The sequence below is a fragment of the Miscanthus floridulus genome, chromosome 2, assembly GCF_019320115.1.
Source record: "Miscanthus floridulus cultivar M001 chromosome 2, ASM1932011v1, whole genome shotgun sequence".
NCBI lineage: Eukaryota > Viridiplantae > Streptophyta > Magnoliopsida > Poales > Poaceae > Miscanthus > Miscanthus floridulus.
Window position 1 is genome coordinate 136445412 of NC_089581.1, and position 72089 is coordinate 136517500.

General features: G+C 44.8%; 3 protein-coding genes and 2 pseudogenes across 3 annotated transcripts; 4 read left to right on the forward strand and 1 right to left on the reverse strand.

The window, feature by feature from the left end:
- Nucleotides 1-15060: 15060 nt before the first annotated feature.
- LOC136530790 (cystathionine gamma-synthase 1, chloroplastic-like) lies at nucleotides 15061-24835 on the forward strand. The gene is made up of 11 exons (XM_066523515.1): nucleotides 15061-15562; nucleotides 15667-15770; nucleotides 15868-15941; nucleotides 16025-16193; nucleotides 22654-22713; nucleotides 22801-23004; nucleotides 23090-23176; nucleotides 23763-23870; nucleotides 23968-24063; nucleotides 24154-24272; nucleotides 24363-24835. The coding sequence occupies exons 1-11, from the start codon at nucleotides 15169-15171 to the stop codon at nucleotides 24481-24483; spliced, it is 1536 nt and encodes a 511-aa protein (XP_066379612.1). The 5' UTR covers nucleotides 15061-15168; the 3' UTR covers nucleotides 24484-24835.
- LOC136513555 (uncharacterized) lies at nucleotides 16644-17894 on the forward strand (the record flags this gene model as incomplete). The annotated part of the gene is made up of 1 exon (XM_066507537.1): nucleotides 16644-17894. A coding segment is annotated over one exon (915 nt), but the record flags the coding sequence as incomplete, so codon positions are not given.
- On the reverse strand, nucleotides 18031-20590 carry LOC136513565 (protein ALP1-like; annotated as a pseudogene).
- Nucleotides 24836-25007: 172 nt separating the features above from the next.
- LOC136539791 (transmembrane emp24 domain-containing protein p24delta9-like) lies at nucleotides 25008-49129 on the forward strand (annotated as a pseudogene).
- A 1858-nt stretch (nucleotides 49130-50987) lies between these two features.
- LOC136539792 (probable polyamine transporter At3g13620) lies at nucleotides 50988-54206 on the forward strand. The gene is made up of 2 exons (XM_066531772.1): nucleotides 50988-52040; nucleotides 53274-54206. Exons 1-2 carry the CDS (start codon nucleotides 51152-51154, stop codon nucleotides 53858-53860), a joined length of 1476 nt encoding a protein of 491 aa, XP_066387869.1. The 5' UTR covers nucleotides 50988-51151; the 3' UTR covers nucleotides 53861-54206.
- The last annotated feature ends 17883 nt before the right edge of the window (nucleotides 54207-72089 follow it).

A 72089-nucleotide genomic window follows, 5' to 3' on the forward strand; every position in this document is an offset into this window, starting at 1 on the left:
GTATATCTTAACAGTGGGGCAGTATTCAGATCTCAGAGGGTGTGCGATATTGAGTCCATTGTAGCAGCAGCTGGAGAGCATATTTGCCCTTACCTATCTTACCTACCAGGGCTGATAGATTTACTTGGACAGACATGCTTATATGTTCCATCTTGGGTCCATGAGTTCTATGCTACACTTTGAATTGACCTGCTGCACAGATTCATTTACTTTGCTTTTAGAGACAGAGATTATAGGCTAATGAGCTCTAGGGTTAGAGAGATACTCAGATTTCAGGAGCAGCCCATCCGGCTACATGAGGTATGCTATGGATAGACGACGCCTCCTAGATGCCCTCACGGTGGTCTTGTACCCCCTACAGATCTAGTCCGCCATTGCTTCATAGAGCCTTTTAGCAAGGGGTTGAGCAGGACACCCAGAGACCTCACTCCTATAGCTAGAGTGCTTGATGCTATTATGAGGAGGACACTGCTTCTGAGGATGGGGTATCGCAAGGGCTTAACTCGCATACAGCTATGGCTACTGAACTCTCTACTATAGCAGACTGTGTTTGACATCTGAGATCTCCTTCTATCAGAGATGGATGATACTATTGTAGAGTGGTTCAGAGGTCACCGGTAGTTGCCCTATGCTCACTGGATTATCTTCTTGATTCATAGGGCAGTGATAGTGAGACCTCGAGAGATGCTAGCAGAGTACAGTGGTGCTACTATAGAGTTCCCTACATACAACATGACTCAGATGCTCCGCCATAGTGCAGTGAGGACACCTAGCCAGTCGTGTCGTCATCCAGAGGTGCCATAGACTGTAGCTTAGTAGGATGAGACCATCAGGGGCATAGCAGCTACTAAGGAGGAGCAGTTAGATGCTTAGCAGGAGGGGATGGTCGCGAGCGACCCTAGTGATAGCTCAGATGACGACTACTAGCTTATCCCTCAGATGCCTCCTCGATGATATGACCATGAGGCCTGTAGCTCTAGTTCAGCTCCACCTGCACCGCAGACAGACCCCGCTCTACTTGCTATACTTGAGCGGATGAGGTAGGATCAGGCTTGCTAGGCTTAGGAGATAGCTGCTACATTTGCACAGTTTTAGATAGCAGCAGGCGATCCAGCAGCAGCAGCAGGCTATACAGCAGCAGTAGCATGCCATGCATCAGCAATAGCTTCTCATGCAGCAGCAGCTACTTGGGTTTATGTAGCATGTAGTGACAGCTATTGGGGCTCCACCGCCACAGCCTTCACCCTAGTTTGGTCAGCCTGCCCCCACTTCTATGACTCTAGCTTTCTAGCCTAGTGGGCTTCAGAGCCAGGGACAACCAGCGCCACAGTTTCCTTCACCGACATAGCAGGTGTCCTAGTGGTTTGCTTCGCCAGTGCCAGCCCCACAGTTCACACCTCTTCATATGGGCTTTACTCTGCCTCAGAGTTCGTCAGTGCTCACCCCAGTTTCCAGGAGCCTTGGTGCTTCATTCAGTGAGTTGATAGGGCAGCCTACACCACCAGAGCTATATGTCCTAGGTCATTCCATAGTTGCACCTATTACCAGAACTACAAAGACGCTCCCTTCGTTAGTTGCATCATCAGAGCAGGCAGCGCTAGTTATAGATCCGACATAGACCGCTTCAGCATCGCTTCCAGCTACAAAGGGTTAGACTACTTAGAGCTCAAGATCAGATGATGATGGCACACAGTTCTAGCTCGCTCCTCGTACCTCAACGCCTGACTCATCCGCTGCAGCCTCGCCGACCGACCCTTAGGTTTTGGTGTTTGATGCCAAAGGGGGAGAGGGATCGAGTATGTTAGCCTTAGGGGGAGCGATACATTTAGGGGGAGTCTATCTATTAGCTTATAGCTTATCTATTATATTTGGAGTTTTATGTGTGATACATTATGCATTCATGTTTACTATTATGCATTGAACTACTTAAGTGTGATTGTAATCGTGATATTTATGTGATATGTGATATGTGTGCTCTCTACTTTGAATTATTTATATGTCATATCACTTGTGTTATGCTCATTTGTTTTGCTTCCGTATTTTACCCCGATGCAAATGAGCTTTATTACTTGTACTCATGCTTATTTCATATCTATTGAGTACATCATGTTGGCTTGGATCATATAAGCTTGCCTAACTCTTTTGTTCTTATTGTCAAAAGCTTATAGGATCCAAACTTGTTAAAAACCTCATCTCTTTCACATACTCGAGGTGGTATTATCATCAATCACCAAAAAGGTGGAGATTAAAAGCATCTAGGCCCCTAGTTGGGTTTCGGTGATTAAAGACAATACGTGATTACTGTGACTCATGTGTGTTTTACAGAGGCAATTAAGTTAGGTCACGGTAATAGAGATCGATTGGGCTATCATGGTGGTCATGCCCCTATGATGGAAATCATTTCGGTTTTCAAAGGATGGACGACAAGGTTAATGATGGACTAGTTCGAAGTGTCGTTTGATGTTGAGGAGACACTTAGAGTAGTTTAGGACTTTATTTTTCCTTTGGCCATACTATTAAGGGGGTATGGATAGGTAGCTTGGCCTAGGTGAGTCTAGTGAGTTAGGTATGGTGCACACTTGCTAAATCTAGCACTAGATAGCTCCTAAAAAGCCCTTAGATCCATTGGAGCAAACTTCATTGATGTATGATTGAGAGTTAGAAGTGAATGGAGGGTCAAATACTGACCGGGCGCTGGTTCTGGTGTGACCGGAAGCTGGCGTAGAGTCCGATCAGTTCATTTGATCAAGGTGATTTCGTCTGGTGTGACCGAACGCTGAGAGGTGAGTAACCGGACACTGGGTGTCAGCGTCCGGTCGACTCCAGTAAGGTTCTAGAGAGGGAAAATTGTGGCCGAACGCATTCGGTCACAACTTAAACACTAGAGTTCGGGGAGAACTGACCGGAGCGTCCGGTCAACATGACCGAAGCGTCTGGTCACCTCGTAGAGGCACATAACGGTTTGTTTTGAACACGGGTATATAAATACTTCCTTCATTCGTGTGTGGGGGTACTTTTGCTCATTCCAATAGCTGAGAAATACCCTTGAAAGTGCCAAGAAGAGCAAGGTCCTAGTGAGGTGATTGAGATTTGAGAATCCCAAAGAGAGCCCTCATTAGTGAAAGCAAGAGTAGCAAAGTGTGCATCCACCCTTCTCATTAGGCTTATCATGGTCAAGTGAGAGTTCGTGCTTGTTACTCTTGGTGATCGCCATCACCTAGATGTTTTGGTGGTGATTGGGAGCTTGGTGATTATCCGGTGGAGCTTGTGGATGACCCAACTCAAGTTGTTAGCGGTTATGGGTGATTTACCGCAGTGGAGTGTCGAAGAATCAACCCGTAGAGAGCACTTGATCCTTGCGTGGATCAAGGGGGAGCTACACCCTTACGTGGGTGCTCCAACGAGGACTAGTGGGGAGTGGCGACTCTCTGATACCTTGGCAAAACATCGTTGTGTTCCTCCTCCTCTCTTTACTTTGGGAATTTACTTTGAGCAATTCAATTCTTGTCATTTACATTCATAGATTTGCCATGCTAGAGTAGGATTAGAACATAGTTGCTAAACTTTTGTGCGGTAGATCAATAGAAATACTTTCTTGGCACAAGGGGTTAATTGGGCTAACCGTAGGGTTTAATTATTGCAAAGAAATTTAGAATTAGCCCAATTTACCCCCCTCTTGTGCATCTTGATCCTTTCAGCGCCACCTTCCTACACCATCGCCGGCCTCGGCCCTCGTCGACGCTCACCACCGCGCCGGCGCCCGCGCCCGCCGTGCTGGCCGCCTGTGGCCCCAAGCCACTCGCACCGCCTTGCCACGCGCCACCGTTGTTGGACAGGTAAAAATTGTGAATTTGCAATGTTCATACTTAGTTAACTTTGATTGTAGTGTTGTAGTTTTAGCATTTATTATTTACTATTTAATGTGATGACTCATGTAGTTGATTTAGTTAGTGATCTAGTGAGATATATATGTAGATAGATAGAAACATAGATACATAGGTACAAAGATATAGTTAGATAGCTACTTAGATAGGTAGTTATATATTTAGTTAACTAAATAGGATCTAGCTATTTAGTGAGTACACTGTATATATATGTAGTTATTATCTTATTTACTTAGTTTGTAGTTAGAAAGTACTTGTTAGGTACTATCTATCATCTAATTTGGACTAAAGGACATATGTTTTGTTACTTATTTGAAATAGATGGACAACCTAGTGACCATATATCATGGAGGCACCGTTGAAAGCGATCGCTATGGATATGTTGAGTTTGTTGACACGCAAAAGCATGCTTGTGCTATTCAATGATAGGCCTTCATTTAGTTAGATGGTTGCAAAGGCTTAGAAGGAGCTACATTGCCTTAGAGATGATGATGATGGCATTGCAGTTGAGGGTGTACTGTACCTAGGTTCTCCTTCCAACATCCTTAGGCGAATGATCCCAATTGGATGTGCGGATCAGTGGGAGAACTGTGTGAGATCAGCTATGAAGAGCCAGCTGCAATGTTTGGACGTGGTTGTGCATCAGGTGTTAGTTGATACCATCCCTCATGGGTTTTCCCAACCAATGGGTCAACAGGCACACTTCGACCCTCCCGTCTCAAAACCTGATATGAATGTGGAGGTTACACCTATGATTCTCGATGCTCAATTTGTCCCCAATGAGCTAGTTGGAGATGCTTGTCAGACTCATGATGTTGTGGTAGATCCTCCTCATGAGATCTCTTTGACACAGAATCATCTGAGTAAGTGTCTTATCCACATGGTTATTGGGAGCTTACCGCATTCCTTACATCCAATATTTCATTCTTTTTTCATTTTTCTACTTATGTTGCAGTAGACATTCCTGCCAATGTGGATGTGCCCACTGTTGCTACGCAAGTGCTCTGTGGAGATGGATTCCGTAGCTACAATAGTGTTGAAATTATGAATGATTCGGAGCCATATGAGATGGCAAGGGCTCTTGATTCGGATGATGATCGTCCTGTTGGAGAGCTAACAGAGAGTGATGTTGAGATGCCAAGGCGTATCTTTCCTGGCCGCCATGATCCAAGAGTTCACGAGTTCAGCGATCTTGCTTATTTCGATCAGGCGTGTGCAGAAGGACATGATGATGAGCTCCTAGAAGCTCCTGAGGCCGACCCTAACATGGTAATTGAGAATGGAAGGGTATTCAAGGACCTCCCTATATTGAAGAGGTGATTGCATGCGTTTATAGTGGTACAAAAGAGACCTTTCAAGGTCTTGCATTCATATGCGGAGCGTCGTTACACAGTTGTGTGTGACAAGAAACGCTGCCCATGGAGGGTTTGTGCCAGGAAGCAAAAGGTCACCGGAAAGTGGAAGATCACAAAAGTTGTAGGGCCACACAATTGTGCTGACCATGTGCTGACACTGAAGCGTCGATAGTGGACATCTACCCTCATTGCCAAGCGGTTGATTGGAATATTATAGGGAGAACCCAACATGAAGGTTGGAACAATTATCAGGACCGTTGAGGCGTTGTATGGAGGTTATGTGATAACTTATGGTAAAGCTTGGAGGGCTAAGCAGTGAGCGTGGAAGATGATATATGGGGACTGGGAGGATGGGTATGAGCAGCTGCCAGTATCTTTCAATGCAATCAAAGTGGTGAATTCAGGCATGCATTATGATTACATCCCAAAACCAAATGCATGGAAGAATGGGAGGCAGATATTCTTCTGTGCTTTCTGGTGCTTCCCTCAGTGTGTCGAGGACTTTAGGCACTGTCGTCCCATCTTCTCCATTGATGGTACGTTCTTGATTGGCAAATATCAGGGCACACTTTTTATAGCCATATCCTATGACGCGAACAACAAGTTGGTTTCTTTGGCATTTGTTTTGGTTGAGAAGGAGAACAATGACAGTTGGGGATAGTTCTTGAGGCTAGTCCGGATACATGTGGTTGGGCCTAGCAGGGAGGTTGGCGCCATATCTGATAGGCACCAGGGCATACTTAATGCCGTGCGAGAGCAGATAGAGGGGTATGCACCTTTACACCATCGTTGGTGTGCTCAGCGCCTTGCCGAGAATCTACTATGGAAGGATGGTGTGAAGGTAACTTTGATCTGTTCTAAGAGGCTGCTCGACAGCTTGAGGACAAGTACTTTCAGAAAAAGTTGGAGCAGGTCAGAACCGCATCAAATGCAGAAGGTAGACAATGGCTCTCATGTTTGATGAGGGATTTGAAGAAATGGACAAGAGCTCACGACGTTGGTGGATGGAGGTTTGGAAGATTAAATGCTTGGATTATATAATGATGTCTCTGTTTGTAACTGTGGATGCTCCTGAAACAAGAGAAACTCTTGTGATTTTTTTGTGAATCATTAATTATACTACACTACTAAAAAGGAACAAATGTAGTACACAGATTAAATGTAAATTCATTAGAACATGTATAGTCCAATCGTATCGTACAAACGCTTTGTAGATAAATCTAGGCTCTTGGGGTCACCCGTCCCCCTATAGGCTCGCCTTGGGCCCAACCTTGACCAGGTGCTTCTTACCGCCTCTCCAACATCTGTGGCATGTGTATTCTAGAAGAATTGTACAGAGGAATGACGGTTTTCTCAAGATAGGAAGGCATGCAAGAAAGCACAACTCCACTCCATCTCCACCATCCATCTTATGACTGTTTGATCCAAGGGCTAAGGTGAAGAGGCACACGGATCGCTGACATGGCACATTGAGAGGTCTCCATTCCTCCTCTCAACCTATAAATAACCCCTCACACCTTCTCATTCACACACAACAAGGAAGAAGAGCACTCCTCAGTATTTTCTTTCGTTCCAGTACCAATGTCTAGAGGGTCGTCTAGAGGGAGAGGAAAGAGAAAGGGAACTACCATTATATGGAAGGGTTCTCTTGGTCCTGATTTCTTTGAGGAAGCTCTTTATGAGAGGTTCCCAGTTGAGAGCAAAAGTGATTTCACCAAAGAGACACCACTAAGAGGATACAATGAACGAAAAGAAGAGTGGCCAAAATACATGCATAGTGAGGACTGCCTAGTGCAGATGTTCACCGAGGGAATAGATGGAGGTCGTTGTTTCTTCAAATGCCCGAGAGCATGGGTAATTGATATTTGTTTCTTCAATATGTTTCTCTTCTATACAACTTACATGACATACTTATTGCAGTCATCCTTGGCCAAAGAAAACTATGGGTTCACTAGGTGGGTTGATCCTTGACCTATTTATCCGCATGCGGAGTACATCTACTACCTGTAGGACCATATCTTCGATCTAGAAAAGAAAGTTAGCAGCGGTTACAAGGACAACGAACAGGACGACAACAACAATGGTGGTGATTCATAGGAGGCACTCTGCAATGATCCATATTACACCTGCCCTAACCACCGCCACCACCACCATCAACAATGGGAGGCTATTGTAGAGAAGGTGCAACATAATTTGCTATGTGGCCACACTACTAGGACGATCCTATCTTATTCATATGACACATCTATATTTTTGTTGTTTGGTTTAATTACCTAAGGCATGTTAGGTTTAGTCGAAGAAACTCTGTATCCTAGTTCGGTACATGTTCTCACATGCCATTTCATGTGTTTTGTGCGTTGAATTATATAATGCCCTACTTCGTTAGGTTTTGTTTACAGCACGTGATCATATTTCACTACGTCCGCAATATTATACCGAATATTATGACCACAAATAATGAAAACAACTATATAATGAAAAGTCTAATACTATGCCACATTAAACAACACAATAATACTAGAAGTACATGCCGACAATAGATAGCATTGTCTATGAATAAACCATAGAACTAGCAAGTCGTGGAGACTACTGAGTGCAACGAGACCACTTTCCCTTGCTCAGGGCATCAGGATTCTCCTCCATCGCTTCTTTCGCTCGGCGTGCACGCTCAAGCTTCTTCTTCCTCTCCTCCTTGTACGCAGCAACACGTCTCCTTTCCTCCTCTTCATTGTGCTCCTTTTTTGCAGCCTCCTCTCCACGTCTCTTCTCCATCATCTCCTTGTCCTCTGCCTCCCACCGTAATAGTTCTGCATCCATTCCTTGTCTTCAGACTTGATCTCAGTGTCGATCCACTGCTCAAAATCACAGAGCGGTGGAGGGGTCTACAAAAATATACAATTGTTACCAAACAAAAAAAATCATACAAGATGTCATATGACACAAACATCAATTCATCACCATCTTGTTAATGCGGCGTTGACGAAGTGTAGGCTCAAACGTAAAATTTAAACACATCCAATACCTCTGCCTATACGTGTCATCTTCATCGGACTTGGCTACCTTGCAAGGATCGCCGCAAAAGCACATGTGCACTGGAACACCACTTGACAGAGGCAATGGGTCAAAGGCATTTCCGGTCATCCGGCCATAACTACAATTCAACTAATTTCGTTATAAGAAACGAAAGCAATTAACATTAAACCCTAAACCTAGGGTTTCCATTTGATGCACAACAATGAAGCCATAACATAACAACATGCGCTGAGATTACCTTGGTTTGCTAACATTTCCACGCCTTGCATCCTGCGGTTGTATAATACAAATATTAAAAATTGCATGAAACCCTAAGTAATGACGATTCTTAGGTTAAAAAATCGGACTAATATATACCAAATCGATGCGAAAAAAGTTAGAAGGGGAGCGAGGATACCTTGCTCTCAAAGATCTACGGATCAAATCAAAGTTTCCAAGGTCCAATATGTCGATTAGTGAGGTAGGGCGAAGTGAGGAGAGAAAAAACCCGTGAGGGAGGAGAAAGAAGAAAAAGAAGGCTCGGGCAGGAAGGTTGGGGACCGAGTTAAAACACCACCTCGGCGCCATAGATATTGACGCCAAGCTCGGCGCCAGTATCTACGGCACCGAGCTGCCTATCAAGTCAGCGCCACGTCTTCGTCGAGCCCAAGACCTCAGCGCCAGTAACAATAGCGCCGAAACGTGTAATCTCAACGCCAGCAACGATGGTGCCGAGCTAAGGGTTAAAATTTAAAAATCATACCTCCATAGATATATTTATAAAAAAATTTAAAAAAGGCTAAAAATAAAAAATTCGGACGGACAGACCGGATCGCTCGGATTGCTGCAGCTAAAAGCGCCCGTGCATGATTTCATTGGCTGCGTCGTGACTCGTGGACTGGCCGCGACGTCCCGTGCCGCGCCGCTGCAAAATTTCTAATTTTTTTTCCTGACGATCAGGAGAGGACGTCAAATACAGATTTGACAGCTTGAGCTGATATTTCGCGTCACGCGTTAGGAGTACTACTAGTGTGGAGCAGTACATCTGTACATGTAAGTAGTACGTACTAGTATTATTTTCAGATCCCAGGTGAGAATCTTCTCCTTTGATTGGCAATCTTGAGAGCCATGTCGGCCAGGAGCTCGGCCGGCGGTGACCGGAGTGTGTGTGTGTGTGGTGGTGGTGGTGGTGGTGGTGGTGGTGGGGGGGGGGGGGGGGGGGGGGGGGGGGGGGGGGGGGCGGACAGCCGCTTTGTGGCCTTTTCCTTACTGCCTCTCCCACCTCCTTTCCTTGGACAGGTCACAGGTCGAATCGAGTGCAAGACATGGTGTCGAGTCCACTACTCCACTGGCCTGCCCAATGGCCACAAAGTTAGGCGGCAAAGCTTTAGCAGGATTAGGAATTTAGGATAGGTGCGTACGTTCAACGGACGCCGCTAAAGACAATCATTAATCAGAGCCACTAGTAACTCGTCAGGTTGAGTATCACCATCCTGCGCAAACGACGCTGCGAACACTAGCTAGCTAGGTTAAACAACCCGCGATTAGCTAGCAGTAGTTGTTGTTGTTGTTGATAAGATTATGCGATCTCCAGTCAGCATCGAGGTTGCGGTGGTTTATATATTCATGTCGCCATTCAGAAAAGCTTGCTGCAGGTCCCTTTCTTGGACCACTCATTATTTGGATTTGGATTTTTTTTTTAAAGACGAAGCGATTAAGCAAGTCTATATGATTATTGTGCATCCAAATAACAATGTTTTTTCTGCTAAAAGTTGTGCACTATGTTCACACAATGAACCAAGCCAAGGGACATCATATACATGCGCAATTAACCCAAGGTGTACTGTTTAAATAATCTACTACTACATAGTTTGCAGTGTGTATGGCATCCGTTTTTGGAATATTCGGAAATGAGACAAATGAAAATGATTCCGTCCAAGTCAGACAACAAATTGTCCAAGAGAAAGGACTGCTGGCCCACAGCCCACAGCCCACTTCATGCCTTTTCTGTGTGCGAATGCATGTGTGCGTGCGTGGCAGCGTGGGTCGCGGACAAGTCCAAGTAGTCTCCATGGAAGAAAAGCTAGATGCACGCATTGCATAGACCGAATACAATCAGTGCAACAGCTATCAAATCATATTTATGTGGTTAACAGGTTAAGTCCACTATGTACATCTCGTGGCTCTTATCTTCTACGTATATATCTGAAAAAATAGGAGACGTCCACCATACCAGAATTTATCTGCGATTTCGTGACTTCACGTCACCCTCAAAAACCACGCTTAGTAGTTAGCGCTGCCATCAGAAATGAACCGAAGAGGTGGCACTAACTCTCAAACTCCAAGCTGAACCGAAGAGGCGACACTGACTCTTACACTTCAAGCCTGAAATTGCCCTTTCACTGTCTCCTCGCCAATCAATGCCGCACTCAAACTCCAAATCTCAAATTGCCCTCCACCATCTCTTTGCCAATCAACACCGCGACTGCTATGTAATCAAGAATTCGTGACACAATCTCTCTTCATCTCCCTCGGATCTTTATATGTTTTCGGATGGAGAGTGAGGTGGTGGAGGAGATGTTGAAGATGGAGGCAATCGTCACTATCACCAATGAGAAGCGGCTTGATGAGGTAATCGTAGTTGGCCTAGGCCCTCGTCGGTGGCGCCGCCATCTCGATACCAAGGGAAGGCTCCTTCTCTTGGACGAGCTAGCGCGACAGACAAAAAAAGCCCACGGCAGCAGTGAGCAGCCGTCGGATCTGGCCAAGTGGAACACGAGCTGGGTCGGAGGGGCGTCCTCGCTGGTCGATGCGCCGTCAAGGCGGGGCGTTGCAATGAAGCCAGGTACGAGATTGGATGTGTCAGGGGAGGAGAAAAGTAGAGAAGGAAGATGGTGGGGACAGATGCAAGTTATCCACCATCCACTGTTGTTCATTTCTCTTCATTTATGCCGATCCAACTTATTAGCACCTATTTTTAACCTTAATTTCTCTTTCTTTTCTAATTTCAGCAACATCTTTTCGCTAACAATATCGACACTTCTTTCCATTCAGGATTCCACAAAAATCCTCATATTGTGCTCTTCATTTCTCCTTAGATTCTCCCAATGATTTTTGACATTTATATATATGTACATGAATTTAATCACGAGGCTCAGGGATTATACAAGACCAAAAGTTTGTCTTATTATCTCAACTAAGGTATCAGTACGAAAACATCAACAAACAATTGTCAATTGACCATCTGAAAGGTCCTAATGGCTAGAGGGGGTGAATAGCCTATCTAAAAATTTCTACAATAACACTTAACAAACTGGTTAGACAATTATGAGGCGAAGCAAGTGTTGCGCTAGCCTCCTAAAAATGCAAGCCACCTACCACAATTCTAGTTCCTATTGTTTCTAACCACACAATGGCTATGGCACTACACTAAGTTAGTGTGCTCTCAAAGACTAACTAAAGAGCCACACTAATTAAACTAACAAGCTCTTACAACTAGCTACACTAAAGAGATTGATAACTAGTTTGCGATGATGTAAAGAGAGAAAGAGAGCAAGATAGTTATACCGCCGAGTCGAGGAGTGAAACAATCAATCACAAGAATGAATACCAATGAAGACCAATCACATCGGAATCAAAAGATGACACAATGATTTTTACCGAGGTTCACTTGCTTGCCGGCAAGCTAGTCCTCGTTGTGGCGATTCACTTACTTGGAGGTTCACGCGCTAATTGGCATCACACGCCAAACCCTCAATAGGGTACCGCACAACCAACACAAGATGAGGATCACACAAGCCACGAGCAATCCACTATAGTACCTTTGAGCTCTCCGCTGGGAAAATGTCAAGAACCCCTCACAATCACCACGATCGGAGCCAGAGGCAATCACCAACCTCCGCTCGACGATCCTCGCTGCTCTAAGCTGTCTAGGTGGCGGCAACCACCAAGAGTAATAAACGAATCCCGCAGCGAAACACGAACACCAAGTGCCTCTAGATGTAAAACCTCAAGCAATGCACTTAGATTCACTCCCAATCTCACAAAGATGATAAATCAATGATGGAGATGAGTGGAAGGGCTTTGGCTAAGCTCACAAGGTTGCTATGTCAATGCAAATGGCTAAGAGAGTGAGCTAGAGTTGGCCATAGGGCTTAAATAGAAGCCCCCACGAAATAGAGCCGTTGTACCCCTTCACTGGGCACTGCTCGGGGTGACCGGACGCTCCGGTCAGATCGACCAGACGCACCCTGCCAGCGTCCGGTCAACGGATGGCTACCACGTCATCCCTCTCTTCAAATACTGAGTGCCCGATCCCAACGGTCAAGTGATGACCAGACGCAGCACAGTGCCACAACCGGACGCAGGACCCCAGCGTCCGGTCACTTCTAGTAAGATTCCAGCTGCGACAGGACGCGTCAGTTTGATCATGACCGAACGTAGGACCCCAACGTCTGGTCATTTCCAGTAAGCCTCCACTCGTGACCGGATGCGTCCTGTCATGCCCGACCGGACTCACCCAATATCCGGTCACTCACTGCCTCCTCTATGCACTGCCACGTCAGCAGGACCGGACGCACCCCACCAGCGTCCGGTCGAAGATCGACGCCAGCGTCTTCACTGCTTCCACTGACCGAATGCTCCGGTCTAGTTGAGACTAGCGTCCGATGCACTCTGTGAAACCCTGTCTTTTCTGTATAGGGTGCCGGTGGCACCGTCGGACTATCCGCACTCTATGGGTGGACACTCCACCGGTGAAGTTTCTAACCCTTGCTCAAATGTGCCAACCACCAAGTGTATCACCTTGTGCACATGTGTTAGCATATTTTCACAAATGTTTTCAAGGGTGTTAGCACTCCACTAGATCCTAAATGCATATGCGATGAGTTAGAGTATCTAGTGGCACTTTGATAACCACATTTCAATACGAGTTTCACCCCTCTTAATAGTACGGCTATCGATCCTAAATATGATCACACTCACTAAGTGTCTCGATCACCAAAACAAAAAGCTCCTATCAAATTTCACCTTTGCCTTGAGCTTTTTGTTTTTCTCTTTCTTCTTTTCCAAGTCTAAGCATTTGATCATCACCATGTCATCACCATCATCATGATCTTCACCATTGTTTCATCACTTGGAGTAGTGCTACCTATCTCATAATCACTTTGATACACTAGGTTAGCACTTAGGGTTTTATCAATTCACCAAAACCAAACTAGAGCTTTCACCATCATGTTCTCACTGTTTAAAGAAGGTTATTTTCAGTGAAGACGGAATCGTGGCAAAAGAAACAAAAAATCAGTAACCCATTTACTACCACTCTAACGCTTAATTAGAGAAACTATTCAACGGTATTCCCTTCGTCCTAAAATACTTAACCTTATAGCATTCAAATTTTGTCCCAGAGTAGTTGTTATTCTCACTTCCCAATGCATCATTCTCTTCTCCCAATCCATCTTTTTCTTTCCCAATACATCTCTATCTCTACCTTTTAGGGGTATTTTGGTCTCATTGTCTTCTGCATTGATCTCCGTGAGATAGTCTAAAACGTCAAGTATTATAGGATGGAGGTAGTATTTATTTACATCTCTTACAAAGTTACCGTAGCAACGCATGGAGAATCATCTATAGTTGCTTCAGCACCAATGAGCATCACCTGATGGGATTAGGATTCTTGTGGTTCAAATAATGCCTCTTGGCTACTACAGCTGCGAAAAGCACTATATTTGCTGTTCTAGTTGTAGAGCCATGGCCATCGTACTTATTGAGCTATTGTAAGGGACTAAACTAAGACATCAATCTAAATGGTTTTGTACTAAAGTTAGAGGCACTGCCTATATCCAAAATCTAAATTTGGTTGTATATCTAGTCTTAAAACAGTGCACCTTAGAACCCATGCTAAATTTGGTCTGCACCAAATTTTGACATACACTCAATTTTAGCAAGCACAATACTTGGAAAAGAAAATTAGAATTTTTTCTAATTTTTTCACACTTTCTATTGAATTTGACAAACTTCTCAATTGACATCAATCACAAATAAATTAGGGGTGATAGGTTTTTGGGACATTGGACTTAGGATTCTGAAGCTTTGGCGCGAGGGATACTGGACCAATAGACGATGTGAGATCAAGTGCCCATGGAATGTAGGGGATAGAGATTATCTTTTACTTACAATACAATGAGATATTCACGAGCTGTGTTGGGCAAATGGTAATGATTCACAAGCTAGTGCGAGCAGTAACAAATTGAATAGGCTGGTATCAGTTCTTAGTGTGATATCTGATTACCGTTAGACTTAGGTCATGTTTGGATCCCACGGCAAAATTTTAGCCCTGCACTGTTAGCCCTTTTTTTTTGCCATGTGGATCAAACAGGGGGCTAAAAGTGAGCAAAAGGCTAAAAACTGAGTTAAAATCTTTTGCTCCTAAAGAGGCTCTAAACTGGGCTAAACTCACTCGGGGCGGGCGCTGGATGCCCTATACCCCTTCCGCTCGCATGTATGGCTGTGCATGGATAATTAAATGAGGGCAAATCTGTCATTGTAGATTAGATGACTAAAGTTTAGCCCAGGGATCCAAATAGCCTAGCAGACTAAAGTTTAGATCCAAACACCACCTTAGATATCCAACTAACAATTAGCTCACCTATTAGTTAGCCATACAACTATTAATTAGGTGGATCCAAACTGAGTCATAGCCTATACAACTAACCACCTACCCCTTGCACAGTAATTAGGCAGCTAGGAGTTGGTGCCCGTAGCGATGAACGCGCTCTGACGGTCTTGCCACTACAAATGAGCCGCCCCGCATTTCGAAAGGCCACGCGACTGCCACCTCCCCGAAGCCGCCGCGACCGATCGAGCGCAGCGTCCCTCCCCGCGCCGCTGCCGAAACCCTAGCTCCTCCCTCCTACGCCATGGCCACCGTCTCGCTCACCCCGCAGGCGGTCTTCTCCACCGAGTCCGGCGGCGCCCTGGCCTCTGCCACCATCCTCCGCTTCCCGCCAAACTTCGTCCGCCAGCTCAGCACCAAGGCACGCCGCAACTGCAGCAACATCGGCGTCGCGCAGATCGTCGCCGCCGCGTGGTCAGACTGCCCCGCCGCTCGCCCCCACTCAGGCGGCGGCGGCGGCGGCCGCGCCCGCGGCGTGGCCTCCTCCCACGCCGCGGCCGCATCGGCCGCCGCCGCCGCCGCCTCCGCGGCGGCGGAGGTCAGCGCAATCCCCAACGCTAAGGTTGCGCAGCCGTCCGCCGTCGTCTTGGCCGAGCGTAACCTGCTCGGCTCCGACGCCAGCCTCTCCGTCCACGCGGGTGCCGTACCATGCTAGCTCGCCTCTTTGCTTTAAGATCTAGGATCTATGCCTTTTCCTTTTGATGATTCCTTTGCGGCTTTGCTGCTTTTTGATCTGAAACAGGGGAGAGGCTGGGAAGAAGGATCGCCACGGATGCGATCACCACGCCAGTAGTGAACACGTCGGCCTACTGGTTCAACAACTCGCAAGAGCTAATCGACTTTAAGGTTCGACAGATCCCCTTCTCCTAATGAATATTCGTGCTTGCTCTTGTCGAATTTGACAGATCTGACGCGGAAATTTTATATTTTATCTGTTCTTTAGGAGGGGAGGCATGCTAGTTTCGAGTACGGGAGGTATGGGAACCCGACCACAGAGGCATTAGAGAAGAAGATGAGGTGATGTTCGATAGTGGAAATGTAGACACCTTGTTGATTGCATTTGGTTGGAGCCTAAACAATTGCGTGTTCTGATGGTGCAGCGCGCTGGAGAGAGCAGAGTCCACGGTGTTTGTGGCGTCGGGGATGTATGCAGCTGTGGCTATGCTTAGTGCACTCGTCCCAGCTGGTGGGCACATTGTCACCACCACGGATTGCTATCGCAAGACAAGGATTTACATGGAAACTGAGCTCCCTAAGAGGGGAATTTCGGTAATACCATGCTATCCTTTAAGCTCTACTTGTTTTTAGGACGGGGCATCAGCTATAACAGTTAATTGTCTTACTGCCGCTGTGCTACAGTAGTGCGTTTTCAGTGAACTTGTTCTTATTCAGTTAAAATTACTCAGTTGTGTTCTCCTTATCGAGTTAATAATCTCTACAAAGTCCAGTTACTTCAGCATGAGCCAATAGGAGTAGCATAACTACTGCATGGTATATGAACAATAGCTTTTGTAGTAGCTATTGGGAGTACAGTATGGCTTCAAACTTTTATTCTTGGGAAAATTGCGTTCTTGCCCTTGTCCAGTACTCCAATTGTGATTTTGCACCTATTTTTTAACTTTGTGTTTTTGTCCTTGTTATTTTGAACTGAACTGTCCGTCTGCCCCTGCTTTGGATGTCCGTTAGATGCCCATTGAATAGATGAATTAAAAAAATTCCAAACCTGAAAAGAAAAGTCCAAATGCCCACACTGGCTCTTATCCCTTTCTGGCTGTTTCTCGACTCCACCAAGACACCGACCGCATCGGAGAGGGAGGGAGCGGGCGGCGTGGTTCCAGGCGGCGGAGCGTGTGGCGTGGGTGCGGCGGCTCGAAGCAGCGTTGGCATCAGGGTGGGCGAAGCAGGTGTGGCATCGGGGCGACGTGGGCGCGGAGCGGCCCGGAACGCGGGGGCGGGCGTCGCGGCATCAGGGCGGGCGGCGGCGGTGCCTGGCCGCGGCACCGGCGCCGCCTGGCGACGTGGACGCGGAGCGGGCCGGGGCGCAGGGGCGGGCGGAGAGGGCGGCTCTGGTGCCTAGACACGGCTCCCGGCGGCGCCTGGCCGCGGCTCCCAGTGGCGCCTGGCAGCGCGTCTTCGCGCCGTCTCCTCCCTTTCTTCCTCCGCTCCTCCCCACGCAGGCTCCCGTGCCCGCCTCTTGCTGCCCCGCTGATGGCGCCGCACCCGGCCACCGATGGGGCCGCCCCGGGCGTCGTCGCGTGCCTCATGGGCCTGGAGTCCTGGCCCGCCACCGCCATCGCCACCGCCGCGCCACCTAGACCGCAGAAGCAGAGGAAGGTGGAGGCGTCGCGTTCGGACGGTGCCGCCGACTCAGCGGTCGTGCTGGTGCTGCCTACGACCCGGAGCCGTTGTCCTCCCGCGCCCGCGCACGCGCCGGCGGCGAGGAGCCACCACGGGGCCGACCTGCCGGCTCGTGCACGCGGCCACGGCCAAGCTGCTGGACTCGGGCGCGTGCGCAGGCGCCAGACTGGCACTCGCGTACGCTTGCTCTTCCCTACAGCACCGCAAGGATGGCCACACCGGCGCCTTGCTTCACGGCTCGTCGGGAATGGCCGACGACTTCCTGTCTTGCTCTGACAGCTTGCCCTTGGAGCGTTTCGCACGGCTATGGGCGTGATTGGTTGCTCCGGCATTGGTGATCTGGGATGGAGGGCTTGTGCAGGCTCTTCCCAGCCATGATGGAAGCATGCAAGTGGGTGTGTTTGGTTGTAACCGAGTACAGGATACCGGATGAGCAACGTCGTGTTTGGTTCCCCGTTTGCACCGTTTCGGTGTATGAACTGGTCATTCCAGTTCTTGTTTGGTTGGCTGCATTGCCCTAGGTCTGAGTACCGATGTATGAGTTTGGTGTGGTTACCACCAGCTATTGCAGAATGAAGAAGAATAGAAGGAAACAGAGATAACTTTGCCTCAGTTGAAATGGTTAGGCGGCAAATGGTTCTTTGTAGCATCAGTTGAGGTAAGTGCTACACATCAAAATACTTTCTACAGCATAAGATAGTTAGCATGACTATATGCAAAAGTGGAGAGGCCAGCTAGTATGCATCTAAGCAAAGTAGGTTGTGCTCAGGTAGGTCCTAAGCCACAGGATCCTATGAGCCTCTGTCATCTGAATAAAGCAAAGTCCTTCAGCCTTGTTCTTCAGTAGGTAAACCAGGGCAAACATGAGTGCTTCCTGTGAGTACCCAGGGCAGTCCATAACATAGCCATAAAGATCCTGATGCACCTCATTGTGCTGTGGAGTCTTGAGGGCATCTCCTACAAACTCCACAGCCTTGATCATTCCATTCATGAGGTCTATTTTCTCTGGGGCAAGCTTCCTTCTCTTGCCACCCCTTTCCTCCTGGCCCTTGGCATCAGAACCCTTAGAGCCTTCCATACCAGAAGGAGTTCCCTTTCCAGACTCAGTCTCTGTGCCACCTTAGTCAGTGTTGTCCTCAACGGTATCAATATCACCTTGACCAATGTTGGTTGGAGTACCCAGAGGCTCATTTGAGCCCATTGCATACCTGCCTGTTGCCTGGTTAGCACCAAAGATGGCCTCCATCTGAACATAGTTCTCTATTGGTGTGTTCAAGAACTTAGCATCAGCAGGATGGTCCTAATTAGTGAAACAGATGTAACTATTAGACATAGGGGAGCAAAACAAAAGAGAAGGGATAGCTGAGGTGTTATCCAAATAGTTTCTAACCTTGGTGTGGCCTAGCAGGTGTTCATCATCAAGTACTATCATATGGTGGTCCTCATCCCACAGAGCACCACTCAAATCCTTGAGCCTAACAACCTTAACCCACCTTTGCCTCCACTTTTTCAGGTGATTGTAAATCTGCTGGGTGGTCACATTGACCCCAGCAAACTCAGAGACCATGAGTGCAACCTGCCTAACATGTACCTCCTTGAACCCTTTCTCAGTTTTGACCCCCTGCCCCATCAAATCATGGAACCTCCTAAGCATGAACCCAGACTGGACAGGACTCCAGTGCATAGGGCCATTGGGCTGAGGGGCTGCTTGGTTGCCATCATCAGCAGCAACTATCCCACCCTGTTCCACCACATTGTCTTCACCACCAATGTTAACAACCTGGTTAGGCACATTGTCCATTTTCTATCCACAACCAGTACGTAAGAAAAACAAATTGCATGGTATGAAATACAAGTTAAACAGATCAAATAGGCAGAAAAGGAATAGGTACTACATCATTGCAAAGTGCCATAGGTCTCAGTAAAAATACAAGTTTCTCCAATGCTACTAAACAGTACACACACCATGCCACTACACCCTAGAATTCCCCCTGTTTTGCCACATCTATGCAGCCCATGTCTCCCTCTGTTGTGCCCAGGTACCATTGTCAGGGACATGATCTGGTTGTGAGGCATTATCATTGATGTTAGGTGTCCATGTGGATTCAGTAGGCACATGCTCGTCCTGCCCATGCCTGAGGATCCAATTGTGAAGAATACAACAGGCTAGAACAAGCTTAACTTGGGTCTTGTATGGGTGGAAAGGTTTGTTGTCCAATATCCTGAATCTATTCTTTAGAGCTCCAAAAGCCCTCTCAATTGTTACTCTAAGAGACGAATGCCTTAGATTAAAAAGCTCTCTTTGATTTTGAGGTCGGTTTGAACCAAACTCCCTCAAATGGTACCTTGTGGCACGAAATGGTGGCAAGAAACCAGGCCTCACTGCATAGCCAGCATCGACAAGATAGAATTTGCCTAAAAATTAGCAGATACGAACATGTTTTAGTAGTTTCATTTAGGATTAAGCAAAGTGTCAAAGTTTTTTTTTGGTTTGGATGATACCTGGTGGCACTCTAAGGCCATCATCTCTTTCAAGAGCATCAGACAAGATAAGAGCATGATGTGCAGATCCCTCCCAACCAGCAAGCACATAGGTGAATCTGAGGTCAAAGTCCATGGCTGCCAACACATTTTGTGTGATGGTGTGCTTCCTGCCTCTAAAGGCAGCTTGCATCTTCATAGACACTCTAGCTAATACATGAGTACCATCAATTGCTCCTATGCAGTCCTAATTGAAAAAAACATAAGTGCAAGTGAACATTGACACTAAACTGATAATGCATGAGACCTATGTATGACAAGTTATGGATACCAACCTTGAAATAGGGGTACCACCTTCTGCTACCAAGGATCCTAGGATGGACATTGGTAGCAGGAGGGACAATCAATTCATTCCTCAGCTCTCCTACCGCATATAACACCTTCTGGAAGAACCTACTAATTGTCTCTGCGGACCTCATGAAGGTAAGGTCAACCACCCTAAACCTCTTATTGTGACCAACAACATGCAAGAACATGGCTACTTGTTCTTCAACAGATGCATGTATGCTATTAGTGACAAACTCTCTACTACGGAAAAGGTCACAAAGTTGTAAAAAAGGGGCCCTCATTCTAAGAAGGTTGACACAGTGCACATCATCAGATTCATAGATGTATCTAAGGTTGTTCATCCTCTGTATGTCCCTCTTAGCCAAGGGACCATAGGTGACTGAGCGCGAATCTTCAACTCTCCTAAACCACATGAAAAACCAAGCCGCCACTGCAACAACCACAACAGCGGCAGCCCTTCGCCTAGCTTCAAACGCCATGTCTACCGCAACAGGATGGAGGGCAACATTAGAAAGCGAGCATGCAACATGGGTATGTACTGCTTAGCAAGCAAAAAATCAGACAAAATGAACAATGAAAGATGCGGCTTCCACACCAAAGGGTGCTCCTCCAGCGTATACTGTTAACTAATCAACATCATTGACCTCTAGGCACTTTGCTCAGTGTGTACAACAAAATAGGCATCAGCATGTACAAGATCTACACAAAACATGAGGTATAAACCAAAAACGAAGCATCATATACAGATCTGAGCTAGGAACAGGTAAATCAGGTATAGCATCGTACAGATTTGAGGATGTCAAATTAAGAACCCTGATTTCTTGGCATTTCAAGCAAAATCCACCAACAAATCAACAAAAAAATGACAGTGAAGAAAAGGAGGGGAAGAGCGCAGGTGACATATATACCGTCCAAGCGCCGGAGGACCGAGAGAAATCCGCCGGCGAGGGTCGCCTCGGTAGGGCTACCGAGGTCGAGGGGGAGCAAGACGGGAGTTCGCACCGGAGCAATGGCAGAAGAAGAGGCGAAGAGTGAGGGTGGTAACCCTAGCCGAGACCCCCGCGCGCGCTTTATGGCCCGGACGGCCTCATCTCCCGCGCTCGGCGTGAAGGTTCCTGCCAAGCATCGAGCGAGCCTGCACCGTGAGGGAAGTGGGGATCGAGAAGACGGCGGCGTTCGGGATGGAGGAGCGAATCTGCACGGAAGGAAGCAGGGGAAACATGCGAGTAGGGCAACCAAACACAGCCGAATGCACCAAAGGATGCGGGATGGGCCAAATGACGGCCCGGTTCGGGCAACCAATCACGCCCTATAGGTACAGCCTCCTGGTTTTCCTGCGGAGACAGATTGCGACACCGCCGCTGTCTCGCGTAGGGACGGCCATTGTTCCACCGGCAATGCCGATGCAACGATCAGTACCAACACGGTAGTGTTGCCTATAATGGATTTTGGTGATGAAAACAAGAGCAAACGGGGATCTGATATGGAAGCCAAGCACAAGGAGAGTAGAGTAAGAAATGAGGTAATACGCACTTATGCTAGGGTTAGATCGAGCGGTGTTGCAGTTCAAACTAGAGATGAGAGGTTGTTGAGCAAATGGGCAACACCTACCCGGCCGGAGGTTTCTGGGATTACAGAGTCTGGGGGCTTGGCTGATTCGACGCGCCTAGTTGGACGCGCTCTGCCACTAAGAAGGTTGCACACGGTGGTTTTGGTTAGTAAATACATGGTGTAGTTTTAGTGCTTGTAGTGTTACATGAACCAACTTGTATGGCGGTTACTTTTGCTGAAAAAACATGTACTGAATGACATTCCTATGTGGTAAGGTACTAAGGTTATCAGTGCATGCATCTACTTATACAGTTTGTTAACTGATGTTCTACATGCATTCTTATACATTGAAGATTTTTGGTCCCACACAAAAGATTATATCGAAATATTTCTTATGGCGTTACATCTGTCATCATTATGAACCTTTTGGTCCCAAAATTTTGAATATTTATCAATATTAAATCTGAGTTCAAATAATTGCAAGTTGTGCCAAATATGTTTGACCAAATTTAATCAATTGTCAGCATACAATAAAAAAGTCTAATTCCAAATCAGGGTAAAATCACAATTAGGTATAACAAACAGGGGCAAAATCGTATGGGCATCATGTCCTTTTGTACAAAGTTTAACACCGTTAGGGGTGGATGACGGAGCAGGGGCAAACTGGTGCTTTGTTTTGAAATCATAGGGTTAAATTCACAAAGTCAAAAAAAACAGGGGCAAAATTACAATTTCGATACAAAACAAGGGTACAAACGCAAGAGCCCCGCCCCTTTGTTCTTTGTACTGCAATGTCAATTGTATTGGCTATCTGCAAAAGGATTTAACTCAAGTAAAAAATGCTTATGGTAATAGATTTTAGGATCCCTCGCAATAAGATTTATTATATAATCACAATATCTACCAGTTGAAATGCAGTGAGAACACTTTGTGAGTTTGTATACCAATGTTTATCATGCTTCACTTAGTATGTGATACTGTTTATGCCCAGATGACTGTCATTAGGCCTGCTGACATGGATGCTCTACAAAATGCGTTGGATAACAATAATGTGAGTGTGATATCATTTCATTGCCCCTGATTGTGGCAACAAAAAACATACATTATCAAATGTAGCCTAATCTTAAGGTCATGTCAGGTATCTCTTTTTTTCACGGAGACTCCTACAAATCCATTTCTCAGATGCATTGATGTTGAGCATGTATCAAATATGTGCCATAGCAAGGGAGCATTGCTTTGTATCGACAGTACTTTTGCCTCCCCTATCAATCAGAAGGCACTTACTTTAGGTGCTGACCTAGTTATTCATTCTGCAACAAAGTACATTGCTGGACACAATGATGTGAGTTGATATACTGAAACCCATCTCCTCTCAATAAAGGTATGTGTTTGCACTAACTAGAGTATTCAATACTTCAATTTCCCAGGTTATTGGAGGATGTGTCAGTGGCAGAGATGAGTTAGTTTCCAAAGTTCGTACTTATCACCATGTAGTTGGTGGTGTTCTAAACCCGGTAAGTTTAGATTGTTAAAATTTTGTTTCCATTTATTTCATCTTCCATGCACAGGTTGTATGTATTTACAGATTCCCATAATTACAGGCTTCTATTTTTTTTAGGTAGAAAATCATGTAATTTTCTTTAGTTGCATATATTTAGGTTTGGAAAAATAATTTGCCCTTTCTGAGTATCACAAGCTGCATTCAGTTCTCTGTTAACTTCCATAAAGTGAGTTGAACTAGAATTCTGGAAAGGAAGAAATAGAATATGTTCTGTGCACTGCAATGTATATCCAATAATTAATTCGGAGGTTTATGTCACAGACTGTGCTACCACTTTACGAAATAGTATTTCCAAGTTATGCTTGTCTGAAAGTGAAATGGCTCATGTTGTACTCTGTTTCACAAGTTGAATAGTAGGACACCCCCATGTCTTTAGAAGCTTGTTATGGTAGACACTGAATCTGTAGTTTTGTGAGCTTTGTTACCCTTGTTTCAAATCCACTGTTCTCACACCTTAAATATCTGTCTTATACTCTTACTATATGGTGCAAAGAATAATCGGTTCTCTGGCTCATAACTGTTTTGTGCTGTGATATTAGAATGCTGCGTACCTTATCCTTCGAGGCATGAAGACACTGCATCTCCGTGTGCAATGTCAGAATAACACTGCTCTTCGGATGGCCCAGTTTTTAGAGGAACATCCAAAGGTGTGAACTGTGTTTTCTTTTATTGATGTATGTATACAAACTAGTGGTATTCCATGTTTCCATTGTTTTAACTAATGATATTATCTCTTGTTCCCAGATTGCTCGTGTCTACTATCCTGGCTTGCCTAGTCACCCTGAACATCACATTGCCAAGAGTCAAATGACTGGCTTTGGTGGTGTTGTTAGTTTTGAGGTAAATTTAATTCTTGAATCCATTATACTGTGTATTAAATTGTTGTGAACATGACGTAGTTCAATTATATTCATTTTTTTTCTTGTGTAGGTTGCTGGAGACTTTGATGGTACAAGGAGATTCATTGATTCTGTTAAGATACCTTATCATGCCCCTTCTTTCGGAGGCTGTGAAAGCATAATTGATCAGCCTGCCATCATGTCCTACTGGTAAGAACTTAATAATGTTTGTGGTATTGAGACATTCAAAACAAAATGACGTACTTGTGCTAAATTTTGAGCTCTGCGGCTTGTGAACAGGGATTCAAAGGAGCAGAGGGATATCTATGGGATCAAGGACAACCTGATCAGGTTCAGCATTGGAGTGGAGGATTTCGAGGATCTTAAGAATGATCTTGTTCAGGCCCTCGAGAAGATCTAAGCACTCCAATCCGTTTGCATTAATAAAGTTATGAGGTGATGGTTGTCTTGTATCCTGTAGAGATCCGTGGTGATATAAGATCTGATGACTTCGAATGAGTTGTCTTTTTGCTTATTTTATTCTTCGAATTCAATAAGTCGTGTGGCTGCTGCATCCAGCATGATCTAGTGTTGCACTTAATTGTACTTGCCAAATGCATTGGTCTGGTCCGATGTACTTGTTTTGCTTTAGAATTGTGCCCAGTTGTGGGATGAACTCACGCCCCTAGTTTTTTTTTTGGCATTTGCCGTTTAGTGTGAGAGCACCAAGTCCTTAATGACCATAATAAAAGAGGGAAAATTGTGATGAGGAATTTATCACTGTTTGGATCGCTGAATCTTGATTGAAATTGGCTAAAAAAACACGGTTTCGGCTAAAATGTTGCGAGAAAAATGCTATTCCGACTGAAAAAAGAAGTCGAACAAGTCGGATATGGGGTAAGCCGAACGGGGTCAATATATGTCGAAGTGAATATTTTTCTTGAACTCACGGAGTCCGGCTAAACAGCTAGTAATTGTTAACTCTACAATAGTGATCGCTAGGCCAGCAAGTGGTCCGAAGCTCTGCTCGTTGAACCAGTGGCAACTGGCAACGATAAACTTGGCCCAAGTATATGGTAAACAAAGAGAACACGAGTTCAGGTAATCTGACCAACAATTTGTGACAAAGTGTCTGTTACAGTACTGTATTTGACAGCATTCTACTCATCGATGGAAGGACACCGTCAACACGTTACACGTCCACAAGTTGCGTCATGAGTACGTGCTCTCAGAAGAGATTGGCTTAACCCAACGTAAGTGAAGTACATATGCTACATATTGTCGTCGCAAAAAAGAAAGATCAAATACGTATTCGGTACGAGTACCGTACGTATTACAGTAGGAAGAGCAAAAGGGCCCAGACTGTTCGTGCGAAGCCTCCTTTTGCTGTTCCCTTCCTCCTGCTCGTCCTCGCGACCGCGGCCCCCGCCGGCGCGCTCCGCTTCGACCTGCTCTCGGGCCACACCAAGTGCATCTCCGACGACATCAAGGTCGGCGCCATGGCCGTCGGTAAGTACCACGTCATAGCCCCCGACGACGGCGCCTCCTCCTCGTCGTCGTCGTCGTCATCCCAGTCCCAGCAGCAGCAGCTCCCGGACTCCCACCGCATCTCGCTGTGGGTCACCTCGTCCTACGGCAACAGCCTGCACTACGCGGAGAACGTGCACTCGGGTAACTTCGTCTTCACGGCCTCCGAGGCCGGCGACTACCTCGCCTGCTTCTGGGCGCCCGATCACCGCCCGCCCGCCACCGTCGCGTTCGAGTTCGACTGGCTCAGCGGCGTCTCCGCCAGGGACTGGAGCGCCGTCGCCAAGAAGGGTCAGGTCGAAGTGAGTGCTCCTCCTCCTCCTTTCATCTAATCTGTTCTTTCTTCGCTTCACTGACCAACACATTGACACTTGACACGTAGGCTGTGTGTTAGAATTGTTGGCTACGATTCAGATCTCAGATAGGGGTCCAAGAAAATCCACGGCACTTTACTTAGGGCGTGTTTGGTTGTCCTCCTAAATTTTAGTCGTTGTTTCATTGGATGTTTGGATACATGCATGGAGTATTAAATATAGACTAATTACGAAACTAATTACATAGTTTGTGATTAATTTGCGAGACTAATCTTTTGAACCTAATCAGTCTATGATTTGACAATGTTTTGCTATAGTAAACGTATGCTAATGATGAATTAATTAATCTTAAAAAATTCATCTCGTGAAGTACCGATAGATTATGTAATTTATTTTTTATTAGTATCCAAACATTCTATACAACATCCTTTCAACATACCTAGCCGGATCAAACGGGCCGAGATGCATAGCCAGGGCATGTATGATTGCTGTATAACATGCGTACTACCTTGTTTTTTAAAACACCCCCTTAGTTTATTAGAGATCGCATGTGAAGTTAAGATGCATGGCCAGGGCATGTATGATTGCTGTATAACATATGTACTACCTTGTTTTTTAAACTACATGCAGGTACTACATTTGTTTGAGGTACAACATCTAATAAGCTATCTCTTCTAGGTTCAAACACGCAGGAGACCATCTCCTCTTGCTCTGGCTATGGGCTTATTTTTTTTCTTTGAAATGTGCCTGGGCACACACTACTACACAAATTTTATTGAAGGCGGGTGTTTTCGGTTTCCCGCAGCGGGCAAAGCCGTCCGCCGCGGCCTAGAGGCCACGGTAAATCGTGGCTTAACCGCGGCGGGTGGCTTTGCCCGTCGCGGTTAACCGATTTACCGCGGCGGGCGGTGTAACGTGCTCGCTGCGGTAAATATACTTTTACCACGGCGGGCACGTTACACCGCCCGCCACGGTAAATTATTTTACCACGGCGGACACCTATTGTGGCCCGCCGCGGTTATGTTCATTAGCTGTGGCGGGCTTTATTATTTGCCCGCCTCGGTAAATTATTTCCTGAATTAAAAAAATAATACAGCAGGCATATAAATTCAAATTCAAATCACATCCAGATTTCACAGATTAAACTTAAAAAGTATGCAGGCATTACACATGAGATAATATACATATATATACATTCACTTAGTCGTTCTTGTCATCGTTAATTCATTACATTTACATATTAAAGTCGTTATACATGCGCTAAGGTGTAATCCTACGGACGCATCACCGTGGGCCATTTCCTCAGCCTCTCGTACTCCGGTAAAATCGCTAGCGGGCTGTTCTCATCGAAGAACGTGCCCCCTTCAAGCACGCATTTGTCTAAGACAAACTTACATATGTCCGCCTTTATCTGCTTGAAGCTGTGTTGAGTGCTCTGCACGTCTCTCGACCAGTTCAATCCATTCTTGAGCACCCTCCAATTGCTGCTGTACTGCTTGCACACCCTTAGGAACTCACAGGCGTAGAAGCCACAGGTTTGTGATCCTACCGGTTGTTTGGCACACTGCATGATCAATACACAAGCATTACAACACAGGCATTAGAACGCATATGAACGGAAAGCACAATTAAACCTTTCAAATACTTACCGGAAAGTTGCGTCTGATTTTGATGCGGTTCTTATGCTTAGCCTTAAATTTCTCTGTTCTTTGATCATAGCATTCAGGATCCTTCACGTACTCCTTATAAGCGCTATACGAAATATACTAGTATTAGGCAGGGCATTAGAACGCATATGAGAAGACAGTTCAATCACTTACACTCTGAGACAATCTTTAAAGGCCTTGTATCCTTTTAAGTTTGGCACTGTCAACGAATCAAATACGCAGGCCCTGCCATCCTGAGGGTAGATGATAAATGCAACCCAGTGACCCTCGAGGCCTTGGCTGCGCCATTGAAACAAAATACAAGTTACGACGAGAAATAATAATTCTAGCTAGCTACCCACTTATCTCTACAGGCATGTCTTCGACTTACCCAAAGTGGTAGGCAGTTAGGATACACCCATTTCCCCTGATCTTCTTCATTGCTCCTAGTATGTACCTTGAAATGTTCAACTTCTCATTGTCCATCAATTTCTTCCTGTGCGCCTCTTTCTGTCGCTTGGTCAAGTCTTTCATGGTTAGATGATTGTCATCTAGGTGGTAACCAATGATGATTCTTTGAGCAATATGCATTGGAGATAGATAGATAACATCAAGTTTTAGTTCCTTGGATATATAGGCCATCAACCTGCAAGGACAAGCCATCGTGGCATATATAAGTAGTCTTGACCGATTCAAAGGCAGGTGATATGTGAAACTCGCAATTCATCACTTACATAGAGAACAAGGTGACTTGGGCAATGTCAAGGTCTTGTTCTCGCAGCAGTCTGTACATGTCGTGGAAGTCCACGGGGAGTTCTACATCGTTGCCGGGCAAGTGGAAGTACTCCGCCACAACCTTGACTAGAAAACCATGCAGGCCAGCTTTTGCCGCTTCCATGTACCAGAGATGAAACCTCCTTGTCTCCCACCTTTCCTCGTCGATGAGTTGGGCCTTGGTTATCATGAACTTCCCATGCTTGTAATGGCCGGGGCAGTCATCCGATTCAGGAAATAGATGGAAAGGTGATCTCGGCCTGGGATAGAAATGTTAGTACCATATTATGGCAAAGAAAAGTTATTAGCAAATTATGCTCGCCACTACCATACCTTTTGAACTCAAGTGAGTATGTGAGCTGCCCTTGGTTGCCTTTAGTCTTCACCGGCGGTGGAGGACAGTGACTTGTGCTCGCAATGGCAGCAGGCGGTGTCTTTGCCCCCGGTTCCTCCGTGCCTCTCGGTCCTTTGCTCGTGCCCTTAGACGGACTACCGGGAGGTGGAGGTGGACTTGTTGGAGGAGGAGAACGAGGGTAAGGGCTTGTGCCTCCCGGTCCTTTGCTCGTGCCCTTAGACGGACTGCCGGGAGGTGGAGGTGGACTTGTTGTTGGAGGAGGAGAACGAGGGTGAGGGCTTGTGCCTCCCGGTCCTTTGCTCGTGCCCTTAGACGGACTGCCGAGAGGTGGAGGTGGACTTGTTGTTGGAGGAGGAGAACGAGGGTGAGGGCTTGTGCCTCGGGGTGAGTTCCTTCCCTTGTCATCCCCACCATTGCCTTCGTCATCGCCGTCGCCGTGATCCGGATCATCGGGGGGACAAGATCCGGCAACGGATGGTTGTGATGCTGGTGTCACCGTCAGCGTAGAAGTCGGCATCGAGAGAATGATCTCTATGTCATCCTTGTTCCATAGGACTTCGGAACCCAAGGCAGCTCCAAGGATCGTTACCCCTTCTGCAGTTGGATATTCCATTTCAAATTCTTCGTATTCGGTCGCATACCATGTAAGTATTACGGCAGCATAGTTGGTAGGGATCTGGTCTTGGTTGAAATCTTTGATATCTTCTTTGGGGTGCATGTAACCCTCACCCACGGTCAACTTTTTCGCCCTACCGAACGGGATCATGAGGTGGACGCGCATGGGTTCTCGAATGTCGTCGATGGGGTGCCTTGGGCGATCCTCGATCATCGGCAGTGGCTGCCCTTGTGTCTACCCTTGTGGAACTTGAGGCACGGCCACGCTAGCCTGGCGAAGCATCTGTGACCTCATTGACACCATATCTGGGTCATTGCTCGTGAAGGCTTCTTTTATGGACCGGCTGATCATTTCGGCCATGCCTTGATCATAGCCCTTCTGAAAGATACCCTCCTTGTACCTCTGCCTTGACCGGTATGTGGCAGCGTCGGATTGCCATGACTCCACTGAGTTCCAGCTCATCTTCGACGACATGCCATGGACACGGCCACGGTGCTCAGGGGTTCCCAGCGCCAGGGTCAGCAAGTCCTGGCCCCTACGAACCTCGAAGCTGTCCTTGGATTTAGCGGCCTCGATGACAGCCCTCTCCACCTCCTCGAACTTGGGCTCATTGAACTTACTCGCACCCTCCTTGAGCTTCTTTGGCTTGCGGGCATAGATGAAGTCCTTAGCCCTCAAGTCTACACCATCGTACGGATCGGGAAGCCCAGCAGCAGCTCTAGCCCTTTCTTCCTCCCGCCACTGGGGCCTCTTACCAGCAAACTCAGTCATGCCCAAGTGGTGGGGGTGCAGGTTCTTCTTCGCGAGTGCACTGAACTTGGCGCTCTTTGCCTTTGCTTCTTCTGTTGTTCTTTGTTTGCAGAACTCTTTCCAGTGATGTTCCTTCACCATAGTGTATTTGACACAGGGTGACTTGCCTAGCTTTAGGTAGTACCTAGTCAGCATGGACTTGAAGTTTCTAAAGGCTCTTGCTGCCACGTGCATGACCCACTCCCTACACTTGTTCAGATCGGCGTCCTTGGGATAATGGAAGCTCCTCGTCACCTCACCCCAGATATGTGTCTTGTAGTCAACCGGGACATTGTTCCACTCCTCCCAAGTGATCTCCACCTTGTCCTTGACTATACATGCCACCTGGTTGCTAAACTTGGCAAGGACCGTGGGTGGCGACAACGGGTTTCCCTTTGGTCCCACCTCATGGATCACATGGACTTCGCTGTGGGTTTCCCTTCGGTGCCTCCCGTGTTCCCCCCTTCTCAGCTTTGTCCTCTGACCCCTAGACTTGCCTGAAGTGGTTGGAGATGGAGCAGGGGGTTCTTTGTCCCTGACTTGTTCCTTCTCGAAATTCAATTCTCGAGGCACCACCGGCATCTGTTCAAGGTTTGGAGACCGCGCACTTTCAACTTCGTCGTCCCTCAGTTGGTAGGTCAGATCATCTTTGTCCTCTATACGACGCTTCTTTGTTGGCCTTGGGGTCACGGACACTTGGCTCTCGAGGCTAGTTGATGATGATGCACTAGGGGTAGGGTCGCGCCATTCGCTTATCGGTTCCTCCACCATTGGAAAGCTACATTGAATACATATTTCAGTTGTATAGACACAGTTATAGAGTAGTAAAGTAGAGTAGTACTAGAGTAGTAAAGTAGTAGTAGTTGGCTCAGATTTGCCCCATTATCATCACATCACTTTTAAACTGGTTGCTTGTATCTGGTATACAAGCCATCCTAGTTTAGCGGAGGCACTCGATCATCATCGCCGCTGCCTTAGCATAAAAGGGTTCACATCATTGCATATGCCACTGCCTCAGCTTAGAAGTGTGAAAAGAATCATCATTGCAAATACCAAACAAAAGCCATCAAGATAGTTTCAAAATTCGGCCCCAAAGGGCTAAGTCCTTCGGCCATCAAGATAGAGTAGAAGACTAGAGGAGGTGAGAGTAGAGTAGAGTAGAGTAAGAGGAGTAGAGTAAGAGCTGTACAGCTCAAAAGTTTGTTTGGCAACATAGGCAGCAATAAACCCCCATCACAGCTCAATCAAATTTAGTCAGTAAGAGTAAGAGTAGTAGAGGAACTGCTCAATTTAGTTAGCAAGAGCATAGTAGAGGAGTAGGCAATAGAGGAGGAGGGAGTAGAGGAGTAGGCAGTAGAGGAGGAGGGAGTAGTAGTAGGCAGTAGTAGTATACTAGTAGTAGTATACTAGTAGAAAGTAGTAGGCAGTAGTAGTATACTACTAGAAAGTAGTAGGCAGTAGTAGTAGTATACTACTAGAAAGTAGTATACTAGTAGTAGTATACTAGTAGTAGTATACAACAGTAGTATAGCAGTAGTATAGGAGGACAGTAGTAGCAGACAGTATAGGAATAGATTAAGTAGAGAAATAGGTAGCACCACCATCAAAATTATATCAAATTTGGCAAAATTACAGCAGAGTGACCAATTCATCTCAAAATTCTCACAAATTTAGCATGTGATCAGTTTAAAGGCAAGGTGCATCATAGGCAGTGGCATATGCTCAGAATTTTGTCACAAATTTCTTTGGCATCATAGGCAGCATAGGCAGTAATAAACCCCCATCATAGCTCAATCAAATTTAGTCAGTAAGAGTAAGAGTAGTAGATCGAGGAACTGCTCAATTTAGTCAGCAAGAGCATAGTAGAGGAGTAGGCAGTAGAGGAGGAGGGAGTAGAGGAGGAGGGAGTAGTAGTAGGTAGTAGTAGTAGTATACTAGTAGTAGTATACTAGTAGTAGTATACAACAGTAGTATAGGAGTAGTATAGGAGGACAGTAGTAGTAGACAGTATAGGAATAGATTAAGTAGAGAAATAGGTAGCACCACCACCAAAATTATATCAAATTTGGCAAAATTGTAGCAGAGTGACCAATTCATCTCAAAATTCTCACAAATTTAGCATGTGATCAGTTTAAAGGCAAGGTGCATCATAGGCAGTGGCATATGCTCAGAATTTTGTCACAAATTTCTTTGGCATCATAGGTAGCAAAAAGAATTATAGAAGATGTAACTGTAGCTACACGGTTAATATGTTTGCAAAGGAGGTTAATAGATGCCAAGGAGGTTAATTACACGGTTAATATTCTTTGGCATCATAGGCAGCAAAAATATTAATCGTGGCGGGCACGTAACAGCGCCCACCTTTCCGCTTGCAAAAATATTAACCCTGTATAATTAATTCTTACCATGGCCATATCAATATTCAAATATAAATGAATTATAGAAGATGTAACTGTAGCTACACATCATATTTTCAGACTTTTCACTCTGTTGAGATGTCCACAGTGGAGACCCATAGTTTACATTACAAATATCTGATAAAAAGGAAAATAAAACAAGCTATGGCAATGCTGTTTTAGTTTGTTGGAACTTAGTTCTTACCTCGGCCTGGGCGTAGCAGGTTCCAAGTGAGGAGGTAGCGGCTAGAGCCCGTCTGTGCTCCAAGGACAGGGCCCGGCATGTGGACGATGACCGGGGAGGAGGACGGTGGCGGGGGGCGCGTGTGGTGGCCGTGGAGGAGCTCGGTGGCCGGCGCTAGGGTTCCGAGGACAGGGCCCAGCGCGGAGGAGCTCGGCGGCCGGAGCAAGGGTTCTAGGGAGAGGAGGACGGGGGCAGGGCACGGGGGAGGAGGACGGGGGTGGGGGGCGCGTGCGGTGGCCGCGGAGGAGCTCGATGGCCGGCGCTAGGGTTCTGGGGACGGGGCCCAGCACGGAGGAGCTCGGCGGCCGAAGCAAGGGTTCCGGGGAGAGGAGGACGGGGGCGGGTGAAAGGTCCTTGTTTGGTTTTGGTAATTGAGTGACAACTTAGGTGGACTAATTGTGTTTATATGAGATACACAGGTGATTAGTCCACAGGTACATGTGTGTGAGCAACATATGCCATGAAGGTGAAAATGGCTTGGAAATGTTGCAAAGCTCACACATGTGATGATGAAGGAGCTTAAATGCATATGAGACATGACATTGAGTCATGTGATCAAGGTGGAGAAGATCAAGACAAGACTTGGCTTGATGGACTGGTTGCAAGCGTGAAGGGCAAGTCGAAGGCTTTGGAGTGATGGACCGCATGACGGTGAAGCTTGAGCAAGACTTGGCGCCGATGGACGATGGCAACGGTGAAGAGCAAGTAAAGTCAAGATCGATGAACCAATATGATCACATGATGATATGAAGTGGATCATATTATTGTTGATCATGTTGGTGCATGTGTTGCATCAACATTGAAGGAGATGGAATGGAATGCGCAAGGCAAAGGTATAACCTAGGGCATTTCATTTCACCGGTCATAGGTGTGTAGAGAAGTTTATGACCGGGTTTAGGATAGATGGCCGTACTATCAAGAGGGGCAAACTTGTTTGCATATCGGTCATCTAGTGCCACTCGAGTGATCTAACTTTGCATTGTCGCTAGGATCGAGTGGCGTGGCAAGTTGAGTGGCTAACATCCTTTGGGAAATGATTGTGAAAATGCTAACACACATACACATGATGGTGTACACTTGGTGGTGTTGGCACATTTACAAAGGAGGTGGTGTTTGCATATCGGCACTTTCGGGAAAATGGAATGTCTATTTTCTATTGCGCCGGATGCAAATTCTTGTGGTTAGCACACTTGAGCAAGGGTGAAGAAAATGGAGGAGATGCCAGCGTTGGTCAAGTGACCGGACGCTGGATCCAAATGCACTGGACGCTGACTGCCTACGTCCGGTCATGCTGACGTGGAGTGTAGCAGAAGCTGGAGTGTGACCGGACGCTGGCTGCGTCTGATCAAGTGTGACCGGACATGTCCGGTCGAGGTCGGTACCTTACTGGAAATGACCGGACGCTGGGGGTTCAGCGTCCGGTCAGTTGAAAGCTGCTGCGTCCGGTCAAGTCAAGTGACCGTTGGAACCGGGACACGTGGCCGTCTGCGGGCGACAGGACGCTGAGGTCCAGCGTCCGGTCAACACGACCGGAGCGTCCGGTCGGCTCGACAGTTGCCCAGTGAAGGGGTAACGGCTAGTTTAGCCCTTGGGGCTATAAATAGAAGTGGCCTTCGGCCATGGCTGGTGATGAGCACCTCAAGGGACCTAGTGTCCATGCTTGTGAGTGCTTGGGAGCCCTCCATCACACACATACTTGATAGCGATCATCCGATTGTGTGAGTGAGCGATTCTAGTGCGATTGCATCGTGAGGTTGCATCGAGTGGCACTAGGTGATCGAGTTGCAAGCCGATGGTGCTTGTTACTCTTGGAGATTGCCACCTCCTAGACGGCTTGGTGGTAGTCTCCGTCGAAGCGCGCAAGAAGCTTGTGCGGCGCTCCGGAGAAGTGCTTGTGAGGGGCATTGTGCTCGCCCTGCGGGAGCCACGAAGAGCAACTCTAGTAAAGCGTGTCATTGAGCTACCCTCACTCAAGGGGTAGGTTCTTGCGGCGCCCGACGTGCAGGCTTAGCGGGTGATGCTAATTAGCCGCCGAACCACCAAGTGAGCGGTCGACACAATGGGGACTAGCGTGTTGGCAAACACGTGAACCTCGGGAGAAAAATCATCGTGTCAACCTTGTTCTTCCCATTGGTTTGCATCCCCATTACACAAGCTTGCAAATTACTTTTATACATATTAAGCTTGTGTAGTTGCTCTTGTAATTAGATAGCTTGTGTAGCTTGCTAATTACTTTCTTGCTTATGTAGCATAGAAGTAGCTCCCTTGCGTGGCTAATTTGGTTTGTGTAACCTTGTTAGTCACATTACTTAGTTTGTGTAGCTAAGTCTTTGCACTCTCTAATTAGGCATTGGTTGCCTTGTTATTGAGCATTGCTAGTGAGCTTAGTTAGCTTTGTGCTTTTGCTTACTAGCATGTGTAGGAGCTCCCTTGTAGCTTAAAGTACTAGTGGCATAGGTTTGTGTGACCTTGCTTCTAGAATTGGTTAGGAGAGCTCTAACTAGCCCGGCACCTTTGTTGCATAATTGTTATCTTTGCAAGGTGCTAGTGAACATATATAGTGGGGTATAGTCTTGGCTAGACCGATAGTTTTAATTCCGCATTTGTATCGGTTAGCCGACATAATTAATTTTAGAAAAGACTATTCACCCTCCCTCTACTCCGCCATCTCGACCCTTCAGCGGGGCATGGGCATAGGGGAGGAGGACGGGGGCGGGGGGCGTGTGCGGTGGCCGTGGAGGAGCTCGGTGGCCGGCGCTACGGTTCCGGGGATAGGGCCCAGCTTGGAGGAGCTCGGCGGCCAGAGCAAGGGTTTCGGGGAGAGGAGGACGGGGGCGGGGCACGGGCACAGGGGAGGAGGACAGGGGCAGGGGTCACATATATAGCCACTAATTAACCGCGGCGGGCAATATAAGCCTTCCGCCGCAGTAAATATTTACTGCAACGGGCACCTTAGACTGCCCGCCATGATTAATCTATTAACCGCGGCGGGCGCTATTACGTGCCCGCCACGGTTAATATTTTTGCATTTTCTCATTCAATCTAACACTGATATTTATTATCAATCTAAAACTTATTTTTGCATTTTGCATTTGCTGTGTAGTAGTAGTAGAGTAGTGTTGTCTAGTAGTAGAGTACATGTGAGTAGTAGAGAGTAGTATTAGTACAATAGATAGTAGCAGTAGGTTGAGTAGTACTAGTAGAGTAGTATTGTATAGTAGTAGTAGTAGATTCAGTAGTACTAGTAGAGTAGTATGGTTCCATGATATTAATAATAAGTTACAAAACTTGTCTTCAGTAGATCGAGCTATATTATTACATATATGTCTCTAGGATACATATATCATTTTGGTGCAGGTGCTTTCACCGTCCTCTTCTCATCGTCGAGGCGGGCCCACGGCATCATCCTGGACTTGTTGAATTGGTCCTCGACGGCCTTGATCTTCTTTGGATGATCGGTAAAAAGCTCGAGCTCTGCATAGTTGTTGTATTGTTCGGGACTCTGCACCCCATCAGCTCCCACAATCCGCTGCTTTCCAGACACAACCACATGCCTTTTTGGGTCCTCTGCATATATATAGTAGGCCACTTGCACGACATTGGTTGCTAGTACCCACGTGTCATCTTTGTAGACGATACTTTTGAGGTCCACGGTGGTTAGCCCATAACTGCCCACTGCAACCGCATTCGGTTTGACCCACTAGCAACGGAAGATGGTTATGCGTAGGTTTCGACCGTAGTCAAGTTCCCATATTTCTTTGACTTGCCCATAGTATTGCCTCCTCTGGCCCATGAACTCTTCTTTGCCCTCGTATCGAACACCACAGTTCTATGCCGAGCTCTTCTTGTCCTTGTCTTTCATGTGGAACCTATAGCCCTGGACGTCATACCCTTGCCACGTGGTGATTTGGCTAGATGGGCCTAACACAAGCCTCTTAACGGTCTCCGTATCTTCATCAGGGCATCCTTCAAGGGGTATGTGTTGCTCTTTGAGCCACTCTATGAAAATTGGTCTTGTGATGGTTCTGGACCCATGCCTCCGTGCGCTGTCCGTCGTTAGCGGCACGGATCTCTTCCAGGTGCTTTTCAATGTATTTCTCCATGCTCACTAACTGATGAAGGATGTTGTAATGAGCTTCTTGCACCATTTGATTTGCCACATCGGTGCGTACTTTTCGGCCTGTGCACCCCATCCCTGAGGTTTTGCCTTCATGGTGATGGACAGGCAGCCCAATCACCCTCCCATCTCTTATGTACCTCATACACCAGTTCACGGCCTCCTCCGTTGTGTATGCCTCGATCATAGAGCCCTTCGGGTAAGCATGGTTATGGACGTATCTGTTGAGGGTGGACATGAACCGATCGTACATCCACATCTGGTGTAGGTACACAGGGCCCAGTTGATGGATCTAATCGACCATATGCATCATTAGGTGTGGCATAATATCAAAGTAAGATGGTGGAAAGCACATCTTGAGCTAGCAAAGGGTCTCCGCGATGAACACCTTCAGGGCAGGCAGCTCAGCCTTATCAATGACCTTCTAGGTGATGCAGTTAAAGAAGTATGACATCCGTGTGATGACCATCTTCACGTACTCTGTACAGATAGCCCTAATCGCAATTGGTAGGAACACTGTCAGCATGACGTGGCAGTCGTGTGAGTTGTAGCCGATCATTATGAGGTCTTTCATGGAGACCAAGCTCTTGATATTGGAAGAGAAACCAGTCGGCACCTTGATACCCCTAAGCAACTTAAGAAAAGCCGTCCTCTCGTCTTGCGTTAGGTTGTAGGCCGCACCCGGGATATCGACTTTACCATTCTGAGGCGGTCCCAGGTGAAGGTCTGGCCTGATGCCCAGATTGACAAGATCCGTTCGTGACTTGATACCATCCTTTGTCTTGCCCTTGATGTCCAGCAGGACACCGATCGTGCTTTCGAAGACATTTTTCTCTAGGTGCATGCAGTCGATGGCATGGGGTGTATTCAGTGTTTTCCAATACGACGGGTACTTGAAGAAAATTGACTTCTTCTTGAAAGGAATGGCGGTGGGGACTTCCTTCGTCTGGTCCTGCTTTCGCTTCCTTGTCTGCTTGGGCCTCTCTTCAGGCGGCTTCTTCTTCTTTCCAAACTCCACCTGATCCATGTCCTTAACCATCTCATACACCTTTGTCCCCCAACTAGTTTGCGTCTGTTGATCACGCTGCGACTCATCCTGATTGTCAAAGTATTTGTTCATAATACTTCTTCTATACCTATGATTTTTGGCGAGGAACCGTCTATGCCTCGTGTACACCATCTTATTGGATCCCTTAAGGTAAGTGTAGCAGGTCCTGTCGATGCAAATTATGCAGCCGGTCTTCCCTTTGATCTGCCCCGACAGTGAGAAGAGACTAGGGTAATCGGTGATGGTGACAAAGATGATTGCTTTTAGTGTGAACTTCTCCTTGCGGGATGCATCCACCATCTAGACCCCAACATCAAATAGTATCTTCATTTCCTCCATGAACGGCTCTAGGAACACATCTATATCGTTGCCGGGCTGCTTCGGTCCGGAGATAAGCATAGTCAGCATAAGGTACCTACGCTTCTGACATAGATGGGGAGGTAGGTTGTACATGGTGAGCACGACGGGCCAAGTGTTGTGCGAGCTGCTAAGCTCACCGAACGGGTTCATCCCGTCGGTACTCAGCGCGAACCTAACATGCCTAGGCTCCTTGCCAAACTCCGGATAGGCCTCGTCGAAATCCTTCCACTACTTGCCATCGGATGGGTGCCGTAGCTTGCCATCGTCTTTTAGGCGGTCAGCAGATGCATGCCAGGACATGAGCTTGGCATCATCCGGGTTTCCGAATATTGCACGCAGGCGATCGATCACGGGCAGGTACCACACCGATAGTGCTGGACTTTTCCTGTGCGTGTAACCCTCTTCTTCATCGTCCTGCTGAGCCAAGATCTGTTTGGCCGCACTGTTCTTCTTTGCCCCCTTCTTATTCTTCTTCCGACCACCCCGCAAGCCTTCCTCGTCTTCTACATCCACGTGACAACCAGCATTTTTCTTGTACCGACTAAAGCCGTAGTGCGGACAACTCATCAAATTCTCGTACTCATTGCCCCAATACAGGATGCAGTGGTTAGGGCATGCATCAAACTTTCTAAGCTTCATCGCCACTGGCCGGATCAGCTTCTTGGCCCGATAAGTATTGGCGGGCACCTTGTTAGCCGTTGGGTACGTGGTGGCAAGGTAGCTTAACAACTCATTGAAGCTAGTGTCAGACCAACCATGATGAGCCTTCAACATCAACATATGGAGGTTAAAACGGAGCGCCGTGCCCTCCTTCAGACAATTGCCGCCGTCCTTATAGAGAGGATCAACTGCCGCCTGCTTCAACTCTCTGAAATTCTCCAACCACTTTGGGCAACCCAACACAACGTCGTCTTCATCGAAGTGTTTGACTAGATCTTCAACAAGCTGCACATCCTCGGGTTGGCTCATAGTATCCTAACCATCCCCACCGTCGCCGGCTTCGTCGGCCATGTCTTGCATTAGATCATCCACCGTGATGTAATCACGACAACTGTTGTCACTGTCGGCTGGCGCAGCTGGTGCTGAAGATGATGAGGAGCCGGGTGCTCCTAAAGGATCTTTATTCACCGGTGGTGCTGTCGTCGTCGGTGTCGAAGAGCTCACTCTAGATGCACCGCCACTCGCACCAACTCTTTTGCCGTGAAATGTCCAGACTGTGTAGCCCTCGACGAAACCATACATGATCAAATGAGTTTGCACCTCGCTGTCTCGGTGGGCTTTCAGGTTCTTACAACGAGAACATGGACATATGGTTGTCATCCGCTTCAGTCTCTCACGGTGAGCTTTACCAGCAGCAATAAACTTTCTTAATTCAAAGAGGTACCGCGGATCATTCACTCTATCGATCCGGTACATCCATTCCGACCTATCCATCATACCTGCGAACATTATCCGTCACAATCAACATTAAATAAAGAAGAATTAGGAGAAATTGATTATTTTTACGTCCAAAATCATGAAAAAGAGAGGAAATGACGATGTGAAAGATGAAGCATGCATCTATGATGAATAAAGAAATACATGACATCATTTTTTTCCATTAAAATTGATCTAGATCTAGATCTAGATCTAGAGAGAACTCTAGGTGATGGAAATAGAGAGAGAGGATGGAAGGAGAGAGGGAGAGCCTTTATGAACCTCTTATGATGTCCTCCTCCCTCAAATCCAAGCCCTTCAACTCAAATCAAAAGTTTCCTCAAATTTTAGGGCAAAGCCTCCCTCCATGAGTTTGAGAGAGGAAGACCCATGGAGAAGATGAAGGGGTGGTGCTGTGTATTTGTACAGGCTTTACCACGGCGGGCAAGATAAAGCGCTTGCCTCGGTAAAACAACTCTTTATCGCGGCGGGCAGTTTAAACAGCCCGCCACGGTAAATCGTATTAACCGCGGCGCCCGCCGCAGTAAATAATGATTTTCTGCGGCGGGCAAGTAAGGTGGCCCGCCGCGGTAAACTCTTTTCCCGCAGTGGGCGCCTCGGTGGCCGGCCTCGCTGGCCGGCCACCGGTTAACCGTGGCGGGCAAAAGAGGTGCCCGCCACGGAGCCCATTTTGGCCACGCTGCGTAAATTGATTCCTATAGTAGTGACATATTTTAATAAAAGGTAATTTACAACCAACTACAAACAAATAAACAGAGAAAACAACAACCGACAGCTACCTGCACAGGCCAACATAACTACCTGATGAACAGAGAAGAAAAGAAAGACTGAAAACTGAAAAAGGCCGAAAGCCTAAACACACAAACTATGCCAACAGGAAACACTAGCGCCTACTAGTGGATCAGCAATAGGAGCCTGGAGGAATCACACCACCCTATTTACTGCTCTTGCCCCAAGGCTCGGCTCCTCCTTGATGTGATCGCAAAGAGTGACCATACTGAACACGCCCTGCCTGAATACTCTTGAGTACTACTCCGTATTCCAAAGTGACCAAGCCATCAGAATGACTGCCAAAACCAAGAACTTTCCTATTATCTTTTGGCACCTGCTGTTAGATGATCTCCAACCAATTGGTCAATTGGGCTCTTGGTCCGTGTCTTGTTCGGAGGCACTCAACCCTACATGGTTGTTGGATCCCTATCACACTGCGCTATAAAGAGATGTGGGGGCCAACGGCTCTCTTCACGAGGTTGAACGAGCTACAGTAACCCCACCGACACAACCCTAATCCGATCTAGAGAGGATGCACAACCAGTGACGGGAAGCACCATCACGAGGTTCGCCGCCGCCACTGGACCGCACCTACGACTGCGGACAACGCCGCCACTGCACCGTCGCGTTTCATCGCCGCGCCTCCACCGAGTCTCCACCGAGCACTGCGATGGCCAGCCCGTCCTCTGCGAAGGCGGCCAATGGTTTGCACCTCCTCCACCCCTCTCTCTCACTCTATTTGTTAATCCCGCACTAGTAGATGTTCTAGGACTCACTATTTATTTCAAATATAAGTACACATGCTAGATCTATGGCTAGTTGATCCTGTTCTATTTCTATCATTGGTATCAATCGCCTAACTAGGCATAGCTCTATCTTCTCGGGATAAGAAACCGAGTAGAAGAAATTAGGAGATGATTCAAATCAGATCGAACTCCAACCCGAAACCCTAACCCTAGAAACAGATTGGATGAAGGAGGGGAGGACCTACCTGGACTCTCCGCCGCGCGTTACCACCGCCGTCGCGCGGGTTGAATCCCGTCGTCGCGTGGGAAGGAACTCCGCCGCTGCCTCGTCGGCGCGCGGGGAGAAGCCGAGCCGCGCTCGCCACTGTTCGCGCGAGCCCCGGCCCAGGGCACCATCATAGGACCGCTCGACGACGCCGCGCTCACCCACTGGGGAGCGCACGCTCCGACGAGGGGACCTACGATGGCGCTAGTAAGATCAAGGGTTAAGGGCAAACCCACCGCAGCGCGTATGGGTGATGAGGGCACCGTTGCCTAGACCGCTCGACGGCGGCGCGCTCGCGCCGACGAGGGGACCGATAGCGGCGCCTCTGTGTTGCTCTCTCTCTTTCTCTTCCAGCTACGCTGAGGAGAGGAGATGGAGGGAGGCGAGAATGAGTTAGGGTTTGGGCATCCGCGCCACGGCGGTGGTTTTGTTCTCGCGCAAACGTCGCTTGGCCGTCCGATCGTGATCAACGGCTGTGATTCACTGGACCTAGATTCGGCCCAGGCGGGCGGCTTTGCCGGCCCAGGCCCAGGTTACGGCCTAGGAAGGCGCAGCGCGCGCGAGAACAATGCAGGCCGGGTCAAATTTCGCTGTTTCATCGGGCTGGGCTATATGAACATTACACACTGAGTTATTGTTTTATTCATTTTCAGAAGTAAATTTTGATGATTTTTTGTCTAGTTTTAATCTCTGTTAAAATTTGAACCAACTGGATATTTTTTAGAGAGTAGATTAGCATAGTTAAATGCTTCTGAAAAGTAGATACATATTTTTTTCATGTTTCCGCTGCAAGTTAAAGTTTATCATCTTCTAATTAAATTCGAACCAATGGGAGAATTTAATTTGAAGAGTAGTCATTTTTAGTCAGTAAATTATAATATTGTTATTTTTCTGACCAACGTTGATAATAGCAATATTATAATGTTTATTTATAAGTTTTCCATGCATTAATTCTATTTTTGTCCAACAGTGATGTAGAATTAGTGTATAAAAATGTTGTATGTTTTAATTTTGACCAACGTTAAATTAAAGCATGCAATTATGATGTCATATTTTTCTCACTATTTCTAACGGTGTTTTTCAGGACTCAACCCAATGGCTTTTATCTCGCACATACCGCCTCTTGAAGGGGGCAACTACAGGGTATGGCGAGAGAAGTATGAACTAGCACTTGCGCTGTCTGAAAATGACCTAGCGCTTACCTCCTCGTGTCCGACTGAGCCAGTGGACCTGATGAGGGAAGATAATGAGACTGATGCTGATTTCACTGCTCGACAACGAGATCATGCAGAAATACGGATGAAGTATGATCTCGAACGCAAGAAATGAGATATTTCAAACCGCAGGTGCTTGATGTTGGCTAAGTCCACAATTTTAGATGCAATAAGATGGTCTATCCTAGATTGTGATACCGCCATAGAGTATCTTAAGAAGGTGGAGAGTCAGTTCACTAGCTCTTCAAAGACTTATGCCAGTACTTTGATCAAGAAATTGTTCAATGAGAAGTATACGGGTGGCGGTATCAGAGAGCACATATTGAAGATGAGCAACACGGCTTCGAAGCTGAAGCCAATGGATTTGGGGCTCAAGGATAAGTTCCTGATTCATTTGGTTTTTGCTTCCTTGTCAAAGGAATATGAAACTTTTTGTTGTTAATTACAACATGCAGCCCGATAAGTGGGATATAGAGAAGCTCATCGCAATGTGTGTTCAAGAAGAGGAGAGACTGAAATCCTTACATGGTGACTCTTCTAACCTTGTGAAGGATAATAAGAAAAAGAACTTCAATAAGAATGCCAAACCTCAAGGAAAAGCCCCTCAGAATGACCACCATCCGAAGAACAACAATACTCAAGTTGAGAAGGATTAGTGTAAATGGTGCAAGAAGCATGGACACTACTAGAGGGATAGTCCAGACTTCCTGAAGAGCCTTCTGAAGAGAGGTGAGGATTTCATTACATTCATAGATGAATCCTTGTATTTAAGTTATGCAAAATCTACTTGGTGGATTGATTCAGGTGCAACTGTTCATGTTGCAAATTTATTACAGAGATTTCGTATGAGGAGGACCCTACAAAGAGGAGAAAGAAGAATTAAAGTAGCAAATGGAGTCGAAGTTGAAGTTGAAGTTGAAGCCATTGGAGATCTTCCTCTAGAATTAGTTGATGGCTCTCTACTTAAGCTTTCATATGTTCTATTTGTACCCTCTTTGCGAAGAAACTTAATAAGTATTTCATGTTTAGACGATGATAGATATGATTGCCATTTTGGTAATGAAAAATGTTAGATTATTTATAATAATAAATATGTTGGTCTTGCCTTCCGACAAGACAAGCTTTATTTATTATCATTTTCTGAGAATGTGAATGATGTAAGTACTGAGAATGAGAATGCTTTCTCGTCTATGAATGCAACAAATAAGCGGAAGAGAGTGCATGATGTATCTTCGAAATTATGGCACTGTCATTTAGGCCATATTTCGAGGGGGAGAATAGAGCGATTGATTAAGAAATCAATTCTTCTGCCTTTAGAATTTTTAGATTTAGAACATGCATAGATTGCATAAAAGAAAAGTTGTTAAGAAAATAAAGAAAGATGTCAAACGAAGTGCAGTAATTTTAGAAATAGTTCACACAAATATCTGTTGTCCTTTTTCTGTGAAGAGTGTGGATGGTTATGATTCATTTATAACATTCACAGATGACTACTCTTGTTTTGACTATATTTATCCAATTAAAGAAAGATCAGAAGCATTGGATAAATTTAAGATATTTAAGGCTGAAGTAGAAAATCAGCACAACTTAAAGATTAAGGTAGTAAGGTCTGACCGTGGGGGATAGTACTACGGTCGACACACCCCATATGGCCAAGTTCCTGGACCCTTTGCAAGGTTTTTACAGGAAAATGGCATAGTAGCCCAGTATTCTATATCGAGCGAGTCTCAGCAGAATGGAGTAGCTGAAAGATGCAACCGTACCTTAATGGACATGGTGAGAAGCATGATAAGTTACTCTACCCTACCGATAAGTTTATGGATGGAGGCATTAAAAACCGCCATTCATATTCTTAATCGAGTGCCAAGCAAGTCGGTGTCCAAAACACCGTATGAATTATGGATAGAAAAGGAATCCTCACTTAACTATTTATGTGTGTGGGGTTGTCTAGCTAAGGCAAAAGGTTTTAACCCAAACATAGGGAAGCTGGACTCCAAGATAGTCAGTTGCCATTTCGCTGGCTATCCAGAAAAGTCAAAATGTTATCGCTTCTATTATCCTAACAGACAAACAAAGTTTGTAGAAACAAGACATGCTGTCTTCTTGGAGGATGATATAATTAGAGGGAGCATGGTAGCACGTGAAATTAGTTTTGAAGAGAAATGGGTATATGTGCCCACTCCTATGGTTTAGGAGCCATTCTTCATGCTACCTATTGTTGTTGTACCAATAATGCAAGACACTGTAGTTACAACACCTGATGTTAGTTCTCCTGTGACAACAATAAATGAACATGAGGACCTGTCCTTTAGGATCCCCTAGAACTCGTTGTCACACATGAGGAAGAGCAACAACAGCCTTATACAGAACAAGCATCATCTAACGAGACCCCTAGAAGGTCTCAAAGAGTCAGGCGATCAGCCATTCCTGATGACTACGAAGTTTATGAATGTGAGGAATTTCAAATAGAGGGTGATCCCACCTCATTTGAAGAAGCCATGAGAAGCGCTCACTCATCCAAGTGGCTTGAAGCCATGGAAGATGAAATAAAATCAATGAAAACCAATGGTGTTTGAAACTTAGAAACAATTCCTAAAGGAGTCAAGATAGTAGGCTGTAAATAGGTCTATAAAACTAAACATGACTCCAAAGGGAATATATAAAGGTTTAAAGCGCGACTTGTGGTGAAAGGTTTCACACAAAGAGAAGGTATAGATTATAATAAGACATTTTCTCCAGTCTCATGTAAGGATTCTTTTAGAATCATAATGGCGCTTGTAGCACATTACGATTTAGAATTATATAAAATGGATGTAAAGACGACATTCCTAAATGCGGATTTGGAGAGAAATATTTACATGGCACAACCGAAAGGTTTTGTTGTGGAAGGAAAAGAACATATGGGATGCCACCTGAAGAAATCTATTTATGGATTAAAACAAGCTTCAAGACAGTGGTATTTAAAGTTTGATAGTACAATAAGAAAGTTTGGGTTTCAAGAAAATATAGAGGACAATTGCGTTTATGCAAAGTTCAAGAAAGGGAAATACATTTTCTAGTCTTGTATGTGGATGACATCTTGCTCACTAGCAGTGATGTTAATCTACTAATAGAAACAAAGAAGTTTTTGTCCTTAAAGTTTGATATGAAGGATCTTGGTGAAACTTCGTTCGTCCTAGGAATAGAGATTCACCGAGATAGAGATAAGGGGGTTTTAGGATTATCACAAAAGGCATACTTAGAAAAGGTTCTAAAGAAATACAATATGCAAAATTGTAAATCTTCACCTACTCCTATAGTCAAGGGTGACAGATATGGAGAATTTCAATATCCCAGGAACCAATATGAGATCGATCAAATGAAAGCGGTTCCATATAGTTTAGCTGTCGGAAGTTTATAGTATGCTCAAGTGTGTACTCACCCTGACTTAGCATTTGTTACCGGGTTACTTGACAGATATCAGAGTAATCCAGGAATAGAATACTAGAAATTAGTAAAGAAAGTTTTACGTTACCTGCAAGGTATGAAGGGTCTCATGCTAACGCACAGAAGATATGATTCCCTACACATAAAGGGGTATACAGATTCTGATTATGCGGGAGATGACAGAAAATCCACGTCAGGATACATATTCACTTTCGCAGTAGGAGCTATATCGTGGAAAAGCTAAAAGCAAACTGTCACTACATCGTCCACAATGTATGCCGAGTTTATAACATGTTATGAGGCCACATGGCAGGTGAATTAGCTAAAGAAATTCATGCCCGGGTTGAAAGTGGTAGACGACATACATAAACCACTCAAGCTATACTACGATAATAATCTAGCAGTATGTTATGCTCACAATAATAAGTCAAGTGGTGCTGCCAAACATATTGACATAAAGTATTATGTTGTGAAAGATAAAGTCCAGGATCACATAATTAGTCTTGAGCATATAAGAACAGAAAAAATACTTGCGGATCCGCTTATAAAAGGCTTACCACCCAACGTGTCCAGAGAACACTTAGCTGGCATGGGTTTAAAGGAATGCCTATGATTCCTAGACAATAAGGGCTTAATTGAGAATCTGTTTTAAAACAGAGAGGTGTATTGTAGACTTGTAGTTGTTTAATCTAATGGCAACTGACCATGACGATGAGGCACACTCTATGCACTAATCTGTGATGGAATGTGAACAAGATAAAGTAAGTAAGTTAAGATTAAGTCATAAGGTGAGATCAAGGGGGAGAATGTTAGATGATGTCCAACCACGGCTAATTGGGCCTTTGGATCCACGCCATGATCGGGAGCACCCAACCCTACATGGTTAGTGGGCCCCCGTCATACTGCGCTATAAAGAGAGGTGGGGGCCGGCGACTCTCTTCACGAGGTTGAACGATCTACAGTCGCCCCACCGCCCCACCGACACAACCCTAATCCGATCTAGAGAGGGTGCGCAGCCAGTGACGGAAAGCACCATCACGAGGTTCTCCGCCGCCACTGGACCGCACCTATGACTGCGGACACCGCCGCCACTACACCGCCGCGCCTCCACCGAGTCTCCACTGAGCACTCGATGGCCAGCCCGTCTTCTGCGAAGACGGTCGATGGTTTGCACCTCCTCCACCCCTCTCTCTCTCACTCTATCTGTTAATCCCGCACTAGTAGATGTTCTAGGACTCACTATTTATTTTAAATATGAGTACACATGCTAAATCTATAGCCAGCAGATCCTGTTCTATTTCTATCACTTACAGCTTTTCAGCCGCCGCACCGGGAGCTCCTGATCACTGATCACCATATGTCAGTATGTCAGATCAGATGCTCCTGATCACTGATCACTGATCACCAGATGACGGAAGAATTAGGGGGTGTTTGGTTCTTTAGTCGTTCCTAAAATTTATGTCATATCGAATATTTAGATACTAATAAAGAGCATTAAATATAGATTAATTACAAAACCAATTACATAGATGGAGGCTAATTTACGAGATGATTTTTTTAAGCCTAATTAATCTGTCATTAGCACATGTTTACTGTAGCACCACGTTGTCAAATCATGGGCTAATTAGGCTTAAAAGATTCGTCTCGTAAATTAGTCGCAAGTTATGTAATTAGTTTCGTAATTAGTCTATATTTAATACTCCATGTATATGTCCAAATATTCGATGTGACAGGAATTTTAGGCGGCCCCGTAGAAACCAAACACCCCTTAGATTATTTGTTTATGCTTTTTTAAATAATTTGTGCAAAGGGGAGAGATGCATATCTTTTTCATTAAGACTGTCTCCAATAAGGAGACCTAAACCCAAAATTGATAGCGAGAGATCAAAATCAGCCTCCAACAGACTACCTATACGGGAGACCTATTTTGGGTTGTCTGAGAGACACAACCCAAATATGAGTATCATCTCTCCTGAAAACCAATTTACAGAAAGGATTATCTTTTGGATCTTGTTGTTGGAGAAGATGTCAAATAGATATTAAACTTTTTGCCTGTAGCGTTACCCAAAAGACGAATAAGTCTTATATTTTGAGTGTTGTTGTTGAAGATAGCCCCAGAAGGAGAATCTGAAAGAGTCTCCATCAACACGAGCAGTCTATAGACGCTACAGCCAAGATACACCATAAAACTCGATTAAACTAAAAAACAAGCACAAGGAGGAGCAAGCTATTGATATCAATGGTTTATGATACATTAAAAGATAAAAGGACTAGAAAAAAGTTTGTAACGAACAGCAGTATGTGCAATTGGCAACTCCTGGATATCTGTTATTGTAATTGATTTGTATTGTCCTTTGAGGAATAAAGAAAGGAGTTCTGTTAATATATGCAGCCTGTTCGCTTGATCGTAAACGATCGTAAATTTTCAGCTAGAACAGTATTTTTCTCTCACATCAAATCAGCCAACAGTAATAATCTACGATCGTAGGCTGATGGCCCTGGTTCTGTAGACGATGGAATTGGAGCTCAGGAAGCTGGAGGATAACATCAGATCTATCCATGAAGAAATGTTTTACCTTCGTGAAAGGCATGTACTCAACCTCAAAAAGACCCAGAATACAGTTTTATGTTTTGCAAAATTTATCACATCTCATTAATCATACACTGCCTGTTATTCTTTCAGGGAAGTAGAAATGCAGGAACTGAACAGGAGAACAAACTCAAGGATGGCTTGGCTTGGTTTCCTCTCGCTCGCCATCTGCCTATCAGTGGCGGGCTTGCAGTTATGTCACTGAAAAACTTCTTTGAAAGAAAGAAGCTACTATAATTCTTTTCATTACTACAGAACATTTTTAGGCACAATTTTTTGGTTACCTTTTCTTCTTTGATGTTTAGTGGATGTAGATTTTCTTCTGAGGAACAAAGATATAGCAGATCGAGTTGATAAATACTGATTTTTAGTTTCCTAGGACAAAATTAAATATATGCAAAGTGCAAAGGCGGCATCAAATTCTAGTTCTTTGGTCTTGAAGTGTGCTGTTCAAATTCTTTCGCCAAATAATTATGCTCTCTTGGAATTTTTGTGTGACGTTCTGGCCCACAGGAGTATTTTGCATCTATCCGGTTGCCGCATCAAAACCCAGGCCCTAAAATCCTGATGAAATCTAGGAATTTTCGTATGCTAATGTCCGCACTTGTAGTTGCTCACTCTGTCCAGAAAAAATGTAACTATGGGATCTGTGTCGGTCGAAGTAGCTCAAATTTAACTAAGTTTATAACAGATAATATTAATATTTATGTCTCTAAATAAATTTATTATAAAAATATATTTTATTTTGGTCAAAGTTTAAATTAATTGACTTTTTAGTAAGTTAGAATTGTATTCTTTTGTGGACGAAGAGAGTATTTATTATGCTCAGACTTTCCACGTGAGTTAATCGTGTGATGTAGACGCGCTCAAGGCCAGATCTGTTATTATATATCTTAAAAGTGAAGGTGAGGTACTGAACTTTTTTTTGTTTGGACCTCCTTTACATGCAAACTGAAGCTGCCTTCACACTCACTTTCCATATCATCGCTGATTCGTGAAGAAGTACTGTTGACTGATTTGTGTGAGAGAAAAATACTGTTTCGTCTAGAAATTTATGATCGTTTACGACAAGCCACGGCCAAATGAACATGCTAATTAGATGTTATAATTTGATTATTATAAAGGAAATACAAACACGTGAATAAACGGTGCTTGTTTGTGTTTTTTTGCACTGTAGAGTTCTTGTTTGTGTTTTGGTGTGGTTGTACGGTGTCCCTTGGCTACTTTTTTTTTATGTAGCGGGCAGCTTTTTTACTTGTTCATTAAAAAAACAAAGAGTAGTCATAGTAGTAATATAAGCACCCCGTTGATGGAAACGGCATCCGTGCCACACCCCGCTAAGGCTGATTTTGGATGCGCATATATTCATCTTAATTCACATGTGTTGAAGTGGATCGAAGTGGAATTAAACTAAACTTCATTCCATTCTACTCCAGTACATATGGATTAAGATAGATACATGTGCATCCAAATAAGACCTAAACTGTATAATAAATCCAATGATCCTCCCGACGTGGTTATTACCTCTTTTGACAGGAGATCTATGTGAATTAATTCATGAAAGTGTCCCAGATCTTTGAATTTGACCAAATAGGTTGGTTTGGTATATGTCACTACATATTACGTCATATTCTTCAGCACTACTTCATCATTATCTTTTAGTAAAGGAACAATGTTTTTTCCTCACAAAAATTAGCATAAGTCAAATTTCAGCGAAACAAACATGGCCTTACACCCCAAATTCCTTCTAGTTGTGTTATATTCAAAGGCTAGCTGGGAGCTCATGAGAAGATTCTTGCGGTTACATCACCATGATTGAAGATGTTGTTCCATGTTTGAAGGGCACTCGTGACGTTGAAAGGTTGCATTGTCGCATATTTCTCATCTTATGACAGCAACGGGATGCCCAAACACAGTTGAAACGTCAGTTGGAATCCAAACACTGTATTTATTTTGGTTTTAATAAATATATATAAAGTCATCTAGATTTATCCGACATGCATTGTTAGGTTTGATGACAATGAACATCTAAGATTTTGTATAAGCTGACGACATGAGATTCATATTGATAATTCATAATATTTTACTTTTTTATTTTAAATAAAATATTTTTATTGATATTTGCTACGCAGTAAATAAAAAGATTTAAATTTGTGGCGAGAGGAAATATATATGTCCAAAGGGTTTTGGATTCACAAGGACCACCAATGTCGGCTCGATCGGTGGTAGACTGACAAGAGCAGCTTGCGCGAATAAATGCCTGCAAAACGCAGCGTTTGGGGGACGGAGTGCAGAGTACTCCTACCAGAAGTCACAACACAAGTTCCTCCCTCCAGACTCCGCGGGGCGCGCACCGCACCCGCACGTAGCCTTTTCAGGTCAATCGCGTTCACGGTTAGTTGCCGCACTGCCCCTGCGCACCCCTCCTCGCCTGGCCTCACGATCGGCAACGGCATGACTCGCGACGCCCATCTAGGAGTCGGAGTCGAGGGGGACGCCGAGGAGAAGAACGCCGCCGCTGACGCCTTGGCGGCGGACGGAGGCGGCGGCCATGGGTCCGGGTCCGGGTCCGGCGGCGGCCGCAAGCTGTCCCTGGTGCCGCTTATCTTCCTCATCTTCTTCGAGGTCGCGGGGGGCCCCTACGGCGCGGAGCCGGCGGTGCAGGCGGCGGGCCCGCTGTACGCGCTGCTCGGCTTCCTCATCTTCCCCTTCATCTGGGCCATCCCGGAGGCGCTGGTGACCGCGGAGCTCTCCACCGCCATGCCGGGCAACGGCGGGTTCGTGCTGTGGGCCGACCGCGCCTTCGGCGCCCTGCCGGGCTCCCTCATGGGCACCTGGAAGTACGTGTCCGCCGCCATCAACGGCGCCGCGTTCCCGGCGCTGTGCGCCGACTACCTGGCGCGCGTCGCGCCCGCCGTGTCGGGGGGCCGCGCCCGCGTCGCCACCATCGTCGCCTTCAACGTCGCGCTCACGTTCGTCAACTACACGGGGCTCACCGTCGTGGGCTGGTCCGCGGTGGGGCTCGGCGTCGCGTCGCTGTCGCCGTTCCTGGTCATGTTGGGAGCCGCGCTGCCCAAGATCCGGCCGCGGCGGTGGCGAGTCGTCGCGGGCGAGAGGGACTGGAAGCTCTTCTTCAACACGCTCTTCTGGAACCTCAACTACTGGGACAGCGTCAGCACCATGGCCGGCGAGGTGGACCGCCCAGGGAAGACGCTCCCCAAGGCGCTCGTGGCCGCCGTCTCCATGACCTCGCTCGGGTACCTGCTGCCGCTCTTGGCGGCCACCGGCGCCCTCGACGTCGCGCCCGACAGCTGGGGGAACGGGTTCTTCGCCGACGCCGCAGGTGCGTGCGTGGATCCTGTCCCAACCCTTAATTCCAATCAATCCTGATCGCGTCGCAGAGTGCCGAGACTCCTCGGCCCTCGAGATACTAAAAAAAAACATATCCTTCACTTTTCTATTCAATTCAAATTCATTCTCACATGAGTGGACATCACGATGATTTCTTAAGCTTCATGTGCGTTTTTAGTCAAGTTGCCATGTGACACATGAATAGTCGGCGTTGGCGGGCACAGGAGGCTACCTTACCTGTTGCAGAAAGAGTCAAATCGAATCGAATGATATACGGCTACTAGCATCGTCCACCACGTAAAATATTCCAAATTTTTTAGAGGAACAGCTGGGATTGTCTGGCCAATTGGCTAATAAGGGTGTGTTTAGTTTGCGAAATAAAAATTTTTGGATGTCACATCGGATCTTTCGGGATGTCGAAAGGGGTTTTCGGATACTAATAAAAAAACTAATTACATAGCTCGCATGAAAACTGCGAGACGAATTTATTAAGCCTAATTAAGGCATCATTAGCGCATGGTAGTTACTGTAGCACTTATGGCTAATCATGGACTAATTAGTCTTAAAACATTCGTCTCGCGATTTCTAACCAAACTGTGCAATTAGTTTTTATTTTCGTCTATATTTAATACTCCATGCATGTGCCGCACGATTCGATGTGATAGTTTGGGGTGCAAATTTTTGGGAACTAAACTAGGCCTAAACTACAACTACGACAGATACTACCCTCTCCGCCTCGTTTGACTTTTTTTTACCTAAGTTTAATCACTCGTCTTATTCAAAAAAAAATTTGTGCCAACATAGTTAAATTTAAGTCATTCTTGAAGAACCTTTGTTAATAAAGCAAGCCACAACAAAAGAAGTGATATTTTGCATAAATTTTTGAATAAGACGAGTGGTTAAATTTAAGGTCAGAAAAGTCAAGTGAACTATAATTTAGAATGGATTTTGTACAAGGGGCCCTAATTAACAAACATCAAAGATATTAGTAGTACTACAACTGCCAGATATTCTCAAAGAGACTTCTGTTCGGGCTAAAAATAGGGAAAAGCTAACAAACACCGATCATGTTTATTTGTGTTTAGTCTCGATTGAAAACTAAGCTGAAACCATGCATACGACAGAATTTGGTGATTCCTGCCATTTATTTCTACAAGTGTACAACCATGCATTAGCTCTGTGTAAAGTAAAGCTCACCTCACTCGCCGCAACGTTAACGACGCAGGCATGATCGCCGGCAACTGGCTCAAGTACTGGATCGAGGTGGGCGCGGTGCTGTCCTCCATCGGCCTCTACTCGGCGACGCTGAGCAGCGCGGCGTTCCAGCTGCTGGGGATGGCGGACCTGGGCCTGCTCCCGCGCGTCTTCGCGGCGCGCGCTCCTGTCTTCCGCACGCCATGGGTCAGCATCGTGGCCACCGCCGCCATCACGCTGGGCATGTCCTTCCTCAGCTTCGACAGCATCGTGGCCGCCGCCAACTTCCTCTACAGCCTGGGCATGCTCCTCGAGTTCGCCGCCTTCGTCTGGCTCCGCGTCAAGCAGCCCGGCCTGACGCGCCCGTACCGCGTCCCGGCCCGCCTGCCGGCCGCCGTCGTGCTCTGCCTCGTCCCCTCCGCGTTCCTCGTCTTCGTCATGGCCATCGCCGGCTGGAAGGTGTACGCCATCAGCGCTGCCTTCACGGCCACGGGGGTGGCGGTGTACTACCTCATGCGGTTCTGTAAGGCTAGGGGCTGCCTCAGGTTCAGCGACGCCGGCGACCATGGGACGGCGGCCGTGTACCAGCAGGACGGCAGCAACGCCGGCGATGTCTGAATGATAGTAGACTCTAACGACATCAATCAAAGACAGTCAGAAGTGGAGCCCGTGGTGCTCTTGTGCGAAAGTACTATACGAATTTGTAGGGTACTAGTGTTTCCAATTAGTGTAATGGCAAATGGCATAGTTGATTCTTATGGGAAGGAATCGGTGTTTCTTGTTCCACTGCTTTTGCTAACCTCCGCTTGCTTGCACAAACTGTATAGTCGCTTTAGATCAGAGAACCAACCCAAGGATTTCTGTTTCATGATCAGACGTGCTTAGGTGTGTTTTCCCACTCCCCATGCTTCTTGGCAACATCAAACTGCTCCGACGTGCTTGACAGGGCAGCATGAGTCATGACGCGGTGGATATGGCAGCCCCTCACATGATACTATTTACATAAATCAGCCAGCAGTACTTCTTTCTCACATAAACAAATCAGCAACGATACGAACCAGCCAACCGATACGAACCAGCCAACCGAACAGGCTGATAGATTGGATTGAGATCATTTAATTGTGCAGTTGACTTCACTGCAAATATTCACAGAATCACAGAAGATCTAATAAGACCTGTATGTTTTAATGTTATTTTCCGGATATGCTACACTACCACGTGACTATCATAACCTACTAGTACTTCATAAACAATCACACAGCCTTCTTTTTTTTCTTTGTGAAATGAAATATTTTCTTGCAGCAACCAATTCTATTAGACCACATTTGCATAAACTGAAATGAGATAATACAAGATGGCGCACCAGCAAGCAAACGCTAGACCAGTCAGGGATCAAAATTTCGGCAAAATTTCGGCGGAATTTCGCGAAATTCAGTAATTTCAATGGTGGCCGAAAGAAAAATCCAAAATTTTGTAATACACTAATACATGTGTTGTATAACTTTAGACTCAATTTTTTATTGTTTATATTGCATATTTTTGTATTCAATAGATGTGTAGTCATAAATCATACTAATATTTGTTTAGATTTAAATGTTTTTTTTAGAAAAAGCATACTTCATGTGCTAGTCTCTAAAAAAATTTCACCGAAATTTCGGCCGAATTTCGCGAAATTCGGTAGTTTCGGTGGTGGCCGAAATTTTTGCAATACCGAAATTGAAAACCCTAAGACCAGTTGATCTGGCTGTGCGCTTTGCACCCTACCGGCCAGAGTTCGAACCCCCCTAGGGCAGATTTGTTGGTAGTGGAGGCACGGTTTATTTACGCGTTGAAAAAAATTTCCTTGTCCGCCCCATGCCAAAGCACAGGTCTAAGGCTCCAGTCTCACGGGAGCTGTGGTGCCGCTGTGTTTGGGTGAGGCAGAGCTTCGGAAGTTTTTTCGACCTACATGAGAAGGTCTTCTTCTTAAACATAATATCCGAGGCTGTCTTAGTCCCACGGGTTGAGTTTTTTTTAAGATGGCGCACCATAATTCAAGTTGAAAGCCTAACCCCCTCTGTAGAGCAGAGGTCAAGCCTGACGTAATTGTTTGGTTGGATGTTGAATTGGTGTGCCATTTGCGATTGCATGTACGTACCATACTAGTAATGTACGTACCATTGGGTCCTGTTCGGATGGTAGGGTTCGGGAGGAATTTGGATGATTTGGAGAAATTTTAGAGGAATCTGTGAGAGAAAAACACTGTTCCGAATGAAAAAAAGAAGCGGATCAAGCTGGGTTTAAGAGCACGCAAACGGGGCCGAACAAAGTTCCTTAAAAACAACATACAGTAAGCGGTTGAAAACAACGTTAATTTGTAAAGGTCGTTCTTTCTGCAAAAAGGCAAGTGACCCAGCACTGGTGCAGCATGTATGAAGCATAAATAAAGTGAAGATTAGAGTAGAGGAGTAGACTGACACTGGAGTGGACTAAGGGGTCGAACTGGCTAATTACCCGTTCGTTTTTTCTCGTTTTGATTATTTTGTTGCTGATGCAGTCCTGCAGATGGGCGTAGAACCAATTTTTAACGCAGAAGTCAAGGAAAACAAACTTGTCACCATCCAAAAATCACTCAAAATTGAAAGGGTCTACCCAAAATGGCGTTTGCGGTTGCGGTTGCGGTTGCATATATACCATACAAATGTGCAAATGCTGACTTATCCGGCCTGATATAACGGAATTCCTAAAAAAACATACAGCATGCTTGAAAGCAATGTTAATTTGTCACTTCTCCTATATTTGGTGCCTGATTTTTCATTGCTGTTCAGGGAATTTACAATGTGGTTATTGCTTGACTAGAGAAAAAAATGTGAGTTCTCCCTTGTAAATTGCCTTTTTGATTGTACTAGTTTACTGTATTATGCTCTGTTCGACTAGTATTAAAACCGGCTGAAGCTGTTTTGTTACGAGAGAAAAATGCTGTAGATTCTAACTGATAAGCCGGCTGATAAGTTCAAGCGAATAAGGTCTTAGATTGTTATATGAAATTATCTTAAAATTCAGGCACCTGAAATATAACAACTCCTGGAATTAGAGTAGAGTAGGCGGGACTAAGAGTCGAACTAGCTAATTATCCGTTCATTTTTGTTTTTGAGTGAATGTAAATATGTAATCGAGAGAGAAAGAAATGATTGAACTGTGAATGCTTTCATTGATTGATCTTGTATTTATATATATGATGAACCGTCACCAATGAATTGGCCGGTATCCGTTCGGAGTCATACTAACCTAGTAACTATCCGCGACTAATCCACGTCATGGATCTTGTGCTTCTGCCACCTTGGCGATCTGTGTGACGAGATCATCTGAAATGTGATTGGTTCGTAACAGTTTTTCTCGCTTTGATTAGTTGGTCGTTGATGTAGTCCTGCTGATGGGCGTAGAACCAAATCTTCACGCAGTAGTCAAGGAAGACAAACCTGTCACCATCCAAAAATCACTTCAAATCGAAAGGGTCAACCCATCTAGTTTGGCCAGCACAGCACATGTAAGAATAATAATATGATCTATGGAGGGAACCAGGACTGCTCCAGTAGGCCCCAGCCAAGATGACGACGACGCAGGGAGCCCCTGCTGGCAGCGACAAGGCCTCACCAGTTCACTCTAGCGTGTCTCCAGCCAAATCCCAAGACCTCGATGTTAGTTTCCACCAATAGATCAATGGTCCATTGGACTCTGTACCCTGATTGGGGGCGTTTGACTTTAATATGGTTGATGGGCCCCTGTCACACAACACTATAAAGAGAGGTGTGGGGACCAGGGCTCTAATGACGAGGTTGACTAGAGCCGCCTTAACCACCTACAGAGAAACACTAATCCGATCTAAAGAAGGGTGCTGCCAGCGACGGGAAGCCCCACCGACTCCGCCGTTGCCTCTGTAGTGCCACCACCGGGATGTTGTACCTCGCGTCGTCGTAGGGACTACGACTGCACTTCATCTCCGGTCGCTGCGGGCGCACTAGCCACCAAGGTACACCAACAGATATTTGTTTTACCCACTAGATCTACACCTAGAGTTCAGACCTTCCTAACAATGGTACCCGAGATAAGGTTACCAGTGTGTAGATCTATTATGAGGTAGAGCATTGAAAAGAAATAAAAAAAAAGAATAAGGGTTTGATCCGTTTCGGATTGAAACCCTAACCCTAACCGGGTAAAAGAAAATAGAAAAGAGAATAGGTGGGTGGCGGGCGTCACTGACTGCCAGTCACCACCACCACCGCACGCGGGGAAAGGTGCCGCACCGTCATCTTCGCCGGCGCGCGGCAAGAAAAGATCAGAGGGTTCAACTGAACCCAAGCCGAAAGAAAAACGAATCGGGTTAATCCTAACTCTAACGAAACCCTAACCCTAACCCTAATCCCCAATCGACAAAGAACCAAGAAGAAACAGACAAGAAAGCAGAGAACCGATCAGATCCAGTTTGGATCTGAGAAGAAAGAGGGTTTTCCTAACCCTAACCCTAACTGGGTCAAAGAAAGAAGAGAAGGAGGGCTCGGCTTCAAGTCTACTCAAAACCGAACCCTAAACCCGTAATCAATTTGGGAAGAGGAAGAACAGATTGAATCCCTAACTCTAACCCAAAACCCTAATCCTAGATCCCCATTCGGATGAAATCCAAGAAGAATAGAGGAAAAGATCCAAAAATAGATGAAGAAAAAAAGAAAGGGGAAGGGTCCTACCTCGTCGTGCACCGCGTTGCCGCCTCACCGACGCGCGAGAAGAAGGTCGAACGGGCCAAGGGTGCCGTGGCTAGGCCCCTTGATGGCGGCGCGCTCACCCATTGGGGAGCGCGCACGTCGGCGAGGGGGCTGGCGATGGCACCATGCTCCACTGTGTCTCTCGGTTGCTCACTGCGGCTGCACTAAGGGGAGGAGAAAGGAGCCCGACGAAGAGAAAGAGAGGAGGAGGGAGAACCGGACTTGGTCTGGTGGCTGTCTTCCTCACCGGCACCGACGACCACTGTGGCCGCCGCCGCTAACGCCGGCTCGGCGTGAGAGAGCGAAGAGAGAGGAGGGGACGGTGAAGAGTGGGACTGAGCTAGGGTTTTGGGTGAGCCGTTGTCCGGCTGCTGTTTTGTTCGCGCGAGAAAGAAGCTGAGCCGTCGATCTTGATCGAGCGGCTGTGAGTGGCCGGGCCGGCTTTCGGCCTAGGCGGGCGCAAGCGCTGGGCCACTTTCTCGGTCGAGGCCCAGGTTGCGGCCTGGGCGTGGGGGAGAGCGCGGGACAGCGCGCGCGCGGGCATGGGCCGTGGGCCGCTTTGCCGGTTGGGCCGAAGACAGTAACGGAAATGAATCAGTTTTCCTTTTTTCTTTTTCCAATAAATGTTTATTTCCTAGAAATTGATTAATGGATTAAAGAAAATAGAAAATAGATTTGTCCTGTGGGCAAAATTCATTAAATTGAATTAGTTTTCCGTTGCTAAAGAAATAGTTTATTCTCTAGTTATTTTGAACCAACGTGATATTTAATTAGAGAAAAAGAGATTTTGACATGATTATGATGTTGTTATTTTCTGACCAACGTTGTTAATAACAGTATCGTAATTTTAATGATTTTATGCATTAATTCTATTTCTACCCAACAGTGATGTAGAATTAGTGTATAAGAACAATCGTAAATTTTAATGATTTTATGCATTAATTCTATTTCTGTCCAACGGTGATGTAGAATTAGTGTATAAGAATAGTTGTAAATTTTAATGATTTTATGCATTAATTCTATTTCTGCCCAACGATGATGTAGAATTAGTGTATAAGAACATTTGTATGTTTTAATTTTGACCAACGTTGAAATCAAGACATGTAATTGTTGTTATTTTTTATGTTAAGAAAAAATTGGCATAGCCTTCATCTTGGCTGAGGTGGACTGGGTAGTCACCTCACAATGTCCCACTAATCCTGTGACATCGGTGAGGGAGACAAACGAGGCTGAAACCACTTGGGCAACTAAAGAGAGGAATTTTAAATCCCAAAAGATGTCCTATGACCTTGAGCATAGGAAGTAATGGGAACAGGGATCCTGATCTTCCGTCAGGTAGTGGTAACTATCATTGTCGCGGAGAATGACACACCAATCCGGCTTCAGATCGAAAGATCGAACCCTATAATCTTAGCACCACAACTCCTCTGGTTATCAACCAAGATACGGATCCGGTTGACCTCGCTAAGAAGGCTAATCTCTGTCTGCACAATGAAGAACACAAGCAAGAACAAGAAAGAAAGCAACCAAATTGCAGATGATTGATTAATCTCACGAAGTTGGAGTCTCACAAACCGATGAACGACGAAACTGTTCTTGATAGATTAATCTAAGCAAAACCCCAAAACCTAATGACGGTGGCGGCATATGATTATAAAGGTCTTAGGGTCATCGCCTACCCTGGACGTGCCCCCTAATGGGCCCAAACATGATACATGGTCCAACGGGCCAAAAGACGGTGTCGTAGCACCCTGGCAGATTCTGGATGCTGACTTGTTTCGACGATTCCTATTGATTCTGAAGGACTTTTGACGTGAGACCACTTGGATTGGCTTTCTTATCAAATTAGCTTTTCAACCATATGTTGATCGTCGAAAACGGAGTCTGGATGCGTCCTGGGTGACCAGTTTAAGGCAGACTGGTCCTAGAGGCCGAGGCAGACTCGAACTTGAGTTGCTTTGGGCCTCCACCTCGGGGACTCGAACCGAATTAACCTCGGGCCTCCTACTTGACTTGGACATCCTTGCTGGCCTCCTACCCCTCCATACCATGCACCAAACATGGTCATATGCATGGGTGTCATGTCCTCATCATCCTCCCCTTCTAGATAAAAAGCCATCCTCGGCGTCGATTGTGCTTGAAACTAATCCTGCACAACACAAAGAAGAACGGGGTTACGAAGATAAAGGGAACTGAAATAATTGTGAGAATGAACGTGACCATGTTTCTAGCATGTCATCTCGCACAAAAATTTTAGCAAGCATGTAGACTCTATGATCCGAATGCACACGATGTATGTCAACACTATCCTGCAAAAGATTAGAACTAACCATAGACAATGCAGAAATAGATGGTCTAGTAGACATAGGTAGTAACCAACAATGCTCCCCTTCTTGGAAGTGAACTTGTTTCTTTGAGGAACATGAGAAAATATTTATATTATTATGGTTGTCCTCTAAACGATCATAATCTTGTACAACAAAAGAAAAAATCATATTACTACGAATGTATACTCGATGTATCATATATTATCCCTTGTTGTTATATTTGTCAATAACATGATATGTGTGTTTAGAAAACCAAGGCAAATCATCATATTTAAAAAGGCTCTCCTCCAAACAATCTAGGTTACACAAAACATCAAATTCAATATAACCCAAAGTATGTAAAGAAAACAACAGTTTGAACTCATCAGTTTTAGTAGCAATATAAATAACATGTTTATTTTCAGCACAAGTGACTGGTTCCAAAACATGTAAAACTGAAGCATCATCAACCAATTCATCTTTATCACAAGAAACTTCAAGCAAATTATCATAGGACAGAGATAAATCAAGAGAGGGTTCCACTAACAATTGCTCTATGATAGCATGGTTTGTGGAAAATTTTAGTACATTAAAACAATTCTCACCTTCCGTGAGTGTAGCACCATGGGCATTACCTGGGTTCTCAGTAGGAGTAATAGGTGCATTGTGAAGTAATGGTTCTGAATTTGCATATGAGGTTGTGAGCTCCTCATTTTCTTCCATGTCATCCTCTCGCTTATGGACATTATCCTACAGAAGGTTAGTCATAGCAAGAGAAATAACAACAGACTCTTCCTCTAAACGCATCAATTTCTTATGCAAATCTCTATGATAAAGAGGAACAAAACGATCACGCATAGCTATCTTAAGTTCTTCCCACGTTCTAGGTAAAGCATCCTGTGTAGCTAGCCCATTCCACCAAATAATGGCAAAGTCCTTAAACTCACTAGTAGCTTGTCGAACTCTATTATGCTCAGACACAAGGTGGGCACTAAACTTTTGTTCTACCTTCATCTCCCAATCAAGATATCCCTCAGCATCATAATGACCCAAAAAAATGGTATTGTGAACTTAATCTTAGCATACGGTGATTATTACCTTGATGGTGGTGGACACCACCCATACCTATCGTGTTGCGGCGAAGACATCGTCGTAATCTTGCTTGTCGAAAGACGACGTTGTTGCCCGCCACAAAGGTTTTTAACTCAGTAACCTTGTCGGTTAGCGTGGAAATTCGTTTGTCCAATCTTTCCATGCTGTTGCCAATGTTGAGTTCAATGAGTGCGTCAGTGACGGCCTTCCTAATGGCCTCATTCATCCTTTTTTGGGCATTATCTATAGCAGCTTGTAGTTGCTCTTGGCTGACACACTCGTTGAAATCCTTAGGACTGTTATCTCCAGTCTGTTCACCTCCTATCATTGTAAACACAAAAATAGGAACAAACGGTTAAAGTTATCCCTATCAATTGACTATGTGGTTGCAGTGGTGTCACTGTTCACAGCAAGTGAAAATGTCTTACCAAGATCTTACAAAGTTCTTACCAACGCAAGCAGTGGGTGGTACAACCGATGGCTGGTTCGTGATACCTGTGTGGCAGTGGTACCGAGATTGCAAGGACATTTTTCTGTACAGATCTAAAGTATATATGTGGAGCTTAGGAGGCTTAAAATATGGTAGCAAGGAATAGAAATAATTTAATTCAGAAATTGTAAGATTGAAAAGTAGTCCCAAGCTAGTCTATGTCACTGGCCTAAACTCGTCCTGGGCCTAGTTCAAGCAAGCAATGATGCAACTCAGCACAAGGACTCAGAAGATGCAAGCACTTCTGAATTTTTTTTCTTTCTTGATGCGTCTCTTTTTTTTGCACCTTCCGCCTTTTGTTCTTCTCTGATTTTTTTGTGTGGCTCTTTTTTTTGCACTTTGCCTTTTGCTATTGTTATTATTATTTTCAATCAGAAAGTGCCACAAGAAGTTTACACAATTAAAACAAGGCACTAGCAACGTGCACTGACCCTCCACAAAATAATGTGACAATAGATGGCCGAATTCCTTTTGTCGTATGTTTCCTACACCAACTAGAAACAAAAATAACCTAACATTACCAAAAGGAGAACTCAACTTTCCTTCTCAATGAATCCCGTTCGGTATAGACCCCAAGCAAAACAATATATTTTCCTTGCTTCTCACTTCAACAGAGATCAATCTCTAATTAATGGCGATAAAAAAGTATATGTATTCTTTTCCTACTATCACGAAAGAAGCCAGATATGTTTACTCCAAAGGAAACTACTACTGTGCAATAATTTTCTTCCCCTTTTTTCTGACTTGCACAAGAAACGTCAAGCTATAGCCATAGAGATGAAACTGAGATCTCATAGTGCACTCTATACTAGATATCCGTGGCTATAGAATATGCCAAACACAAAGACGCAAACTCACTCAAATTAAAAGAAGAGGAAAATCTAAAACACCGAGGTATTATTGACCACCGGCGACCAACTTTAGGTGCTCGAATAGACTCAAACAAGACCAACGACTCGATTAAACATGGCAACACGATGACCTATGAGGGACAACGGTTCAATAAAGCAAACTAAAGTTAAAAATATTGCAATAGCATAACAGGTGATGGGATATGAGAGAAAAACAACGATGAACACAAATATTTTTGTGGGGCAATTTTCTAGATTTATAGGACAAAGACAAAACAAAACTAGGGTAATGATAAACCTAACGGTAATACATGAAGCTCTGATTACCACTTAATAGGAACGGGGATCCCGATCTTCCGTCAGATAGTGGTAACTATTGTTGTGGCGGAGAATGACACACCGATCCGACTTCAGATCGAAAGATCGAACCCTACAATCTTAGCACCATAACTCCTCTGGTTATCAACCGAGACACGAATCCGGTTGACCTCACCAAGAAGGCTAATCCCTGCCTGCGCAACGAAGAACACAAGCAAGAACAAGAAAGAAAGCAACCAAATTGCAGATGATTGATTAATCTCATGAAGTTGGGGTCTCACAAACCGATGAACGGCGAAACCGTTCTTGACAGATTAATCTAAGCAAAACCCCAAAACCTAATGATGGTGGCGGCATATGATTATAAAGGTCTTAGGGTCATCGCCTACCCTAGACACACCCCCTAATGGGCCCAAACACGATACACGGTCCAACGGACCAAAAGACAGTGTCGCAGCACCATGATAGATTTTGGACGCTGACTTGTTTCAATGATTCCTATTGATTCTGAAGGGCTTTTGATGTGAGACCACTTGGATTGGCTTCTTAATTAAATTAGCTTTCCAACCATATGTGGATTGTCGAAAACAGAGTCCGGATGTGTTCTGGGTGACCAGTTTAAGGTAGACTGGTCTTGGAGGCTAAGGCAGACACGAACTTGAGTTGCTTTGGGCCCCCACCTCAGGGACTCAAACCGAATTAACCTCGGGCCTCCTTCTTAACTTGGACACCCTTACTGGCCTCCTACCCCTCCATACCATGCGCCAAACATAGTCATATGCATAGGTGTCATGTCCTCATCAGGAAGTGGGTCACTACCAACAAGAAATGTTTGGCTGTGATAAAGAACACGATTAAGCCTACAATTATGGGCTCAATCCCAGAGTGTGACACGGTCACCGAGTACCTCGATAGAATAAAGAGTCAGTTTACTGGCTCTTCAAAGACATATGCTACCAAGCTGATAAAGCAGCTGGTGATAGAGAGTTACTCTAGAAATGGTGGCATAACAGAGCTCACGATGCGTCGTTGAAATTATGACACTGTCGTTTAGGCTATATTTCAAGGGGGAGAATAGAAAGACTAGTTAAGAATAATATTCTTCCTTCATTAGAGCTCTCAGATTTAGAACAATGCAGAGAATGCATAAAAGGAAAGTATGTAAAGAAAATTAAGAAAGATGCCAAACGAAGAGCAGGAATTTTATAGATTATTCACACAGACATCTGTGGTTAGTTTTCTGTAAAGAGTGTGGATGGTTATGATTCGTTCATAACATTCACAGATGATTACTCCCATTATGGCTACATTTATCCAATCAAAGAAAGAACAAAAGCATTGGATAAATTTAAGATATTTAAGGCAAAAGTTAAAAACGAACATAATTTAAAGATTAAGATAGTCAAGTCCGACCGTGGGGGGAGTACTACGGTCGGCATACCCCATATGGCCAAGTTTCTAGACCTTTTGCAAGGTTCTTATAGGAGAATGGCATAGTAGCCCAGTATTCTATACCGGGCGAACCTTAGTAGAATGGAGTAGCTGAAAGACACAATCATACCCTAATGGATATGGTGCGCAGTATGATAAGTTACTCCACCTTACCATTGAGCCTGTGGATGGAGGCATTAAAAACCATCATTCATATTCTCAATAGAGTACCAAGTAAATCGGTGCCCAAAACACCATATGAGTTATGGATAAGAAGAGTACCCTCACTAAACCACTTACGTGTGGGGGAGAGTCCTGCTGAGGCTAAAGTATTTAACCCAAATATTGGGAAGCTAGATCCCAAAACAGTAAGTTGCCATTTCATTGGCTACCCAAAAAAGTCAAAAGGTTTTTGTTTCTACTATCTAGAGAGACATACAAAGTTTATGGAAACAAGACATGCTGTCTTCCTAGAGGATGAAATGATGAGGGGGAGAATGGTAGCTTGAGAAATTGACCTTGAAGAGAAACGGGTGTATGCGCCCACTCCGATGATTCATGAGCCATTTTTCTCACTACCTACTATCGCTGCACCGACAATGCAAAATACTGTGGTGCCAGCACCTGTTGTTATTCTGTCTATGGCAACAATGAATGACGATAAGGAATCTTTTCTTTAGGATCCAATAGAATCTATTGCCACATATGAGGGGGAGCAACAACAGCCTTAAACAGAAGATGTGCCATGGAGTCTCCTAGAAGGTCTCAAAGAGTTAGAAAATTAGATATTTCTACTGACTATGAAGTATACAACATTGTCTGCATATGTGCAAGCTACAATCCAAACTCTTAGCACATATGTAGGGGGAGCAATTGCTACCGTTTGGGGTTCATGAAACTTGTCCATATCCTTTTACAAATGGTAAATATGCTTGGGCAAGCAACATAGATTCAATTGAATTTCAATTCATATCTTTGTGAAAGGGTTGTCATCAATTACCAAAAAGGGGAGATTGAAAGCTCTAGTTTGGTTTTGGTGAATTGATGAATCCCTAAGTGCTAACCTAGTTTATCAAGTGATCATGAGATAGGTAGCACATTCCAAGTGGTGAAACAAATGAAGATCATAACATGATGATGATACCATGATGATGATCAAGTGCTTGGACTTGGAAAGAAGAAAGAGAAAAACAAAAAGCTCAAGGCAAAGGTATAAACCAAAGGAGCTATTTTATTTTGGTGATCAAGACACTTAGAGAGTGTGATCATATTTAGGTTTGATAGCCATACTATTAAGAGGGGTGAAACTCGTATCGGAATGCGGTTATCAAACTGCCACTAGATGCTCTAACTCATTGCATATGCATTTAGGATCTAGTGGAATGCTAACACCCTTGAAAATGTTTGTGAAAATATGCTAACACATGTGCACAAGGTGATACACTTTGTGGTTGGCACATTTGAGCAAGGGTGGAGAAGTTAGAAGTGAAATGGAGTTGGTCGCAATGATGCTATTGTATCAACCGCCTCTATTGTCACCGATTGAAAGAGAAGACACCATATGAGCTCTTGAATGGTAGAAAGCCCAATATTGTATATTTTTTGGTCTTTGGATGCAAATGCTATATCTTGAAAAAAGGCACAAGATTGGGCAAGTTTGACAAGAAGTGTGATGAAGGATTCCTACTTGGCTATTCCACTACAAGCAAAGCATATAGAGTTTGGAATTTGGATAGTGGTACTCTTGAGGAAGTTCATGATGTTGAATTTGATGAAACCAAGGGTTCACAAGTAGAGAATGAGAACTTGGAAGATGTTAGAGGCATTCAACTTTCAAATGCCATGAAAAACATGGACATTGGTGAATTGAGGTCTAGGCAAGTGAATGATGATAAAGATGATCAAGTCCAAGTTCTCTCTAACTCAAATGTGCAAGATGATACAAATTAAGCTAGTACAAGTGGATCTCATGATAATGAACAAGATCAAGTGGCTAGTACATCATCTCAACCCAATGATCAAGCAAGTACAATCAATCAAGTTCCAATCCTTCAACCAACCAATGTTGCAAGGGATCATCCATTGCACACTATCATTGGTGATATTTTAAGAGGTGTACAAACAAGATCAAGATTGGCATCATTTTGTGAACACTACTCATTTGTGTCATCCATTGAACCAAAGAAGATAGATTAAGCATTGAAGGATGTTGATTGGGTGAATGCTATGCATGAAGAATTGAATAACTTCACAAGAAATCAAGTATGGGAGTTGGTAGAAAGACCAAAGGGACACAATGTGATTGGAACCAAATAGATCTTTAGAAACAAGCAAGATCAAGATGTGATAGTAGTAAGGAATAAAGCAAGATTGGTAGCACAAGGCTATACACAAGTTGAAGGTCTTGACTTTAGTGAAACATATGCCCCGGTGGCTAGATTGGAAGCAATTAGAATCTTGCTAGCCTATGCTTGTGCTCACAACATTAAGCTCTATCAAATGGATGTTAAGAGTGCATTTCTCAATGGTTATATCAATGAAGAAGTATATGTTGAGCAACTTCCCGGTTTTGAAGATGACAAGAAGCCCAACTATGTGTACAAGTTGAAGAAGGAATTGTATGGCTTGAAGCAAGCACCTAGAGCATGGTATGAGAGATTGAGGGATTTCCTATTCTCTAAAGGGTTCACAATGGGCAAGGTTGACACCACTCTTTTCATCAAGAAGATTGAAAAAGATCTATTTGTATTGTAAATCTATGTTGATGATATCATATTTGGATCAACCAATCAAGACTTTTGTGATGAATTTGGAAAGATGATGGCTAATGAGTTTGAGATGTCCATGATCAGAGAGTTGAGTTACTTCCTTGGTCTTCAAATCAAACAATTGAAGAATGATACATTTGTGAGTCAAGGCAAGTACATCAAGGACATGCTCAAGAAGTTTGACATGATTGATAGCAAAGTCATTAGCACACCAATGGAAACCAATGGCAACTTGGATAGTGATGCAAGTGGAAATATGGTGGATCAAAAGTTGTATCGGTCCATGATTGGAAGCCTACTCTATGTGATCGCATCAAGGCCGGATGTCATGTTTAGTGTATGCATGTGTGCAAGATTTCAAGCCTCACCAAGAGAAAGTCATTTGAAGGCTACAAAGAGGATATTGAGGTACTTGAAGCATACACCAAATGTTGGTTTGTGGTATCCCAAAGGAGCAAAGTTTGAGCTAGTTGGTTACTCTGACTCGGATTATGCAGGATGCAAGGTTGAAAGGAAGAGCACCTCGGGCACATGTCAATTGTTGGGAAGATCACTTGTTTCATGGTCATCAAAGAAGCAAAATAGTGTTGCATTATCAACCACCAAAGCCGAATAGATATCTGCCGGTAGTTGTTGTGCACAAATACTTTGGATGAAGGCCACTTTGTGTGACTTTGGAATCAAGTTCAAGAAAGTGTCATTGCTATGTGACAATGAGAGTGCAATCAAGCTAACCAACAATCCGGTTCAACATGCAAGAACAAAGCACATTGATGTCCGCCACCATTTCATAAGAGATCATCAACAAAAAGAGGACATTTGCATTGAAAGTGTAGGCACCGAAGATCAACTTGCCGATATATTCACCAAGCCATTGGATGAGAAAAGGTTTTGCAAGCTAAGGAATGAGTTGAACATATTGGATTTCTCAAATATGTGTTGATGCACCTCCCACTCATATGACATGCCTCTCCTTCGAAGCAATCCAAGGTAAAAGTTGATTGGCATGGCATACATCCTTGTTAAGGACATGTTTAGTGCATCTAGTCACATTTTCAATTTTATTAGGACCTTTCAAGTGGTTCTATTTTATTAGGCTCATTCATGAAAATGAAATGAATTTGATGTTTATATGATATCACTATTGCTTCTATGCTTCATTTGATCTAGTGATAGCATATGACATGTTTATGGGTTTCTAACCTATTGTTTAATCTAGAAAATGAGCTCTAACTATTTAACTCAACATGGTACAAGATAACCCTTATTTGGAGGTGTGAAGAAGCTTGTCCTTGGATGAAACCGAGTTAAATATCTTTGATAAATGATCCTCACCCCATTGATTGACATTGATAATCTTGACCCTACAAGTAATACTATCTATATTTAGAATCTTGGTGATCATTGATGACAAAGGGGGAGAGAAACAAAGATAGTAACAAAGATAGTGAAAAAGGGGAAGAAATATCATAAAGGGAGAGAAACATAAAGATATCTTGATATATGACATAGGGGGAGAGATATGACAAAGGAAAGGGATCAACTAAAATTTTGAGCACACAAGTAGGGGGAGCAAGCTCATGAACTTGGATGATGCATTTGAATGTGCATTTCATATGTTTGCTTGCATGGCACAAGTATTAAATTTAAACATCCATGCTTGTGTGATGTATGTTAGTTGTAAGATTGAATGATGAAATGAAATCACTAGATAACTTTCATTTCCAAGTATTGTTTCTAAGTGGTATTGAGCTAACCATGGTGCTAAGGATGGTATATTAGTGCACTCCGATTGGTATCACGCTTCAAAGGTCCATCTTTTATACCTTAGCATCATTTGGTAGACATTGACTCCTATATTTCCTATCTAAGCATATGTGCAAGCTACAATCCAAACTCTTAGCACATATGTAGGGAGAGCAATTGCTACCATTTGGGGTTCATGAAACTTGTCCATATCCTTTTACAAATGGTAAATATACTTGGGCAAGCAACATGGATTCAATTGAATTTCAATTCATATCTTTGTGAGAGGGTTGTCATCAATTACCAAAAAGGGGGAGATTGAAAGCTCTAGTTTGGTTTTGGTGAATTGATGAAACCCTAAGTGCTAACCTAGTTTATCAAGTGATCATGAGATAGGTAGCACATTCCAAGTGGTGAAGCAAATGAAGATCATAACATGATGATGATACCATGATGGTGATCAAGTGCTTGGACTTGGAAAGAAGAAAGAGAAAAACAAAAAGCTCAAGGCAAAGGTATAAACCATAGGAGCTATTTTGTTTTGGTGATCAAGACACTTAGAGAGTGTGATCATATTTAGGTTTGATAGCCGTACTATTAAGAGGGGTGAAACTTGTATCGGAATGCGGTTATCAAAGTGCCACTAGATGCTCTAACTCATTGCATATGCATTTAGGATATAGTGGAATGCTAACACCCTTGAAAATGTTTGTGAAAATATGCTAACACATGTGCACAAGGTGATACACTTGGTGGTTGGCACATTTGAGCAAGGGTGGAGAAGTTAGAAGTGAAATGGAGTTGGTCGCAATGATGCTGGCGTCGGTCAACTGACCGGACACTGGGTCGCTCTGCGACCGGACGCTGAAGGGCTGCGTCCGGTCGTGTTGTCGGTCGGCATAGTGATTAGGGTTAAGCACCGGACGATGGGCTGTGTCCGGTCAAGCATGACCAGACATGTCTGGTCAGCAAAAACATATTTTGGACCCTTACTATAAACGACCGAACGCTGAGGGTCCAGCGTCTGGTTAGCTCTGTCGGAGCGTCTGGTCAACATGTCGACCGTTGAGATCAAACGTTCACTGTTGAACGCAGGTGACACATGGCTAAGTCCACAATTTTAGATACAATAAGATGGTCTATCCTAGTTGTGAGAGCTTGCTTGCTTGGTTAGTGTGGATCTTTAGTTAGCCTTTGAGAGCACACTAACATAGGGTAGTGTCATAGCTATCGAGTGAATAGATACTATCTAAACTAGAATTGTGGTAGGTGGCTTGCTTTTTGAGTAGGCTAGCATAACACTTGCTTTGCCTCATAATAATCTAACCATTTTGTTAAGTGTTGTTGTAGAAATTTTTATTAGGCTATTCACCCCCTCTAGCCATTAGGGCCTTTCAAGTGGTATCGGAGCCGAGGTCACCGTGATTTGAGGCTTAACAACCTTCAGTGTAAAAATGGCTCAAATCAACAACATAAAAAAGCCACCCCAATTTGATGGCTCTAACTATCCCTATTGGAAGGCCAAGATGACAACTTATATCAAGTCAATCAATAGGAAGGTTTGGAAGGTGGTAGAAACTAAAATTGAGATTGAAGATCCAGAGAATCCCACCGCGACCGAAGAAGTACTTCTCCAAAACAATGACATTGCTCTAAGTGCTATTCATGATGCAATTGATGGAAGAACATTTGAGCAAGTCAAAAATATTGAGATGGCTCATGAGGCATGGAAGAAGTTGGAAGAATCATTTGAGGGCACTCAAGCCATGAAGGGTGAAAAGGCATACATCCTCAAAGAAGAGTTTGCAAGCTTCAAGATGAAGGAGGATGAAAGTGTGCCGAAGATATTTCATAGGCTTCAAGTGCTTGTCAATGGTCTTAAATCACTTGGAGAAGAGGTAAAGGACAAGGACTTCTCACATAAGTTCTTGAGATGTTTGCCCTCAAGATTTGGTACATTGGTCACCATTCTAGTGAGAAGTGGTTTGGACACCATGACACCAAATCAAGTATTGGGAGATATAATGGCCGATGATACTTATAAAGATGATGATGAGAAGGAAGAAAAGAAGGAGAAGAAAGATGACAAGAAGAATGATAAGAAGAAGAGCATGGCATTCAAAGCCATATCATCAAAGGGCAAAGCTAAGCAAGAGACATCAAGTGAAGAAGATGAATCTTGGGATGATGATGATGATGAGAAGTTGGCTCTCTTTGTTAAGAGATTTGGCAAGTTTATGGTGAAGAAGGGCTACCATTCTAGAAGGAAGAAGTCTTCATCCAAGAACAAAGAAGAGTCAAGAAGGTGCTTCAAGTGTGGAAGCAAAGATCATCTTGTTGCTCAATGCCTATACAATAGCGACAATGATGATGACAACAAGAAGAACAAGAAGAAGGATAAGAAGGAAAAGAAAGAGAAGAAGGACAAGATGGCATTCAAGAAGAAGAAGGGTGATTCATATGTAGTCACTTAGGATAGTGATGCTTCCTCAAGTGATGATGATAATGATAGTGATGATAACAAGACCACCAAGAAGAAGGTTCTTGAAACCATTGCTATCAATGAGAAGCCTTCTCTATTCGAATCTTCATCATGCTTCATGGCTAAGGCCACTAAGGTACAATCTTGTGATGATGAAAGTGATGAAGAATATGATGATGATAATGAACATGAAAATGAAAATGATAGTGATAGTGATAATGATGAACCTACTAAGGATGAATTATTTGACATGATAGAAGATGCTAAAGAACACTTTGACATTAAGAGAAGGGAATGCAAGAGCTTGAATAAGGAGGTAAAAGCCCTTAAGCAAGCCCTTGATGAGCTCAAAGCAACTCATGAGAAGCTAGAGGAAGCCCATGAGAAGCTTGGCAAGTCTCACAAAAAGCTTGAAAAGGCTCATTCCACCTTGCTTAATGAACAAGATAAAAAGAAGCATGTTGAAACTTGTGATGTAGGTTTAACTTGTGATATAATTGATGAATCACTATATATGCCTATCATTGTTGCTCCTACTAACCCTTCTTGTAGCACTTCCACTTCTACCTCATCTAGTAGTGATGGTCACACTTGTGATGCCTCACTAGTGGTTGAGAATGAGAA

Excerpts from the sequence above, each read along its gene's own strand:
- LOC136539792 (XM_066531772.1), top strand. The coding sequence starts at position 51,152 with ATGACTCGCGACGCCCATCTAGGAGTCGGAGTCGAGGGGGACGCCGAG. Across the intron at positions 52,041-53,273 it reads GTTCTTCGCCGACGCCGCAG|GCATGATCGCCGGCAACTGG; the intron begins GTGCGTGCGTGG and ends TTAACGACGCAG.
- LOC136530790 (XM_066523515.1), top strand. The coding sequence starts at position 15,169 with ATGGCCACCGTCTCGCTCACCCCGCAGGCGGTCTTCTCCACCGAGTCC. Across the intron at positions 22,714-22,800 it reads ATGCGTTGGATAACAATAAT|GTATCTCTTTTTTTCACGGA; the intron begins GTGAGTGTGATA and ends AGGTCATGTCAG. Across the intron at positions 23,177-23,762 it reads TTGGTGGTGTTCTAAACCCG|AATGCTGCGTACCTTATCCT; the intron begins GTAAGTTTAGAT and ends CTGTGATATTAG.